Here is a 72,089-nt window from a genome sequence, read left to right on the forward strand (position 1 = left end):
TGGCTTCTGCTACATTGCATCAAAAGAGAACAATAGGGACAGGTAGATACTGCTATCAATAACACTTGGTTTACATTCTTTCACATCATGTATTTTTTTTATTTGTAACTTTTTTTGTATACTTTATTTTTGAATTTTCAAAATGTAAATGCAGTTATTACATTTGACATAGATGACATTGTAACAATCAACATCCTGGTTATACGTTTCTCGTTGTAAACAGTCATCATAGATCAATGCTGTATATGATAGTAATTAATATAAAAAATAAGAAATCAGTAAACAGAAAATAGAAGCAGAAATTTGCAAATTATAAACAGAATCTAAGATAAAAGTTTGTCAAGGTTGTCACATTAATATATTGTTTCTTGGGCACTCATTGATTCTAATGGCCAGGGGGGAAACAATAGATCCAGTTTCCCCATATCTCCTCATATTTAGGCATCAATCTTTTACTTAGGGCAGCAAGATGTTCCATCAGTTTTACTTCCTCTATTTTATCCTGTAGTTCCCTTTCCTTCGGGGCAGCCTTTTGTTTCCATTTCTGACAAAGCAGCCTTTTAGCCGGCGGCCGCTGACAAAATATGATTCATCAATTTCCTGGCTGCCTTTGTGAAGTTAAGCTTAGTTTTCCCCAGGAGGAGGGTCAATGGCTCTCTTTGCATGGTGGTTCGTAATACTTTTTGCAAAAGCTTTGTCACCATTTCCCAGTAGGGTGTAATCTTGGGACAATCCCATACAATATGTGACAATGTCCCCAGTTGCCCACATTCCCGCCAAAATCTATCCGAAACTGATGGGTATATTCTATGGAGTTTCTCTGGGGTATAGTTGTCCCATATGCCTTCCCAACTCTTATAGTTTATCTCTGCTGGGAACTTATTTTCCAATATACCATTTATTCTGGAAGTTATCTATGGTTATCTGTATCAATATTTCATAGATATTGGATTTAGCCTGTTTTTGACCTGGAACCCTGGAACATAATTGTTCAAAAGAAAGAAAGTGCCTGCTTTGTATTCATTTTCATTTGAGTTCTGAGATTATGTGAGATTTGCAGGTATTGATAAAGTGGGATATTGTCATTCCCTGATTTTGTTTTCAAGGCAGTTAGGCTTAGTTACATCCCTAGATGTTTGCATTACATCCAGGGCTCCCATCAAGGGGGGGAGCAGGAGGGACAGTTGTCCTCAAAGATGGGGGCAGCCAGATGGTGCAAAATTCTGTAAACTGTACAACTAATATATAAACTTATGGTAAAACATATGTAATTTACTGACGTATGTAGAAACTTCTGTAACTTACATAGAAGCAGACGTCACCCACAGCATTATGTCCCACCTAAGATCTTTGAGTTATTTAAGTAAGGGCTGTTTCAAGATGCCTATGTCAATTTAACCATGTCCTTACAATTAGAACTTGTGTCAAATAAACTTGTTCTACCTTAAGCGGTCTCTGGTAACTGAATTTCCCAGACAGAACTGAATTATTAGCACATTAATTAACTTTAATTAAGCTCAAAGTTACAGAAAGGCCATCTCCCATAGACTCCATTTTATCCATATAATTCAAATTTTAAAGAATGAAATTCTTTTTCTCTGTAATAATAAAAGAGACCATGTACTTGATCCAAACTAAGATATAATTAATCCTTATTGGCAGGAAAACCAGTATATTGGGTTTATTTAATGTTTACATGATTTTCTAGCAGACCTAAGGTATGAAGATCCAAATTACATAAAGATCCATTATCCGGAAAACTATTTAAATATGCAGACAAATACCATACTGATCAGCAGTCACCATAATCTTAGGTAATAAAGCATCATGTAATGTTTTCACTAACTAGAGGAAGTAGATAGTTTCCTGGTGAATCCTGATAGAAAGACTGCTTTCTTGGCTGAGAGCCTTTACAGGAAGTAATGTAATCGAAACAAACAGAAAAGAAAATATTAAGGTAACAGAAACAGTTTTTGTGTACACGTCAGTTTATATATTTGCAAATATTTTTTCATTATGAATCATCTAGCAAAGCAAGGTTTTGGCACTAAGCCCTGTAACAGAAGCTAGACAGTGTATAAAAAGTGTCAATTCTCTTAAATTGTGTTTCCCATTGGCTTTGTAACGCACAGTCACAGCACATTTTAGTCTTTCTCAAAGTCCTTTCACAAAATGACGTTTTAAAAAACACTTTAAATAAAAATCTAATCTATCAAAACAATAGAATGCAAAAAAAAATGAAAAAGTATCTGGAGTGAGCCATCCAAAATAGTATTTTCTTTCTTTCTGTTATTTGAAATGGACATTGATGTAAGAAAAGTGCAGAAGCCCTTATGGAGATAGATTTTAAAAACAAGTGAGCATGCTTTATAAATACCATTCCAGGTAGTCTGCATGGTTCAGATGGGTTTTTAATGAAATTTACAGATCAAGTGGATCCACCAGAATGTATTTTGGATTTTCTTTTTCCTTTTGAACTCTTCTTTTTAAAAAACTTTTTCATGCATTGCATCAGCTTCTTATCATTGCTTAAATGCCTAAAAGAGACAAGCTGTGTCATATTACACAATATGTATTTTAGCAAAATATCTGTGTATTAAAGATAATCATGACAGCCCTATACAAAAAGCTCACCATTTCCCTGTCCCATTTATCTTCCAGGTTACCCTCCTGTATTTCAACCCATGAGTTTGGTTGGATAATGGGTGCTGATGGCCTGTCTACATCATCAGGCTCAAAGAAAACAGTGGATGTCCTGGGAGCAGGGCCGGATTTAGGGAGAGGCCCCCTAGGCCCGGGCCTAGGGCGGCAAGATGTTTAGGGGCGGCAAGCAGGCGCCCCTAACATCTATATAACTGTGTAACTGTGCCCCAAAAGGAAAAGGAGCGCAAACAACTTATTCCTTTAGCGCGCGTAATGACATCATCGCGCGACTGCGCCGCGCATGCACACACACCGGCGCAACGTCACTCTGCATGCCGGCCCCGGCGTGCAGTTCTCATTTGTAAGAGTGGAGTGAGCGAGCCATGGATCTGGGGGGGGCGCCACAGCAGCTGTGCCTAGGGGAGCACAAAAGGTAAATCCGGCCCTGCCTGGGAGATTCACACCTATTGCATAAAACCTTTCATTTATTTAATTGGATATAAAACTGCTTCTAGGGTTGCCACATGTCTGGATTTAATTTAGGCTGCTCAGTTCAGAGCCCTAAATCCCAGACAAAAGTCTGATGCAGTGGCTTTCAAAAATCACCCCTCCACCATGTTTTTGTCCTGTCCCCTGATGTCATCATCTCACCCCTAAATGTCCTTACCCTGCTTTCTGATGTAATCCCTTTGTTAGCAGAGAGCTGATCTGAACTGCATGTGCAGCTTCTCTGTAAATGAGGACAGACACACCAACTTCTGTGTGAACAGTAACTTGGTTGCTTTATAGAACTCAGAATAAACACTTCAGTATGATGCAGAGAGTGATATTCCAAGACTTTTTTATATTTTTATTATTTAAAGTTTTTGAGTTATTTAGCTTTTTATTCAGCAGCTCTTCAATTTGCATTTTAAGCAATCTGGTTGCTAAGGTCCAAATTTCCCTAGCAAACATGCATAGATTTGAATAAAAGACTGGAATATGAATAGGAGAGAACCTTACTAGAAAGATGAGAAATAGATATTAGCAATAACAATACATTTCTACTCTTACATAGCATTTGCTTTTTAGATGGTATCAGTGACACCCATTTAAAGCTGGAAAGAGCAGACACATTAGACTTCTGATGTGAATGGAGGGGGAGATTCTTGGCCTGTGTTTAGGCTGAGCATCATGTGAAATTAGCCTAACTGCTTCACTATATATGCTTTATCTCTACATCTCAACCAGAAACCCCCAGGTCCCAAGCATTCTGGAAAACAGGTCCTATACCTGTACCACTATATTCTGAAAAAATGGTACAGGTATAAATTGATCAATATTGAACAAGGGCTTAAAATGGCAGAACTGTTTACCAGGAGTTATGCACTACAATGTTTTTTTTTTAATCATGTTCCACTTCCTTAGCACAACTGCCTGTGGTACAAAATGGCTTCAAGATATAATTGCCCTAGCAGCCTGCTTCTATTATTGTAATGTCCTGTGGTGGTCAGTTCTCCCAGAGCCATAAGTAACTGTATTGGAATTTTAGTTGGTTCAACCCCTTACCATTTGTCTACCACTACGGACTATAGGAAAGCATTGAATCTTTACTTCCTACCTTATTTTTTCCAAAATTTTAGATTTAGAACTTTACATTATTTTATAACAAAGGATAACATTCACCTTGAAGTTCTGTTGATGCTTTGAGTTTAAAAAAAAGCATTCCAGATAAAGATCAGGTTTACCTATCTTTGCATGTCTATTCAAGGACAGATCTCTGGAAGACATGACATGTTAACAGATATTTTGAAAAATGTAGATTTTTAAAAAAAATACCTATTATAGCAACGGATCAAGTGTTTTCCCATCTTTTTCTGTCTATTCAAACATACAAGTCTGGAATCTTTCAAGGTTAATCTGAAAAGGAAACAAACAGCTAAATAGTTAGATTAAAGAACAAGTGACAATAGAGAGTTTGGAAACCATAAAAATATCTGATACTAGAGCATCACAGGTTTACCCCCCTTAAAACAAAAACAATTAATTCAGACAGGAGGTTTGGGCATTATAAAGTTTAGTGCCTTTTAGGTTCCGCTTATGGTTTGCAGTCAAAGAGAGACTGTCAAATAAATGACTCACACACTGAGGAATTCATACAGAAACAGTGCAGATGCAGTGACAAAATTAGATACAGTATTACTGCGCCCCACAATAATTTTAGGGTCCCAAACATATTCACAGGCTGTCCTTTTTATCATTATATCTTGAAATTGTTCAATAATATGGGCCTCATGGGGCCCCCTATACATTCTGGGGCCCCTGGAGCTGCAGGGTCTGCTTCCTTTAGTTACACCCTTGAGAAGGTGGCTGAGCTGAGCCATAAAGCACCATTTCTGGCCAAAACACTGATGCAGCCTATCACAGTCTAGATAAGACATCAACTGATTCCAAAGCACTTTCTTCTTGCCCCCTGCTCACAAGCAGTGTCTTCTCATCTGCAATCTATAGCCTTTTTGGGCAATACAAATAGACTTTGTCCCTAGCCAAAAGATCAGGATGAGACAATTGATAAACGTTTCAAAGTAAAAGGACTATTATACTAAACTTCACAGTATTAAATTAAGCCTTATCATACTAAATTCTTAGGAAGATAATGAATACATAGCAGATGGTGCTCGATAAAACGAAAGCCATAAAACACGGAACAATAAATTCTCTTTTAGCTATTACATTGTTTTACAAAAAAAAGTTCAACGGTAGAGCATATAAAGGAGAACAGGGTAAACAATAAAAGTGTGTTTTTTTAAAGAACCTTCCTGTTATTTTCAGGTAATAAAGTCAGTATACAGCGCTTCTAAACACAAAACACTTTAGATCCCCAACCAGTAGCTCGTGAGCAACATGTTGCTCTTCAACCCATTGGGTGTTGCTTCCAGTGGCCTCCAAGTAGGAGCTTATTTTATAATTCCTGGCTTAAAGGCAAGTTTTAGTTGCATTAAAAACATGTACACTACCAAACAGAGTCTCCTGTTGGCTGCAAGGGGCTACCAATATCCAATCACAGCCCTTATTTGGAAGCCCCAGGAACTTTTTGCATGCTTGTGTTGCTCTCCAATATTATTTTATTCTTGAGTGTTGCTCTTGAGTAAAAAAGGTTGGGGACCCCTGATTAGATATACAGACCAATTCAACCAACGGGAAACCTATCTTATATAAACAGACTTTCTACCCAATGCACATAGTTGCACAAAAGGCATATTGGCAATAATACTCATGAAAAAAAATCAAGAAAATATTGCATAATCTATACTAAAATTAGGGTTGCAAGGGTAAAGATTATTATAGTAGTTCATTCAAGTCCAAGACACACTTCAAGAAGTAGCCATTATCTGAGTAAATAAGCACTTAATCCCTACATTAAGCAGGCCATAGACGCAAAGATCCGATTGTAAAAATAGAGGATTTCGGACTGTGTGTGGAGAGTCCCGACATTTTTGTCTCACGGAGATCGGTCGTTTGGTCGATCGGACAGGTTAAAAGATTTCTGTCAGCTGCGCTAATTTCTCTGCATGTATTGCCGATCGTATGAATTGCAGTGGGAGTTTTTTGGACATAAACTTTCGTACGATTGCTGTCAGGGGCAGAACATCGGCTGATCTGTTCTTTTACTACTTTATTTGATCGGAATGGTTAGTGGCAGGTCGGGAGATGGGGAAGTCCGATCGTTCGAGGAATCGAATGATCGGATCTTTGCATCTATGGCCAGCTTTAGTAAAGACAATCACACCAGCGTTTCCACATTCTAAAGAGAGAACAGAGCAATTAAAAAAAGTAAAGGGCAGGTTGACCTGAAAACCACATGAGCCACAGGTTTACTCACAGGTCTGGTGGGTCTGGGTTGAAATTTGTATGGCGGCTGCAGATTCAGGTTGAGTGCAGGTAAGATTGAGGAAATAAACGTATCTTTAGCTCCTGTCTTGGAATGAAGAAGTAGTACAAGGAATGGAACCACGAGTGGTGCAGGTATGGGCTGGGTCCTGATCATACACTGGCAACGTTTTGTTCACCAGAAATAGTCTTTTTTCAATTGCTTTCTATATTTGATCTCTTACCATTTTACTGAAATTGAAGATTAAAATGTAATGTTCCTGTCTCTTGTGTGTCAGTCTGGCAGCTCAGTAATCATGGTGCAGATTCTGAACTGTTACAATTTGCTACATTAGTTGATCATTGCTCAGCAGATCACAAATAGAAAAAAGTCTTTATTTCTGGTGAGCTATCTGAAAACAACTAAACTGAAAAAAAAAAAAGAATATGGAGTTGAACATCCATTTTCAACGCTGAAATCAAGGGCGATTACTTCCTAACCAATGTCAAATTTATTTCAGTCTTCAAAATACAGACAGATATTAAGTCAGTTGTACAAACTAAATGTTGAGCCATTGCTACATTATAAAACAAACATGATTCAAGTATAAACAGATTGTTTTTAGTATAGTTTCACAATTCCAGCATAGGAATCTGAACAGAAATCAGGCTGCATAAACATCAATACGACAGAGGATGTTGTCACTACAACCCTAATTCTCCAGCTGTGGCATCTGTGATATTATTGCTTAAATTATTTCAGTAAGTAATTAAATAAATGCATAAAGCAAAATGTTCTAGTGTTAATTTTCAGAACTATAAAATCAGGCTTATGGCACAAGAGCTGTACTGGACACCCCTGCTGTTGCCTCCCATTCAAACCCCACGCAACTCACAGCTCTTAACTGGCCCTTCCTGCTGCGGACTGACATTTGCTATGGATAAGTTTATTATCCACAAGCACCTCAAGGTCATTCTCCTCCAATGATATGTCTAATTTTAGCACAAGGAATAGCGCAGTCGCACACCCTTGGGCAGGTAAGACTGGTGTGAAATATTAGAGTATCCGGCACAGCCAATCAATGAATAGAAAAAAAAGATACCGTCACACAAGGCATTCATGTTGCAGGGAACACTTGCTTTTTTTTAATGTGTGGAAATGCAATGTTTCGGGGACACACCCCTTTGTCAAGCAAAGTAGTATGTAAAATACAAATAGGGTGATCAATTAACAAATTAGCATATACAATTAGCAGTATTCAGGAATACAAAATTGACATAATGCGTGAGAAATATTAAATTCCCCAGGATGATGAATTTGAAACGTGCATATACTGTAAAGTCTGTATTATAAAGACTGACTTTAGCTGGTATCTTTTTTTTCATAACTTTTATGCCAGAGGTAAAATAAAACATATTGTTGGTTTGCAACTCACATGATTTCTTTAAATTTGCAGTATTCATTTGGCATGTTAATCTCAAAAGAGCGAATGAATATTTGGTGAATGTGGTTGATGGGTTTATGGCACAGGCACCTGGGGACTGCACTAAGGGCGGCAAAATGAGGTTCTTTATCTGCAAAAGAGAAAATATTCATAGAAACAGATACATATTATAGCTTTTATCTTGTAAGAAAGAACTCTATTTCATTTAATATTTGAGTGACCAAAATATTGCTTTCTTCTGCATAAACATTTTACTTTATTCTGCATAAACATAACCTTTATCAACCAACTTGTTTTCATAATGGAATATTCTGCTTCTATTAGGAGATAAATGCTTTTGTATGACATGAGGATGGCTGTTTTTACTGAATTTTTAGGTTTAACAAAGGAATATACAGTTTTAGATGAGCCTTTCTAGGCAGATTCCATCCTAACATGTGAAACCAGTTTATGATGGTCATGGGAGAAATATATGTTTTTGCATACCACCCAACTGTCCCATTTTCTGAGGGACAGTCCTGATTTTGACACCCTGCAGTCCCAGATTTTTTTTAAAAATTCTGAGTTTCTCTCCTGATCTCCAGCACTGACACCAGAAAAAGAAGTTTCTAAAACTTAATTAAAATAAGAGGCTTTTTGGCAGAGAGCCCAGAACACTAAGCAGCTGCATTTAGACACAGTTGTAACAATTTCAGATAAGCAAAGATACAATTGTAACTATTTAAGATAAGCAAGTATCTTGGGAGTACTGAAACTTGCAGCAATTTAACCTTTATTAGCAAAACTGTTATGGGGCTAACATTAATGGAGATAAATACATCCGAAAATGTTGCCCATGGCAACCAATCAGCAATTGGATTTAAACAGTAACCTACAAGTTAGACTGGTTTCTATGGCCAACATCACCATTTATCTCCAATGTTAGTAAACTGACCCCATAAAACATTGACCTAAAACTCCCAGAAATGTGTTGAAACTTTCATAACCTGCCAAATTTTGTAAAATGGACCTGGTGTTTCGGAGGTCTGGTCATAAATTGGGCATGGTCCAAAAATTTAGCACTGAGCTATGCACAGAAGATCTTTTTGTCCCTCCTTCCATTTTTTGAATGTTGGGAGGCATGGTTTTTGTCCTTTCTTACGGTCAGTCGTGCACATTGTGCATCTCAACCCCCTTTCAAAGTTCCAGAATTCGTACTATGGCAGCTGAACTGGTTTATTTTATATATTGCTATAATCTTAGGATATTGCACAATATACCACACCTGCGTGGGAGTCTCTGGTTTCAAGAAACTTTTAATTCTTTTTTAAACAGTTCCTCTTGGCAACCTCTTCTAGCATGATCAGTACTGATTTACTGAATGCAGGCTTACAAAGCTAAATTGTAAAAACAATCTTGGCATTTTTTTGGATTAAATTATACTGCATTATAAAGCATTTACTGAAACCATTGTAATTATGTCTTTCATCTATAACACACTATTAACTATTACTTAGAGTTTAGTATGTGTATCTTACCTGCGCGCTGAAGAGCAGAGAATCCACACAGGAGGGAGTAAAGCACTAGACAAGAGAGAAGTTTCATAGTTGAATGTTCAGTGTTTTGGAGAAATGGAAATTTGAATGTTCAGTGTGTTCTGGAGAAATGTCACTTTGAATAAAGGTGTATGTTTTTATTGTGAAATTACTTCCTGCCCTCCTATAAGTAGGTGGGGCAGAGTCATTTGTAGGCAGTAAAAAACACATTCCTGGTTTACCACTTTTTTTGCATATTAGGCAATGCTGTTTCTATAGGTGCATTTCAGCACTACCTCTATGCTAGTTGATATAATTATGCCACATGTACTAATATACCTATTTAAATCATAAAAGATACAATGTACGTATATCTTGATCAGAAAATAAATGCATTACATTTAAAAGATAAGTAAAACATTTATTAAAGATTTCAACCTAAACACAGTTTTTTTGTATAATTAAAACAAAATATAATTCTAAAAAAATACATGAAATAAACATTTTCTGTGCTTTTAAAGTTGTTTTAAAATGTAATTGCTATTTATATTTATTATGAAATGATACAGCAGAAATCAGTGCTCCTCCATTTGCAGGGAATATAAACGACCATAAAGATAATTTCTTTGACAAATACATTTACAAATAACTTATAACTGCCTACATGTTTAATAAATATATGTTGAAAAGCTGCATAGAATTTTTTTCCATAATGCTATTGAGAAGCTGAAACTTTAGGCTGGTGCAATAAGTTCAGTGCATAAAATATGACATTTTTAACCGTATTCATTTTTAGGGTTTAGTTCTCCTTTAAGGGGGCTGGAATCTGCCTACCTCTTGTCTGGACTCTCTTGCTCCCACTCCCCCACCTGTTACGCCCCAGCCCCAGTATGATGACACTGTGCATGTGTACGCACGTTTGCATGCACGCACATGGGGGTGCAAGGTGGCTGGCCAGGTTGTCTAGGGTGCTCGGGTAGCTTGGCCCATCTCTGAGCACAGTTTAGTGTTTTATCCTAAGTGGGCTTCTATTACTATTTTGTCTAATGGTAATATTAAAAGAAGATTTGTTGTTTTTTCCTTGCTTCTATAAAGCCACATTTTTTTGCTTCAACGGCTATTAATTGTTTATCCAGTAATCTCTTTTATTTCCCATTAATCTTAGACTTTGTATTTATTTAGGGTTTTGCACAGCAGTATGATGGGGGTGCAAGGTGGCTGGCCAGGTTGCCTAGAAATTCCATAGAATTGAATGGAGAGGGAGGGAATTTCACTCTAGCGAACTGTGGCGAATGCTAACTTTTTGATAAATATACCCCAATGGGTGTAGTTTGCTTTTTTTTTTTTTTTTAAAAAACTACAGTATAGCCTTATATGTGGTGAGTTTTATGTGTCCAGCTGGCAGCCTTTGTGTGCCCCCACACATGAAAATGTGCCTGCTGTGATTCCTTACCTTGTGTAAACTTTAAAGGTATTACTACAGAGATTCACTGCCCCCTGCATTGTTTACACCTCAAAATCAGACTGTAAACTCCTGCATTGTTCATACCTGTAATCCCCCTGGACTGTTCACACCAGTAATACCTCTATTATTCACTTCCTATTGTTCATACCCCTAAAGGCCTGTACTGTTCACACCTCAGACCCACACTGAAAGTGCCCACATTGTTCAAACCTCATACAAACTGCTGGAGGGGCACCAGCATTGTTTAACTGTATGTAACACAGTATGAACTGTCCATCTTAGAGTCAAATAGGTTTCCCTGTTTCCTGCTCTATTCTGTCTGCCCTATGCTCCCTGTGTGTGTCTGTCAAGGCCGCCGGGAGCGCGAGGAGATGCGTCTGCTCCCGGTGGCGAAGAATCCAAAATGGCAGCGCCCAGTCGGCCCACGTGGGCGATGGGACACCAGCGCCGCAACAGCGCAATGCATGTGCAAACATGCCGGCGTAAGGACGCCAATGATGTCACTATGGCGCCAAATTCAAATATAAAAGCACATCCAGGACGCCAGAATGGCGCCCAAGAATAGGATTTGCTGTTTAAAGAATCCTGGGTTCCTGTTATTGCCTGATTCCTGTTCCCAACCTTGTTCCAGCCTCCTCCAACCTGTTTCCTGCTTTGGTTTTGACATTTTTGCCTGGACTCTTGCTTATTGATCCTGATCTGCTTGCCCTTGAACTCTAGCCTGAACTCTGATTATCCATTTGCTTAACCCTTTGGACACCACGACCTTGATCCCTCAAGAGGGCTTCCTCCTTGATCCAGACTACCTCCCAGGAGGGAGCTCCCGGCTCCCTGACATTGTCATACTCTCTCTGCCCTATGCTCCCTGTATGTGCCATACGCTGCCTGTCCTTTGCACCATTAATGTGCCATACTCTGCCTGCTCATTACCACCATTAATGTGGACATGGTCTTAAAAGTTCTTGAGATAACATGGGTGTGGATTAAATGGGTGTGTTTCAAAAGGGGGCTTCAAAACTCTGGCTTCCCTTGTTGGCCCTCCACCACGTAGGTCAGAAAAATTGCGGCCCTCAGTTCAACAGAAGTTGGACAAGTACAAGCTAACATAGGATACTAAGTGCTGGATAATGAATGAGTGAACATTCTAAGAACTCAGCTGCAACTACATGGAAATGTTAGGTGTATTGACTTTGTTTTGATCTCTCTCATAGGGTCAGTCACAAATTGACAATGGAGAACAGTGCAACAAACTCATATGTGAGGACCAGCAGCAACAAGTGCATACTGAGGTACTGATAAAGTAAAGCATTTTCATTCCTTGTGCATTCTGAAGTTTAGAAGTGTGTATTTTCCATATGTCATATATACTTTATATAACAAGCAGAAAAGCTTAATATGATTCTCTTGCAAGAAGAAAAAATATTTGTTATAATTCAATATTGTTTCAGTGAAAAGACTGCTTTACTTTAATTATTTTGTTAGTAAGTGTAAGATCTGGGTGAATGTTCCATGTTCAGGAGAATAAACTCTATTGAGCCTAGTTTGCAATCTCCTACTAATACAGGTATGGGACCTGTTATCCAGAATGCTCGGGACCTGAGGTTTTCCAGATAACGGATCTTTCTGTAATTTGAATTTTCAGACCTTATGAATACTAGAAAATCATTTCCAAGAGGGTTTGAGGGGCACACACCTGGTTAATTTTCTCAATTGCTTGGGTGCACCTCCCGCAGTGTCTTTCCACACTGAGCCACAGGAATCTTTACCCCGCTAGCAAGATTTGTAGATACCATTATCAGACCACATGTTACCTCTCAGTGCTCCTATATCCAAGATACGGGTGATTTCTTAAATAAAGTGGCATCTATTGTTTTACCTAAGAAAGACGTTTGGTTGGTTACAATGGATGTGGAGAGCCTCTACACCTCCATCCCACATGATGGGGGTGTAGAGGCAGTCGGCCTCTGTTTGGAACAAGATGAAACCCTGGATGGGGCTCAAAAAAGATTTACTCTAAGTTGTCTGGAAATGGTACTGAGATGGAACTACTTTAAGTTCAGAGATGAATTCTTTTTGCAACTGAAAGGGACGGCCATGGGATCAAACGTGGCTCCTTCATATGCGAATATATTTATGGGTAAATTTGAAGAAAAGTTCATCTATGCCAATCAGTTGTTCAAAAAATACTGTATAAAATGGCTACGCTATATAGATGACGTATTCATAATATGGGCGGGGCCATGTTTGTCCTTAGAACAATTTCATAGGGAAATTAACTCAGCATGCTCACATATCAAGTTTACTGTACATAAAAATCCACAGGAGATTGCTTTCCTTAACACCAGAGTATATGTGGGAGATAGTAAATTACATACAGATTTATTTACTAAAGAAACGGATAAAAATACTCTGGTTCATTTCTCTTCTTTCCATCCACCACAGATCAAAAGATCACTGCCCAAATCACAGTTTACACGAGTAAAACGGATAGTCTCGGATGAGAAATTGTCAAAAGTAAGAATGGATGAAATGTCTGAGAAATTTCTTTCTAGACATTATCCCAGGACTGTGGTGGAAGGTCAAAGAGGGGAAGTGGAGAAGGTTGAAAGGGAGCAGCTTTTAAAGAAAAGAGAGAAAGAAAATCACGCCAGAATACCCTTTATTTCGGTTTATAATACACTGAGCGACAATATTGGTAAAATCATTAAAAAACACTGGGGTATCTTAAAAACCAATCTGGGAGAAATCCCTGCTTTTCAGAATCCACCTGTCATGTCGTATAGAAAGGCCCGTACTATAGGCTCCATGTTAGTTAAGGCGGACATGGGTTCAGGAAAAGAGAACAGACAGACAGTGCTGCGTCCGGTAAAGAAGGGCACGTTTGCCTGTTGCTCGTGTAATTGCTTTAGTAGCATACAAAAGGGAGAGGTTATTCACCACCCGAGAAGTGGTATCCCTATTCCTATCTCTGGCCATTATTCATGCACTACCACATCTGTGGTTTATGCTATAAAGTGCCCCTGTGGCTTGGTTTATGTGGGACAAACCTCACGTATGGCCAGAGATAGGATTAGGGAGCATAAATCAGCCATAAAATGCAAAAGGATGGACCAGCCGGTCGCCAAACACTTTATGGAATTGGGACATACGGTATCACAACTAAAATTCCAGATTTTGGATGCTGTCACGAAGTTGAGAAGAGGGGGTAACAGGGTCAAAAAACTATTGTACAAAGAGGCATGGTGGATTAGAAAATTGGATACCCTAGCACCGAATGGGCTTAATCTGGAATATGACTTATCTCCTGTTTTTAGATAATTATTTATAATGTTTTAATATGGTTTTAATGTTCTCCTTTTTTACAGTTTATCTGCGGATACACTTTGCTACTTCCTCTGAAATGGGACTACTAATTGACATATTGTCAGATAAGTGAAACAATGTTTTGTATTTTGTTACTTTGGTGCAGCCCCACTAGAGGGGGCTATGATAACAGTGTATAAAAAGGAGATTCTGTATAATGATATGCTAACTTGACAAAGAGCCGTGCGAGGCTCGAAACGTTGCTATGCTGCCCTGCTGTGTGTAAATAAAGGCAATTTTTACTTTATCCTGGAGTGCTGCCCATCTCTTCTCTGATTACTAGAAAATCATGTCAACATTAAATAAACCCAATAGGCTGGTTTTGCTTCCAATAAGGATTACACTCCATTTGGATCAAGTACAAGGTACTGTTTTATTATTACAGAGAAAAAGATCATTTTAAAATGTTTGGATTATTTGGATAACGTGGAGTCTATGGGAATCTAATACGATCTCACTTAGGGGTAAATTTATCAAAGAGTGAAGTTCCGCCACTAGAGCGAAATTCCGCAGCTCTCAATTAATTTCTATGGGATTTTGAAAGGCGTATTTATCAATGGATGAAAGTGAAAGTTCACCCTTTGATAAATAGGCCTATAAAAATCCCATAGAAATGAATGGAGAGTGGCGGAATTTCACTCTAGTGGCGGAACTTCACTATTAACTTCACTATTAACTTCACTCTTTGATAAATATACCCCTTAATGTTTTTTGCAAAAAAACATGTTTACATTTGGGTCTCTCAGCATCTGTTTCTCTTCATTCTGTCTTCATGCAGGAGTTGGGTGTCAGATATTTATTGACAGATCCAATATATCTTGTAGGGGGTCTCCTTTTGCCTAGATGTATTAAAGCCCACTCTTTTAAAATAACCAGACATGATGTCTCTCGACATGCAGAATTTGTGCAAACGGCAGTTATATTGTTAGATTTTGTTTGTACTGGAATCAGTTATTTGAGTGAACTCTAATACATCTGCTAGGAGTATATATTGTATCAAGCTGTTAATGAATATCTGACACCCAATCCTGCAAGAAGACAGAATGAAGAGAAACAGATGCTAAGAGAGATAGTAAAGATAAACGTGATTATTTCAGGAACTATACTGAATTTTTAATTGATGGTATTTAGAAAGTTTCTTATTTCCGTATGATGAAGCTTATATTTAAATTTTATTTTCACAATAGTTCCCCTTTAATAAAATTCCAAATAAAACTAAAAATATTTTTTCATTTACGTTATGGTATCTGTTATCCAGAAACCTATTATCCAGAAAGCTCCAAAATTACAGGAAGGTAATAAAATATACAGTTAATTTTAATAAAATAATTCACAATTTTAAAATATATTTGCTTTTTCTCTATAATAAACAGCACCTTGAACTTGATCCCTACAAAGATATAATTAATCTTAATGGAGGCAAAACAATCCTTTTGGTTTTAATTAATTTAATTAATAGTGATGAGTGAAATTTTTCGGCAAGTTTCACCCCGAAAATTATGCCCATAGACTGTAATGGGTGAAAAAAAATTGTCATGCATCAAAAATTTGTCAAGCAATTTGTCATGTATTAAAGAAAAATTTTGTCGCCCTAGACTTCAATGTATTTCAGCTAATTTTCGCTGTTTAGAGAATTTTCGGCGAAATGGGTCAGATTCGCCCATCTATAATGTTTAGATTATTTTTATAAAGTATGGAGATGCAAATTACAGAACAACCCCTTGTCCGAAAATCTCCAGGTCCAAAGCATTCTGGTTAACAGGTCCCATACCTTTATGGTTTCTGTGCAGTATTAAGTCATTAAACTAATCTTGGCAGTAGCATCCATCAAATTTCATCCAGGTACAATTTTGTGCATAATTTCTAATGGTGGGCAGCCTTAAGACCTAAAAACAGTAAACTAAGAAGCAACTAGGCTTTTGTGGGTGGGCGAAGTGATGAAGTCTGGAACAATCTAGAGCAGTCGTTGCAGGGACTTTTTCCATTTAAGTCCCTGTTGAAGGTCCTAAGTTTGGCCAGGGAACCAACTAGCTCATACCAAGGTATCATTATTTTATCACTTATTCAGCTATATTCAAGAATATCAAGAACAACAAAAAGTTTTCACTGCCAGTGTCATCCTAATTGATCTTAGGTAGAAGAGTGAATAGGTATTTTTGTAAAATCTTATTTTAATTGGCTTTTGGCTCCAGCCTCCACCTTTTGGGGCAGTTCCGGGCTTTATGAATCAGTGATCTAGGGCAGTGCTGTCCAACTTCTATGGTACCGAGGGCCGGAATTTTTCCAATCTACATGGTGGATGGGCCGATAACGGAAGCCAATGTTAGTCACTCCCTGTTTTTAGACCACTCACACTTTAAACCACACCCATGTTACCGCAAGACCATGTCCACATTAATAGCACACCAAAAAACCAAATGGTTGGTGCTCACTACAGGGATCAGGGCTAGGGAACTAGGGGTAGGCAGAGTAGGCAGCTGTCTAGGGCGCCATCATTGAGGGGCGCATTTTTTTTCAAGCGTTTATTTAATAATTTGTTTCAGTAATCATGGTCACCCAGTTTGATGGAATCCATCTCCTTCCCCTTCTCCCTCTTGCCGGCAAGTAATAGCTCCTTCTGTGCTGTGCACCGCGATGTGCGTACATGCGTCAATGACGTCACTGAAGTGATGACAGAGAGAGGCAGAGAGCTGGCGGCCTTCTTGGTGTGTCTCTCGCTGCTCTCAGTCTTGCACAGTTGCACTGAACTCAAGACATTCTTTCTATTACTGTAAAGTGTGAAGCTTCCTGCTGGCACAGCCAAGTACAGATTTGGGGCCCATATGTTTGCTGTTGCTGCTGGGCGCTGGCACAGGCACATAAATACTTGGGGACAATATGATGTGATCAGATTTATTTTTGGCTGCTGCTGACACAGGTAAAGATTGGGGGCAATATGATGGCTGCTGGAGGGCTGTATGACGGATGGCAGCTGGGCTTGCTGGTACAGGGGGCAGTAATATAAATGAAAAAGTGTTGTACATTTTCTTGCTCTCTTTATTTAAAAACCGTCATGGTAAGGACGGAAATGGTAATGCAGGACAGGGGGCACTGATTGAAGCTCTTGCTTAGGGTGCCAAACTACCTTGTGCCTGCCCTGGCAAGGATGCCACTCATATGTGAAAAAAGTCATATTAAGACATACCCTTAAATCCGTGTGCCTCCTCCTCCCCTGTGTATAATACAGTACCCCAGCATATGATTAAACACCTTAGTGGCCAATAACAATAATTTTAAAATGCTAACAAACCCCCAGAACAAATACCAAAGTATGACACAAACAGTGACACAGGGAGCATAGGGAAGACAGAACAGAGCAGGAGACAGGAATCAGGACCAGTCTAATATTTGCTACATACAGTGACACGGTGCTGGTGCCCCATTAGCATTTTGAATAAAGTGTGAACAGGTAAACAATGTGGGCAGTTTCAGTCTGGGTCTCAGGTGTGAACAGTACAGGATTTTAGGGGAGTGAACAATAGAGGTGTCACAAGTGTGAACAATACAGTGGGATCACAGGTGTGAACAATGCAGGGGATTAGTCTGAATTTGTGGTTTAGACAATGCAGGGGCCAGTTAAAGGTAGTGATACCTTTTAAATTTTACATATGGTAAGAAGACACAGCAGACAGACTTTGATGTGGAGGGCCACATGAGGGGGGGTCGGTCCGCGGGCCGCCAGTTGGACAGCCCTGATCTAGGGGATGAATTAATGCTAAAGGAGAATCCTTTTAGAAATAAAGTGTGATGCAAACACTCATAAAACTTGGGTTATTTAACTTTCATAGCAAATATCGGTTCCACTGCTCAGGACATCGATGATTTCTCAGACTAAATGTTGTTAGCCAATAGTGTAGCAGAGAGCTTTTATGAATATACATAATTCAGAGGTATGTGAAAAAAGGTGGAATATATGTTAGGTCAGCAAGTGACATACAAAAAACATTCTGTATGACCTACAGTCATCTTTATCCAAAAGTACACAAAATACAGTATGTCTGAGGTTCTCTGAAATAGAAGAATAGCATTAGCCTGGCAAAGGAGAATAAACAATGTTCTGAATGTACAAGTTTTCTTTTTTTTAAAGAAAAGTGTGTATAAAAATGCCATGTTGTGTAATACAGGAATTCTTACTGAACCACTTGCAGGGGCAGCCCTACCACCATGTGGAAATGTGGACACGTTACTTTAGGGACTGATGATAAGATGGTAGTTTTTAACAGCATTGATTTGTTTTTTCCCAACAACAAGTCTATTTTGCTTACCCAACTGAAGTACAGAATAATGGGACAGAGGATACAGGTGAAGATGTATTACTGGTTATTCATAATTATTCTTTCCTGCAGGTCAGAGCTGTTGTCAATTCTAAGAGCTTACAATTGTTTTTATGAAGGAAAGAGCTTCCAGCTGTGGCATCACAAGGTAAGAATGAGAACTGAAAGGCACTTGTTACGAATGGTTGTGCAGTTAATTTCCTATTGTATTACAAGTGTGCATAATACTGGACCATTATTTTCCTTTTAGGTGGTCATTAGTTTGTGGTGGCTAAAATTAACTCTGGGCACATTTGCATCTGGACATTAACCTATGGTAACCAATCAAATGTTTACTTTTATAATTCTAACTGAAACTGGCTGAAAAAAATAAACTAATTGTTGATTTGTTGCTGTGAGTTATTGCCCAGGAGAAAATTTACCTGGTGGTATGTGATACCAAATTTAATTTTTTTTGTAGTGGAAATGTGACAATGGTTCCTACATCAGCCTAACGGTTACACAGCACCACTAATTATGTTACACATTTGTTCTTATAGAGCTTAATCTATGCAGTCATGTTGCACAGCAGATTTAACACATACACAATAATATTTTAAAATCTCAAATTGAAAATTATTAAGTACAGGTATGGGACCTGTTATCCAGAATGCTCGGGACCTGGGGTTTTACGGATAACGGATCTTTCCGTAATTTGGTCTTCATGCCTTAAGTCTACTAGAAATTAATTTAAACATTAAATAAACCCAATAGGCTGGTTTTGCTTCCAATAAGGATTAATTATATCTTAGTTGGGCTCAAGTACAAGCTACTGTTTTATTATTACAGAGAAAAAGGAAATCATTTTTAAAAATTTGGATTATTTGGATAAAATGGAGTCGGGTTTCCGGATAAGGGATCCTATACCTGTATTGCAATACCAGAAGAAACTACCACTGTTAATCTCTTAAAACAGCATTTACACTGTACTGTGAATGCACCTGCATGCTCCTAAATAAAAGAGGACAGAAGAAGAAGAAGATTGTGCATTTCTTTGGCTGATGCACCATGTCACAAGGTTCATGTAGAGGCTCTCCAGCCATGAGGCAAGTTAAGAAACTTTAACAAAAAAGGGAAAGTTGTGCTGACCACTAATTTTTAAAACCATTAAGCAATGAGGCTGTGACCACAAAATACATATAGACAAATACAAGAGTCCTCTGCACTCAACCCATTATCAATATATTAAGGACATTGAGACGTTTTGTGCCTTAAAGGACCAGTAATATGCAGTATAATGCAGTGTTGCCCTGCACTAGTAAAACTGCTGTGTTTGCTTCAGAAACACTACTATTGTATATAAAAATAAGCTGCTGTGTAGCCATGGGGGCAGCTATTCAAAGAAGAAAAGGCACAGCAGATAACAGATAAGCTCTGTAGAACATAATATTATCTATTATCTGTTATCCATTATTTATCCTGTGCCACATTTTTTCAATTTCCACCATTGCTACTCAGCAACTTGTTTATATGAACTATACTAGTGTTTCTGAAGCAAACAGATCAGTTTTACCTTTCACTTTAATTTTTTGGTGTTACTGTTCCTTTAAGCTACTAAAAATGCCTTACCCTTTAAACAAAACAGGGATTGTTGTCCATATATTGTAAAATATTTAAACTGGCCAACTGTGTCAATGTCATCCCTGGTATTGCCAGACCTACACTCAAATTTCATCTGATCCATTAAGAATGCTATTGCTTCATTATACATTTTACACAGGAACTAAGTTTTACCTGCAGATTACTTGCTGCTTTCAAGGTTAAAACTCCCAAACATGGTTGCCCTTTTATTGGCCACCAATGGGATTATCTGACTACAGCTGGGAAGGGTGGGAGCTACAAATTAGGAAACGTGGCTCAAGCAACAGCACTGCTTTTTTAAATACATTTTTGAAGATTTCTCACAGTCCTGTGTGCCGTTGGAATTCCTTTGCTGTACTCTGTTGTGGGGCTGCCGAAACTCTGCCAGTGAGCACCAGGCATTTTGTTGTTATCTGTTGGGTGTGCGGGATCCTGCTTTGTTCCTGTGTATATTGCAACCACATTTTTATTTTGGAAAATCTCTTTTTGCTAAATATATTTTATTTGTTGTGGCTGTTCATTAGAACAATTTCCAAACTCATTATATAACACCATTGTAATGATGCTGTGGATATAAATTTTAAAATAGCATTGCCATTGTGTGACAGCAAACCAAATCCATAAAATACCTTTAGCACTTGAGTAGCCTCTATACATAGTTATATAGTAGATAAGGATAAAAAATACACATCCTTTATATTCAACATTTTGACCCAAGTAAATCCTGCCTAACCTTAGCTGATGCAGACAATGTAAAAAAAAACCTCCAAAATAGCAAACAGGCCAGTGAAAGCAGCAGGGTCACAAAATCTCACAACAAAAAAAAATGTTTGCTGTGATTTACACAAATCCAGGGTCGGACTGGCTTCCGGGGCCCCGGGAAAAAACACGGTGGGCGCCAGCCTTGGTGGGCCCCTTGTCCCTTTACATAATGTGACAGCGACAGCATTATTGCAAAATAATATGTACCGTGTGGTGCGACAGCCGGGTGATGGAACATATATGCAGGCAGGCACTGTGTGCACTGGCGTGAGTGGGGCCACACCGCCTCCTAGCAACTGGTGACCTGGTGTCCATCACCACTACTAGTTTCTACACTTCCGCGTTCCGCCCATAGTGCTGCTGCTGTACGCTGAGGACACTGACGTCACAGTCCACCTCCTAGCAGCTGCCAGCTAGTGTCCTGGTGTCCACAGTCCATCACGTGACTAGTCACATTCTGGATCTGGAAGCGGTTGTGGGTATCTTCTACGGATGCACCGAATCCACTATTTTGGATTCGGCCGAACCTTTGCGAAAGATTCGGCCGAATACTGAACCGAATCCAAATCCTAATTTGCATATGCAAATTAGGGGTGGGGAAATATTTTATACTTCCTTGCATATGCAAATTAGGATTCGGTTCGGCCAGGCAGAAGGATTCGGCCGAATCTGAATCCTGCTGAAAAAGGCTGAATCCCGAACCGAATCCCAGATTCGGTGCATCCCTAGTATCTTCTCTTCTTCACATCAGTTCAGCCGGTGCCAGGCAACATCAGCCTGGCACTCCCTGTCCTAACTGTCCACTGGCACATGATCCTAACGAAGGACTTTACTGAACCCCTTGTTGCAGCATCACAGATGGTGGTACGCACAGGTATTGACCTTTTGTCTAAGTCTAACTAAACAAAAAAATATTAAAATGTGTCACTGTTAATAGGGTGGGGATGAACAGACAAACAGTTGCAAGGTGATATTATGCCTTTAACCCTTTCCCTGCCAGCCGTTTTGTCCTAGATGCGAACATCTACTGCCAAGCAGTTTTTAGATATTTTGCACTCTTTCACTTTAAGGGCCTTTCCTGGGGTGGTCTTTTAGTTAACCCAGGAAAACAATGTATTGTTTTTTTCAGGACAACCTGAACTTTCACAATATGCAAGAATTTTGGTGTAATTCTACTTCTCTAATAAAATATTGGATTCTAAGTGTCAAATAAAATGAAAAAAATCATGTTGCACGAAGAACAATCACATATATCAGAAACATCATTCATTTTATGTACGAGAACACAGCCGATTTAGAAAGGTCTATGTCTCCTGAACGCGACAATACCAAATATATATAGTTTTATGGAGATTTCTCACTTGTATAGCTCAAAATCTACAAGCAGTACACAACCAAATTTCCAAAGCAACACTTCCCAAACGGCATACTTTTGATTTCAAGGCCAAACATTCCGCTAACAGTAGGTTTACCCTAGAAAACTACCCATTACTAGAAAGAACAGATTCTGGTGAATCAAAAATGGGTAGAAATATCTTTGTACTCCAAACCACCAAGTTGCAATTGTTTCCTAAAGTTATAATGTTTTATAGAAATTGGTGAATTTTTTGAAAAATGACCTCAAAGCTTCCACTCTACAGCAACATATCTCCCACACATCATTAGGTATCAATGTAAAACACCCCAAATATAAAATCCTGGGTCCACTGAACAGTTTGATGCCCAATATGAATAGATGTACCCAAGCACGTGGCATAGGAGGCCCCAAAAGGAAGACCCCCCATTTGTTCTGTCATTTCAGATACTGCAAAATCAACACATTTACATCGTTTTGGGGGCGGCAAAGGTAGAAAAAAGTATGTTCACCCCAGAAAACCATATATTTTCGGAAAGTATACATTCCCCTGAATCCAAATTGGGTATGCATGTCTTTCTACACCAAAGTACCAAGCGGCAAACCATTACTAAAGTTGGTGATTTTGGCGACATTTCCAAAAATCACTTAAAAATTTCTACCCTGCAGCATCGTATTACCCACATACTTTTAGGTATCAAGACAAATCACCCCAAATATGAAAGCCTAGGGTCCTCTGAACAGTTTGATGCCCAATATGTATAGGTGTACCCAAGCAAGTGGCATATAGAGGCCTGAAAAGGAAGACCCCATATGGTCTGTCATTTCAGATACTGCAAAATCAACACATTTACATCGTTTTGGGGGGCGGCAAAGGTAGAAAAAAGTAAGTTCACCCCAGAAAACCATATATTTTCGGAAAGTACACATTGCCACGAATCTAAATTGGGTATGCATGTCTTTGTACTCCAAAGTACCAAGCCGCAAATCATTCCTAAATTTGGTGATTTTGGTGACATTTCCAAAAATCACTTAAAAATGTCTACCCTGCAGCATCGTATTTCCCACATACTTTTAGGTATCAAGAGAAATCACCCCAAATATGAAAGCCTAGGGTCCTCTGAACAGTTTGATGCCCAATATATATAGGTGTACCCAAGCACGTGGCATATAGGGGCCCCAAAAGGAAGACTCCCATATGGTCTGTCATTTGAGGTACTGCAAAATCAACACATTTACATCGTTTTGGGGGGGGGGCAAAAGTAGAAAACAGTAAGTTCACCCCAGAAAACCATATATTTTCGGAAAGTACACATTCCAACGAATCCAAATTGGGTATGCATGTCTTTCTACGCCAAAGTACCAAGCCGCAAATCATTCCTAAATTTGGTGATTTAGGTGACATTTCCAAAAATCACCTCAAAATATCTACCCTGCAGCATCGTATTACCCACATACTTTTAGGTATCAAGACAAATCACCCCAAATATGAAAGCCTAGGGTCCTCTGAACAGTTTGATGCCCAATATGTATAGGTGTACCGAAGCATGTGGCATATAGGGGCCCTAAAAGGAAGACCCCCATATAGTCTGACATTTCAGGTACTGCAAAATCAACACATTTACATTGTTTTGGGGGGGCAAAAGTAGAAAACAGTAAGTTCACCCCAGAAAACCATATATTTTCGGAAAGTACACATTCCCACGAATTCAAATTGGGTATGCATGTCTTTCTACGCCAAAGTACCAAGCCGCAAATCATTCCTAAATTTGGTGATTTAGGTGACATTTCCAAAAATCACCTCAAAATATCTACCCTGCAGCATCGTATTACCCACATACTTTTAGGTATCAAGACAAATCACCCCAAATATGAAAGCCTAGGGTCCTCTGAACAGTTTGATGCCCGATATGTATAGGTGTACCCAAGCACGTGGCATACAGGGGCCCCAAAAGGAAGACCCCCATATAGTCTGTCATTTCAGATACTGCAAAATCAACACATTTACATCGTTTTGGGGGGGGGCAAAAGTAGAAAACAGTAAGTTCACCCCAGAAAACCATATATTTTCGGAAAGTACACATTCCAACGAATCCAAATTGGGTATGCATGTCTTTCTACGCCAAAGTACCAAGCCGCAAATCATTCCTAAATTTGGTGATTTAGGTGACATTTCCAAAAATCACCTCAAAATATCTACCCTGCAGCATCGTATTACCCACATACTTTTAGGTATCAAGACAAATCACCCCAAATATGAAAGCCTAGGGTCCTCTGAACAGTTTGATGCCCAATATGTATAGGTGTACCGAAGCATGTGGCATATAGGGGCCCCAAAAGGAAGACCCCCATATAGTCTGACATTTCAGGTACTGCAAAATCAACACATTTACATTGTTTTGGGGGGCAAAAGTAGAAAACAGTAAGTTCACCCCAGAAAACCATATATTTTCGGAAAGTACACATTCCCACGAATTCAAATTGGGTATGCATGTCTTTCTACGCCAAAGTACCAAGCCGCAAATCATTCCTAAATTTGGTGATTTAGGTGACATTTCCAAAAATCACCTCAAAATATCTACCCTGCAGCATCGTATTACCCACATACTTTTAGGTATCAAGACAAATCACCCCAAATATGAAAGCCTAGGGTCCTCTGAACAGTTTGATGCCCGATATGTATAGGTGTACCCAAGCACGTGGCATATAGGGGCCCCAAAAGGAAGACTCCCATATGGTCTGTCATTTCAGATACTGCAAAATCAACACATTTACATCGTTTTGGGGGGGGGGCAAAAGTAGAAAACAGTAAGTTCACCCCAGAAAACCATATATTTTCGGAAAGTACACATTCCAACGAATCCAAATTGGGTATGCATGTCTTTCTACGCCAAAGTACCAAGCCGCAAATCATTCCTAAATTTGGTGATTTAGGTGACATTTCCAAAAATCACCTCAAAATATCTACCCTGCAGCATCGTATTACCCACATACTTTTAGGTATCAAGACAAATCACCCCAAATATGAAAGCCTAGGGTCCTCTGAACAGTTTGATGCCCGATATGTATAGGTGTACCCAAGCACGTGGCATACAGGGGCCCCAAAAGGAAGACCCCATATAGTCTGTCATTTCAGGTACTGCAAAATCAACACATTTACATCGTTTTGGGGGGGGGCAAAAGTAGAAAACAGTAAGTTCACCCCAGAAAAACCATATATTTTCGGAAAGTACACATTCCAACGAATCCAAATTGGGTATGCATGTCTTTCTACGCCAAAGTACCAAGCCGCAAATCATTCCTAAATTTGGTGATTTAGGTGACATTTCCAAAAATCACCTCAAAATATCTACCCTGCAGCATCGTATTACCCACATACTTTTAGGTATCAAGAGAAATCACCCCAAATATGAAAGCCTAGGGTCCTCTGAACAGTTTGATGCCCGATATGTATAGTTGTACCCAAGCACGTGGCATACAGGGGCCCCAAAAGGAAGACCCCATATAGTCTGTCATTTCAGGTACTGCAAAATCAACACATTTACATCGTTTTGGGGGGGGGGCAAAAGTAGAAAACAGTAAGTTCACCCCAGAAAACCATATATTTTCGGAAAGTACACATTCCAACGAATCCAAATTGGGTATGCATGTCTTTCTACGCCAAAGTACCAAGCCGCAAATCATTCCTAAATTTGGTGATTTAGGTGACATTTCCAAAAATCACCTCAAAATATCTACCCTGCAGCATCGTATTACCCACATACTTTTAGGTATCAAGAGAAATCACCCCAAATATGAAAACCTAGGGTCCTCTGAACAGTTTGATGCCCGATATGTATAGGTGTACCCCAGCACGTGGCATACAGGGGCCCCAAAAGGAAGACCCCCATATAGTCTGTCATTTCAGGTACTGCAAAATCAACACATTTACATCGTTTTGGGGGGGGGGCAAAAGTAGAAAACAGTAAGTTCACCCCAGAAAACCATATATTTTCGGAAAGTACACATTCCAACGAATCCAAATTGGGTATGCATGTCTTTCTACGCCAAAGTACCAAGCCGCAAATCATTCCTAAATCTGGTGATTTTGGTGACATTTCCAAAAATGACCTCAAAATATCTACTCTGCAGCATCGTATTACCCACATACTTTTAGGTATCAAGAGAAATCACCCCAAATATGAAAGCCTAGGGTCCTCTGAACAGTTTGATGCCCGATATGTATAGGTGTACCCAAGCACGTGGCATATAGGGGCCCTAAAATGAAGACCCCTCCTTGTATGTTCTGTCATTTCAGGTACTGCAAAATCAACACATTTACATCGTTTTGGGGGGGGCAAAGGTAGAAAAAAGTAAGTTCACCCCAGAAAACCATATATTTTCGGAAAGTACACATTCCCACGAATCTAAATTGGGTATGCATGTCTTTCTACTACAAAGTACCAAGCCGCAAACCATTCCTAAATTTGGTGATTTTGGGGACATTTCCAAAAATGACTTCAAAATTTCGACCCTGCAGCATCGTATTACCCACATACTTTTAGGTATCAAGACAAATCACCCCAAATATGAAAGCCTGGGGTCCTCTGAACAGTTTGATGCCCAATATGTATAGGTGTACCCAAGCACGTGGCGTATAGGGGCCGCAAAACGAAGACCCCCATATGGTCTGTCATTTCAGGTACTGCAAAATCAACACATTTACATTGTTTTGAGGGGGGCAAATGTAGAAAAAAGTAAGTTCACCCCAGAAAACCATATATTTTTGGAAAGTACACATTCCCCACGAATTCAAATTGGGTATGCATGTCTTTCTACGCCAAAGTACCAAGCCGCAAATCATTCCTAAATTTGGTGATTTAGGTGACATTTCCAAAAATCACCTCAAAATATCTACCCTGAAGCATCGTATTACCCACATACTTTTAGGTATCAAGAGAAATCACCCCAAATATGAAAGCCTAGGGTGCTCTGAACAGTTTGATGCCCGATATGTATAGGTGTACCCAAGCACGTGGCATACAGGGGCCCCAAAAGGAAGACCCCCATATAGTTGTCATTTCAGGTACTGCAAAATCAACACATTTACATCGTTTTGGGGGGGCAAAAGTAGAAAACAGTAAGTTCACCCCAGAAAACCATATATTTTCGGAAAGTACACATTCCAACGAATCCAAATTGGGTATGCATGTCTTTCTACGCCAAAGTACCAAGCCACAAATCATTCCTAAATTTGGTGATTTAGGTGACATTTCCAAAAATCACCTCAAAATATCTACCCTGCAGCATCGTATTACCCACATACTTTTAGGTATCAAGACAAATCACCCCAAATATGAAAGCCTAGGGTCCTCTGAACAGTTTGATGCCCGATATGTATAGATGTACCCAAGCACGTGGCATATAGGGGCCCCAAAAGGAAGACCCCCATATGGTCTGTCATTTCAGGTACTGCAAAATCAACACATATACATAGTTTTGGGGGGAGCAAAGGTAAAAAAAGTGCATTCACCCCAGAAAACCATATATTTTCGGAAAGTACACATTCCCACGAATCCAAATTGGGTATGCATGTCCTTGTACTCCAAAGTACCAAGCCGCAAGCCTTTCCTAAATTTGGCGATAAAAGCAACAGTTTTTACATTTTTGAAAATTGCCTAAAAATATTGCAATTGGCCGCATTTATCTCACCCAATTTCTTACATACAATTCTAAAACACCATAAATACTGATGCCAAGGGTCAATTGAACCGTTTGATGCCCAATATGCATTGATATACCAAGGCAGCTGGCATGTGCGGACCCAAAATGAAAATAGTGCATATGATTTTTCTCTGCTGCCGATTCGCCTTCTGTGAACATAGACCCTTGACTTCATATTATATGCCTCAAGACCCTCCTAACAGCAAAGACCCCCCCAAAACCATATATTTTTGGAAAGTACACATTCTGACGAATCCAAAAAAGATAAAGACGTCTTTCTACACCAAACTGCAAAGCTTTTCTAAACGCAGAGGTTTTTACATTTCTGAAAATCGCCTAAAATTGTTGCAGTTTGCTGCATTTATCACACACACTGTTTTACGTATAAAGAAAAATCACCCTAAATATGGACGTCAGAGGTCTACTAAATAGTTTGATGCCCAATATGCATAGATTTACCAAAGTATGTGGCGTGTACAGACCCCAAATGAAAAACATGCCTATGAATTTTCACGCTAGCCAACTAAGCTGCAGAAAAGAGAGCCCCAACTGTGCGTTATGTGCCATAAGACCCCAAAACTGTAAAAAGACCCCCAGAAACCCATATATTTTTGGAAAGCATATATTCTGGCGAATCAAACTAAGTAAAATAAATCTTTCTATACCAAAGCACCAAACAGCAAAACTATACTAAAGATACATAAGGAACAATAATGCATGGATAAAATTGCAATAAAACCACAAAAATAGCGTAAATCAATGAAATAACAAAATAATTGATCCGGCAGCGTAATTAGTGGCCGAAATCGATTATCCAATAGTCACGCTGTCAAAATAACATGCTTTTAGGCAAAACAAACAGTACAATGAATAAGTAAAAAAAAAAAAAAAAACCCTGTTTGTGAGTTTTTGTGTATACATATTTGTGCACTAATAAAAGTTGTCTGAGTGTGCAAATACATGTAATTAAGTGTAAATAAGTGTACAAAATCGACTAAGTGTGCTAAAATAAAAAAATAAAAAATAAAAAAACACAAATTTTTACTAAAATGTTCATGTAAGTGTATAAATGTACTGTAGGTATGTGTAAGTGCAGGTAAGTGTGTAAAAAAAAGTGCACTTACCGTTTTTGTAGCAGGAGGATCGCTGGAACCGAAGGACGACTCCTGGCAGCGTGTCTGCAGAGTTACTGCGCAGCAGGAAGTGACTGGGCGCGTGGTGCGACGAGGAGGAGGTAAGCCAGCAGCAGCAGCGCTTACATTGCGCTTCTGCTACTTTGAAGTCGGATCTGCGACAATCGCGTCGCAGATCCGACTTGACAGCCCCCCAGCCACGTTGCCCAGGGGGCTGTCTACCCTCCTGACTCTCTGCAGAGGCGGCAAAAGCCGCCGATGCAGAGAGAAGGGCTCAGCTGCAAAAGAACGTACGAGGTACGTTCTTGGCAGCCTGAGCCCTGAACCGCCAGCACGTACGCCGTACGTGCTTGGCGGTTAAAGGGTTAAGTTAACTTTTATTATCTTATAAAATGGACAATTCTTAGCATCATTTCAATTGGTCTTCATTTTTTATTCTGTGTAATTTTCAAATTATATGCCTTTTGACTCATACCAATACCTATGCTAAGGTAATTTAGACTCTAGCAACCAGATCAGTGCTGAAATTCCAAACTGAAGAGCTGAACAAAATGCTAAGAAATTAAAAAAACACAAATAATAAAAAATTAAGACCAATTGGAAATTGTCTTAGAATATCAATCTCTGGGTCATACTAAAAGTTAATTTTAAAGGGATTCTATCATGATTATTATGATGTAGTTTTTATTTCTAAATGACGCTGCTTACAATGCAAATAATTTACTCTACAATATTCAATTTCATTCCAGAACCAGCAAGTGTATTTTAGTTGTAATATTGGTGTGTAGGTGCATCTCTGGTCATTTTGTCATTTATACAAAGTCAATTCAGGGGATGAAGGTATATGGCACTGGCCTAGCCACACGCCAGTAGTGAATCCAAATAGAGAAGAATGCCAATACCTGTGGTTGCAGCAAACGGGGTGATCCCAAATTTATAAAATGGTGCTATACAACACTTTTCAAATGATCAAACGTTTCGGGACCGCATGGCCCTTCCTCAGTGATACCCAACCATAGAGATTGTGCATATTTATAGACAATTAAACAGCGACCTCTAGTGGTGGTTGTTGATATAAAATTCTTAAAACAATTGTGTCACAATGTTCTTTTCATAACAATGTATCAATGTCTATTTTGCATCACATTTAGCACGGTTAATCACCTCCTACTTCTATAAATTTTAATAAAAATACAATACCAAAAACTTTGTGTACACACATGTCAAATTGTTTCTGTTATTTTATAATTGTTGTTTCCAGTGGCAAATTTAACCCATTATTACCTGACCTGAGTGCATCTCATAATACATATTTAGAAAAACAGTATAATATCAAGAAAAATACTATTACATGTTACTCACTGCGTACGAGTACGGTTAGAGGAGAGATGTCTCTATCTCACTTCATATTGAGGGGTTTTATGTTTCTCATTTTATGGCTGTAAGGAAAACATAAGAAAGTTAATAATTTAGTAGTACTACTACCTCAAGTTAAAGAAAACAGTTCATTCCCCAACTTTCATTCAATCCCTTAGGGGCTAAGGTCCCCAGCTTCCATATCTAAAACTACTCACACTGCAGTAGTTTTTTGTCAGAGTTGGTGTATTCAGATTTAACCTCTTCTAACACTTGCCACCGTAATTGTGCGACATTGTGTCTACACTCTGTCCAATGTTGTCCGACAGAGGTAATCTTTGAGTGTGCATTTCGGATGGAGCTGCGATGTTCATTTAAACGTAGGTTTACCATTCTGTTTGTTTTCCCTGCATATCCCTTCCTCATTTTGCACTATGGAACTGCTTTCTGACAGGCTGTTGTTTCTCCTACTCAATGTAACTGAATGTGTCTCAGTGGGACCTGTATTTTACTATTGAGGCAGCTGTTATCTTGTGTTAGGCAGCAGTTATCTTGTGTTAGGGAGCTGCTAGCTGGTTACCTTCCCATTGTTCTGTTGTTAGGTTGATGGCGGGGGGGAGGGAGAGGGTGATATCACTCTAACTTGCAGTACAGCAGTAAAGAGTGACTGAGGTTTATCAGAGCACATGAATGGGGGCATCTGGGGCACCCCATTGCACATTTAAAAATTAAATATAAAAAAAATGTTGCAGGTGCTATTTTGTACTGGGTTGGGCCCTTGAGTTGAGGTTTCCTGGTGGGCCCCAAGCACCCCAGTCCGACACTGAACAAATCAACACAAATGCAAGAATTAATACATCTGCCCTGCAGTCTTAAATTCAGTAGCCTTATACAGGTATGCGATCCGTTATCTGGAAACCAGTTATCCAGAAAGCTCCATATTACGGTATGTCCGTCTCCCATAGACTCCATTTTATCCAAATAATCTACATTTTTTAAAATGATTTCCTTTTTCTCTGTAGTAATAAAACAGTACCTTGTACTTTATCCTAACTGAGATATACTGTAATTAATCCAAATTTCTTTTCTGCCAGTACAACCATTCCAAGAAGGGAGTTCACAGTGCACACACAAAAAAACCTTTTCACAATAAAGGAATGGTTTACTCTTAGAATGATCAGTTCTTAGGCTTCTAATCAATAAAATAGATTATAGATTAATAGATATACATTATTTTGACTTAATTGCATCTTGGAGCTGCCCCTTTACCTGTTTCACTGCTCCTCTCTAAATCTAGGTTAGTGACCTCTAACTAAGGAGCCCTTACTTTATGACGCATACTTCTTTGAGAGAATTTCAAATTCAAATCCTAAGTTCAAAAAGGAGCAGGGAAGCTTCTTAAGCTTCTTCTTCTAATGTGAATAGATACCTTTGTTTTTTTCTGGAAGGACTGACTGATGAAATATGGGATAAGATGGGATCAGATAAATAATTAAATGGTCCTCCTAAATGGTCCTTCCCACAGGAAGGATAGGGCTGGAAGAGTATGGTGCATACACAGGGAGCATAGGGTAGGCAGAGTATGGCGCACACACAGGGAGTATAGGGCAGGCAGAGTATGGCGCACACACAGGGAGCATAGGGCAGACAGATATGGCACACACACAGGAAGCATAAGGCAGGCAGAGTATGGCACACACAGTGAGCATAGGGCCGGCAGGGTATGGCACACACAGGGAGCATAGGGCAGGCAGAGTATGGCACATGAAAGGGAGCATAGGGCTGGCAGAGTACGGTACACACATGGAGCATAGGGCAGGCAAAGTATGGTGCACACAGGGAGCATAGGGCAGGCAGAGTATGGCACACAGGGAGCATAGGGCAGGCAGAGTATGGCATACAGGGAGCATAGGGCAGGCAGAGTATGGCACACAGGGAGCATAGGACAGGTAGAGTATGGCACACACAGTGAGCATATGTCAGGCAAACTATAGAGCAGGCAGAGTATGGGACACACAGGGAGCATAGGCAGGAAGAGTGTGGCACACACAGGGAATTTAGAGCAGGCTGAGTATGGCACACACAGGACGCAAAGGGGATGCAGGGAATCGGGACATAGGACAGGCAGAGTATGGCACTGGCACACACAGGGAGCCTAGGGCAGGCAGAGTATGGCATATGCAGGGAGCATAGGGCAGGCAGAGTAGGGCACATAAAAGAATCATAGGGAAGGTATAGTATGGCACACAGAAGGAGCATAGGGAAGGTAGAATAGGAGACAGGGAAACATACCAGGACCACTTTAAGATGAACAGTTCATACTGGACAACATACAGAGACACAATGTTGGTGCTCCTTTGTTTGAGGTGTGAAAGTACTGGATTTAAGGGATGTGAGCAATAGAGGTGTTACAAGTATGAACAATGTAGAGGGGATTACAGGTGTGAACAATTACAGTCTGAATTTGAGGTTTAAACAATGCAGGGGTCAATTAATCTCAGTACTGATACTTTTTAAAGTTTACATAAGGCAAGCAGTCAGAGCAAGCAAACTCATATGGAGGGGCCACATAAGGGGGGGCGTGGGCTGCCAGTTGAACAGCACTGGAATAAAGGATTAAACAACATTGTTAATTAAGCAAAAATTATTTATTAATTATGTATAATTAATTAAGTCTGAAAAAATGCAGACGCACCAATCTCTAACATAGAGAAGAACATAAAATAATGGAAAATGTCAAAGTACTTTCAACTAAAACTCATAAATAATAGGTAGCTGCGGTTTCTGTAGTATATTTAATGCCCCTCGGCAAGTGTAGCTGGTAGAACGACATTTCTTTTGGAGTCTTTGTAACCTGCTTTTTCTTCTTTGCTGACTTTGTTTCTCACTGCACTTAAATCTGCTGCTGTGGTGTTGACATGTCCTCGAGATATTTAAAGGATTAGACTGTTGATTCTGTTGCAGGCGAGTTGAAGCATGGGTCTCTTGACTCTTGGTTTTCCTTTCCTTTCTACTTGTTCTGTATAGCCAAGCCAATGGATCAGCAATAGCTTGAGCAGCATTAAGGTTGGTATGAGAGGTCACATTATTTTGTGATGGATTCAGAACTCGGCCCTCATGGCCCATCAATAATGATCTTTGTTTATGCCAGTTCGTACTCTGGCTTCTGGCTTGTCCTCGCCTTATAAGGTCTACTGTCAGTGAGCTTGGTTGAGCAAGAGTTTGAATTGATTTGACATACTCCTCAAGTCCATTAGACAAGTGAACATCATTGCAAGGTCCCTCCTCATTTATGGTTGGCAAATGTTTTACAGAAATTAAAAGGCAGGGTCTCATTGCTAGGGGGAGAAACACAGATTCATTAGGATTATTATTATTAGGAACAAAGTTCCAGTTCTAATAATAAACAATAAAAACCCTTATAAATGCATTAATATATGAGTACATGTTCAATATGTTGTCTAAATTTAAATTTCGTTACTTTAAGTAAGCTCAGCCTGTTATTTATTAAATGATATTTCATTTATGTCATATGATACATTCTGTGTAACCACACTGTTGAAATGTATATCAAACACATATTGTGTCATTTAGAATTTTTGAATGATTGGCAGGATATCTTTCTTTGAGCTTTGTATTTGCTCAGGTGGTAAGGTAACAGCAGGGCTGCTTTCATAAATGCATGTTTTTTCTATTGGGTTTACTTTTTTTTATGTTCTTACTGATGTTGCTTATTAAAAGCTGGCATTTCTAGAAAAGATATTATAGACAAAAGCCCCAGACTGAGCAGAAAATGCTCACAAAAGGTTTACTTTAATCCTTAAATTATATCCTTTAAATCAGTTTGCTCTCCACCACTAAATTATGAAAACATGGTGGCTTATGATCCGAGAATGTAATACTGAAGATTAGTATTCTTTGTTCAGGGGCCCATTTGTAACTTAATGAGGTTTTGGGTTAAGAAATAGAATTGGTAATTATGCTTTGCTTGATTGATGGGATTGTTAAGGGATAGTATGAATGCCTTATTGACTTTATCCCATTGTATACCGGATCTATGAAATATAACCAGAATCTAAAATGTATACAAGGAGTCTTACCTTCTGGAGCTTGTTTGATTCACAGTTGCTGTATGTAGGTTTCTGACTTGCTTTGTCAGTGTCTGTCAGAATGCTTCTGTTCAGCCACTGCTTGTTCCATGCCTTTTTATAGCTCCTAGCAGCTTTAAGCCATGCTTAGCCAAGTTTCCTAATATAGCAACAGCAGTAAACGTGAGTAAGGATGTGAGAGGAAGATGATGTACCCAGAGGGATGAAGGGAGGTGGGGACTTCAGCATCCTACTGCCTCGCCAGCATATTTGCTTTTAATTTCTCCTCCCAGGTCTGGCCATCTGTATATGGAACATTGAGCTGTTAATGTGTGGAATGACACGTTTTCTCAAAGCCTCAGGACGGAGACTTACAGCAAAGGTTATACACACATCTTCTGTCACGTTGTATGTGTGGAAGCACAGCTCTGAAATATCACTAAGTAGGATTTAAATGAAAGACTTTGGCATAGCTGACAAGTACCCATTGCCTTTTATTTTATAGAGCTATGCCATTTTGAAATAAATTAGTATTTTTGTCATGTGCTGAAACACAGATAAATAGATGTTTGAACGCAACTATAACTAGATACCCAAATGGTCTTATAAATAGATACCTGAATGTCAGAGTTTTTATTAAGCTACTGCATGATTCACTATAGTAACACTATGAAGACTGGATCAGATCTTGCTTCAAAATTAACCATTTCCTTGCTCTACACTAAGAAATGTGTCAGTCTTTTGACTTAAAAATTATAGTCGAAAGTTACCATATGTTTTTTGTTGGATTGGTGACATTGGTTAAGAACTTTCTGTACTTATGTGTGCTTGCCAACCTTAGTGCAGAGAACAGAGCAACATCCTTAGGGGCAATACCTCCTTAAGATGGTCAAATCTAAGGATTTCAACTCACAAATAAGGACATTTATCACTTTATGTTATTGCAAAGAGTCTGCTACACTGGGACAGTAGTAGAGCACAGCTGGATGACTCTGCGCTCTTAAGTACCTTGAGGTTATTGTTGTCTGAATGGATAATGAGGGGCAAGTATGTGGTGGGGAAAATGTTTGATGTGTACGGTAAATCTACATGAATAGCCTGGGAGTGAGAGCAAAACTGTTAAGGTTATTTAAAGTTATTACACAAGCCCTTAAACAAGGGTATTGCAGGCAAGTCAACCCTGCAATTATAAATGTTATTCCACAGGTTAAGGGAGAAAATTCTGCCCAAAGTTGGGAACGGGTGGAAGGGGAGGGGGGCGACGGTCGGGGAAGTTACACGTTATAAAGTTAAATCAGGCGATGTAAAATTGGACTCAAGTCAATTCAATGGCTTAAGTGGAAGGGCGGTACCAAATATTTTTCAGGCATGTCATATGTTCTACACAGTAATCAAATATTTCCATGCTAATGTTAAGGGGTATAGCATTTTTCATTACCAGGATATGTTTATGCAATGGGTCACTCAATATTAAGTTGGAATGTAAGGGGGCTTAACGATAAAGTAAAATTTAGATTTACTCTAGAATGTATTAAAAAGCATAACTCAGATATAGTGTTTTTGCAAGAAACACACCTCACGGGTAGTAAACTGAGTACACTAAAAAAGCCCTGGGTAGGGTGGTGCTACCACTCGGCTTATTCCTCATACACTGCAGGGACTTTAATATTGTTTAAAAAAAACAGTTTATTTCAGACCCCTTTCTATTAAGGCCGACACACGGGGCAGATTTGTATTTGTTCACTGCCAAATTGCAGCAAAGGAGTTAATCTTAGCCAATATTTACATCCCCCCACTATACTCTGATGAATGCATTCACCAGCTTCTCTCCTTTATAACATCTCGTCCTCAAGCTCAAGTTGTGTGTGCAGGGGATTTTAACATGGTTTTGCATCCTTGTTTGGATAGGCTGCATAGGCAACCCCCACAGGTACCTCCATCTACTTCTAATCTGGCTAATTTAACTGAGGCAATAGGTCTTACTGAGTGTTGGAGGCACTCTCATCCTACAGAACGTCGATACTCGTGTTTTTCCACTTCCCATTTATCATTATCTAGGATAGACCTTATGTTTCTCTCAGGAGGACTATTAGTTAGGCTTAAAGATATAAGTTATCTGCTGCTGGGCATTTCAGATCATGCTCCACTTGAAGCCTCATGGCATGCACTACAGATTAACACAAGTAAAAGATGGTCTCTTAATCCTGTATGGTTAGATATTATTGACAATGATGAGCAAATCGCTGCCAGTATGAGGGTATTCTTTGAAATTAACGTCAATTCCGCTAACCTTTAATTGTTTGGGAAGCCTTTAAAGCCCACACTAGAGGGTTCTTTAACAGGGAAATTATAGCCATCAAACGCAATTCCAAAATTGAGGAGAATCAGTTAGCCAACAAAGTTGCAGAGTGTGAAGCTGAGGTGGTTAAAAATACCTCAGCATTATCAGAACCTCAAAACCACACAGTCTGATTATTCCACTTGCTTGACTTCCAAAGCTAGGTGCAAATTACTGTTCACCAAGGCTTCCTTTTTTGAGCATGGGGAAAGAGTTGGGAAACTTTTAGCATATATATATCTAGAGCTGAAAAGCCTCCCCCTGTAATAACGGAGCTGGTAGACCAGCAAGGGACTCAGCACAAACAGGCAGAGGTTATTCAAGAATTATTGACCGCATATTACACTGAAATATATGACACTAAAAATTCCGCAACCACAGAAGAAAGAAAAAGTTTTTTTAATGAGCCTTAAGCTGCCCCAACTCTCTGGTGAGGATAAGGCTCAGTTAGAGGCAGAAATAACACTGAGTTATATGAGGCCATTGATTCTTTTCCAACCCGGAAAACCCCAGGCCCAGATGGCATCCCAATAGAAGTATATAAAAGATTTAAAGATGTTATTGGCCCCTACCTATTAAAGATGTTTCAACAGGCAATGCAGGAAGGATACCTCCCCCCTTCCTTGTATGAAGCTTCCATAGTTTTATTACACAAACCAGGCAAAGATGCCAAGCACATGGATACGTATAGGCCTATACTGACATCAAGATACTGGCAAAATTGTTGACGCATAGAATAAACAAAGTTATTCATACAATAATTTCTAAAAATCAAACAGGTTTCATGCAGGGTAAAGCAACTACCTTGAATATTAGAAGGCTCTATTTAAATTAAGCCAACAAACATAGCAACTAGTCAGAGGGCTGTAGCCGCTTTGGACATAACTAAGGCCTTCGACACAGTTGAATGGCCTTATATGTGGTCAATTTTGGAACACTTCAATTTCGGCCCTAATTATCGTAAATGGATACAACTCATGTACCATTCTCCTAAGGCTGCTTTAATAATAAACTATAGTGATAAGAAAAAAGAAAAAAGTATGACCCATATAATTGCACCTTCCCACCCTGCTTAGTTGAATTCCCAGAACAAAAAATAATAAAACGTAACTTTTATTAATTACATCCTAAAATTAATATGAGACAAATTGAGTATAAAGTGTGTATTAAAACCAAGGTTAGGTGAGGAAGCTGTAATTGACTCAAGGTCGACAGCTACTAGACGGTATTTGGAAGTTGGAATAATGATGTGGGTTTTTCAAACACAGTGGCAGTAATTAGCCCACATCTATCCCAACCGTAATGAAGTGCTGGTGGCCCACTGTGTATATACGTTCGGGTGGGATGTAGGGTACAGTTTGATACAGTATATTGTGGCAAGTGGATCTAAGTCCTGTGCCATAGACCTTATTTAGGCAGTGTGTCCCCGCTTGGATACATTCGTATCCGAGTGTGGTTATGTTGGAGCAGGAAGATTTAACATGCTCCAGCACGCACACCTTCCATAAGAATTGGTGCGTTGCTAAACGGGAGGCAGGAAAATCTGCCACATTAAATCTGCCTATTGCTTCTTAATTAGGAAGGCTGACAGATCGACCAGCATGGGGCTATTGTCTAATTTTGCTCCGATCGGTATAGCAGTGAGCGTCAACGAAGGAGGAGCAGAACCCCGTATTGACTTAGCTGCCGACTTGCTACCGAAGCCCCCTTCCTTCACCAGTACGTTAAGACGTTAGTGTGCCGGTTAGTCCCGCACCCCCTTACAGGTACTCTGAAACGATGAACAGAGAGGTCCAGCTAACGGAGCGTTGCGCTGACGTATCTTAGCAACCCGAACCTCCCTTCCACCCTTCCGTTTAGCACCAGTTTCCTTATTCTCCCGTCCCTACCTAACAGTTAAAAAAGAAGAAATTGCTCAAAGCGCCTGACGCGCGTTTCGCTTGCTCAACTGCAAGCTTTGTCAAAGGCTATTTTTTGGCGCTGATAGGGTGCAGGTTTAAATAGAGAGGCACATGCCCCTCAAAGTTTGAATTGGCCAATCATGACACAGGGGGTGGGACTGTACATTACACAGTATGTCCACCCCATGCTTCTAAGGAGAACTTGTAATTAGTGTCATTTGGCATCAATAGTTCTAATACAATGTAACCAGACAGTAACAAACTGGGGAATCTGGATGGTGAATTAGTAACATATATAGAAATGACTAGAAATATGTTACAAAAAGCAATCATCAAATACAATTGTAATCAGGGATTAAGTAATATAGGGATACAGACATAGCGACAGTATAGTGGGAAGTCAAATGAAAATATTCATGGTGATGCTTTCATTGAGACCCTGTGGGCTTAGAGTATTGATTAGGAAAATTAATTCACTTTCCTTGGAGAGAAGAGATGTCTCCAAGTCCCCTCCACGGATCCCAAGATTGATATTAAATAGACCAACCGCATGTAATCCCTTACTCATGCTGTTGTGTTTATCCATGAAATGTCTGCTCACTGGTGGAAGTTTCTTATTAGCTTTTACCCAATCTGAGGCATTGTCAATGCTTGACACATGCTCAAGAATTCTTCTCTTAAAAGCTCGATTGGTTTTGCCTATGTACATTTTATTACATGGACAAATTAAAAGATAGATCACATTGGTCGTGTTGCATGAAAAGTAATGTGTCACTTTGTATGGTTTACCGAATCTATCTGTGACCTCTGTTAAATTGTGTATATACTTGCATGCTTTACATTTTCCACATGGAAATGAACCTGTTCTTCCAGGTTTTGTCTTATGTTTGGAAAAATGACTTTTAACCAAACGATCCCGTAAATTTGGAGCTCTACGGCTACATAATTGTGGACAGGAATCTATTGATGTGGCCAGAGTGGGATCAGTAAGTAATATATGTGTTTTGTCAGAATAGAATTGTCAGTAAGTAATATATGAGTTTTGTCAGAATAGAATTAATCTCAGGCCATTGTCTGCAAAAAGTGCTGATAAATCTGGTGGGTTGCTCCAATGAATTATCAGATTTTTTTGTTTTATTCAGTAAGTCATTTCTTTGTGTGTTAAGTGCCCTAGAATAGGCTTTTTGGATTATGGAGTGAGAGTAACCTCTTGCTTTAAGTCTCTCTGTAAGTTCTCTCGCTCTCAGTTTGAAGGTAGCCAGATCTGAACAGTTCCGCCGTAATCTCAAAAATTCGCCAATTGGGATTCCCTTTTGGTCGAGATTGGGTGATGGCTCTGAAAATGTAGTATGGAATTGGTAGCAGTAGATTTGCGAAATAAGTCTGTGGATATTGTACCATCTTGATTCAAAATCAATGTAATATCTAGGAAGTCCAGCTTCTGGTTACTGATCGTGTGTGTCAGCCTAATGTTTAGATCATTGTTATTCAGTACCAGCAAGAATTTCTCCAGACATTCCCGGCTACCGGTCCATAGGAAAACTAAGTCATCAATATAGCGAAACCAAGTGGCTATATATTGGGTAAATTGGGACATCTGATCTCCAAATACCCAGGAAGCTTCCCACCAGCCCATAAATAGGTTGGCATATGTAGGTGCGAATGCAGCTCCCATGGCAACCCCTCTTACTTGCAGATAAAACTTATCATTAAATACAAAGAAGTTGTGATTTAAGCAGAATTGGGTTAGTTCAGTCATGAAATCTATATACTGGCCATCCCAGTTGCTTTCAGTCTCCATGAAGAATCTAACCGCCTGTAGGCCATGTCTGTGGGCAATCGATGAATATAAAGATTCCACATCACAGCCCACCAAAAATGTTCCAGATTCAGTCTTGATGTCTTGCAATTTAGATAGCAAGTCCCCTGTATCACGAATGTATGAGGGAAGATTAATAACGAAATTCCTTAGTTTGGTATCAATATATTGACTGGCTTTCTCACATAGATTCCCATTCCCTGATACAATCGGACGACCAGGTGGTTTCATTAAATTTTTATGCACTTTAGGCAACATGTAAAAAGTCGGGGTGGTGGAGGAGGTGTTAATCAGGGCTTTATATTCACTTCTAGTCATCAGTCCTGTGTGGTAGCCATCCTCAATCAGACTGTTGTACTTTGTCCTAAAACAAGAGTTGTCATTCAATTGCTTAAGTGCTTCTGTCATATACAGTATGCGTGGCCAAATTACCACGTTGCCGCCCTTATCTGAGGGTTTGATAACAACATCGTCCCATTCGGAAATTTGTTGAATAGCCACCCGTTCCTCCCTAGTGAGGTTATCTTGGCCTTGCCTAGGCAAATTCAGAAAATCGTTCATGACCAACTCACAGAACACATTGACAGCGGAACTGGTGTGTCTAGGTGGCATAAAACGACTCTTTGGTTTCATAATGCCTATTGGTGTCATCTGTTCTGTCATTAGGTCATTGAGATCTGAAACTGCCTGATCAAATGTGCTTTGCTCATGGGAGGATGATTCTCCTAAATCATGTGGATTGAGAGGGCTAGGTATGCGTAGAAGGGGATTAATCGTGGATTGCATCTCAGCAGGTGTATCCTTATTGAAATATTTTTTGAGCAAAAGCTTCCTACAGAAAAGGAAGAGATCTTTATAGAGACAGAATGGGTTGATATCAAAGCTGGGTGAGAAGGACAGGCCCTTAGTTAATATCTGATTTTGAATATCAGTAAGGGCATGTTCACTCAAATTAATCACAGTTAATTTCTCTGTGTCCTTTTCCTTCTGTATTGTCCCCTCTCCCAATGGTTTTGACGCGGATATGCCCATCTCTCCCGATTTCTTAATTCCCTTCCCCCCTCTCCTAACCCTCTTCTTTCTTCTGTCCCTAAAAAAAGTGAAGAGGGGGAGGGAGCTTCTAAATTTCTGGTATTACCAGACTGCTGTGAGGTTTCATCCTCTGATTTATCAGATAAGGAAAGATCGCTCTGCGAAGTCTGCCTTCTACTTGTAGCTTTACGTCCCCACTGAAAAATGGTACCAACTGAATAATCGTGCATGTCCCGAACAAATTTCTGTCTTTTCTTATCTATTGTATCCTGCACCATTCTATCAATCTCAATATTAACTCTGGACATACGTAAGACAAATTGTTCATTCTGGGAAAATTCAGACATTTGTTTTTCAATCTCGTTGATTTTACTTGTTAGGTTCTTGACTGTTTGGTTCTCATGTTCGCATGCTAGAGTTAAAAGTTGCATGGAGCATTTATGTAACGTATCCTCCCACCTTTTTCTGAAGCTATCATCGTGAACCTCAAAGGTAGGTAGAATTTTAATACGGAGGCCACGTGGTATGATATTATTCTCCATATATTTATTATATGTGGATACAGTCCACCATGATTTAGAGAGTTTGATTTGTTGTTGCTGATAGCTTCTAAGTGTAGCCCTCCAATTACAATCCTCTGCTGGAACAGCCCTGTCCATATTAGTGGTAACTGAAAACACATCTGACAGCTGAGTAGACCATTTATCAAAATGAGATTGTAAACTCGGTATTGGAGCGGCCATAATTACACAGCTAAATGTTAAGAGCCTAAATTAGTAAACCAATGTGTGCTAAACCCAGAAGCCCCAAATTTTGGGGAAAAGATTTAAGATAAATAAGAGAAAAGGTAGGTAGCACCTCCCATTGATAGAGATGTGAAACAAAATGGTGGTGTGCAAGGTCGTAAATAATATATAGTGATAAGAAAAAAGAAAAAAGTATGACCCATATAATTGCACCTTCCCACCCTGCTTAGTTGAATTCCCAGAACAAAAAATAATAATAAAACGTAACTTTTATTAATTACATCCTAAAATTAATATGAGACAAATTGAGTATAAAGTGTGTATTAAAACCAAGGTTAGGTGAGGAAGCTGTAATTGACTCAAGGTCGACAGCTACTAGACGGTATTTGGAAGTTGGAATAATGATGTGGGTTTTTCAAACACAGTGGCAGTAATTAGCCCACATCTATCCCAACCGTAATGAAGTGCTGGTGGCCCACTGTGTATATACGTTCGGGTGGGATGTAGGGTACAGTTTGATACAGTATATTGTGGCAAGTGGATCTAAGTCCTGTGCCGTAGACCTTATTTAGGCAGTGTGTCCCCGCTTGGATACATTCGTATCCGGCACACTAACGTCTTAAGGTACTGGTGAAGGAAGGGGGCTTCGGTAGCAAGTCGGCAGCTAAGTCAATACGGGGTTCTGCTCCTCCTTCGTTGACGCTCACTGCTATACCGATCGGAGCAAAATTAGACAATAGCCCCATGCTGGTCGATCTGTCAGCCTTCCTAATTAAGAAGCAATAGGCAGATTTAATGTGGCAGATTTTCCTGCCTCCCGTTTAGCAACGCACCAATTCTTATGGAAGGTGTGCGTGCTGGAGCATGTTAAATCTTCCTGCTCCAACATAACCACACTCGGATACGAATGTATCCAAGCGGGGACACACTGCCTAAATAAGGTCTATGGCACAGGACTTAGATCCATTTGCCACAATATACTGTATCAAACTGTACCCTACATCCCACCCGAACGTATATACACAGTGGGCCACCAGCACTTCATTACGGTTGGGATAGATGTGGGCTAATTACTGCCACTGTGTTTGAAAAACCCACATCATTATTCCAACTTCCAAATACCGTCTAGTAGCTGTCGACCTTGAGTCAATTACAGCTTCCTCACCTAACCTTGGTTTTAATACACACTTTATACTCAATTTGTCTCATATTAATTTTAGGATGTAATTAATAAAAGTTACGTTTTATTATTATTTTTTGTTCTGGGAATTCAACTAAGCAGGGTGGGAAGGTGCAATTATATGGGTCATACTTTTTTCTTTTTTCTTATCACTATATATTATTTACGACCTTGCACACCACCATTTTGTTTCACATCTCTATCAATGGGAGGTGCTACCTACCTTTTCTCTTATTTATCTTAAATCTTTTCCCCAAAATTTGGGGCTTCTGGGTTTAGCACACATTGGTTTACTAATTTAGGCTCTTAACATTTAGCTGTGTAATTATGGCCGCTCCAATACCGAGTTTACAATCTCGTTTTGATAAATGGTCTACTCAGCTGTCAGATGTGTTTTCAGTTACCACTAATATGGACAGGGCTGTTCCAGCAGAGGATTGTAATTGGAGGGCTACACTTAGAAGCTATCAGCAACAACAAATCAAACTCTCTAAATCATGGTGGACTGTATCCACATATAATAAATATATGGAGAATAATATCATACCACGTGGCCTCCATATTAAAATTCTACCTACCTTTGAGGTTCACGATGATAGCTTCAGAAAAAGGTGGGAGGATACGTTACATAAATGCTCCATGCAACTTTTAACTCTAGCATGCGAACATGAGAACCAAACAGTCAAGAACCTAACAAGTAAAATCAACGAGATTGAAAAACAAATGTCTGAATTTTCCCAGAATGAACAATTTGTCTTACGTATGTCCAGAGTTAATATTGAGATTGATAGAATGGTGCAGGATACAATAGATAAGAAAAGACAGAAATTTGTTCGGGACATGCACGATTATTCAGTTGGTACCATGTTTCAGTGGGGACGTAAAGCTACAAGTAGAAGGCAGACTTCGCAGAGCGATCTTTCCTTATCTGATAAATCAGAGGATGAAACCTCACAGCAGTCTGGTAATACCAGAAATTTAGAAGCTCCCTCCCCCTCTTCACTTTTTTTAGGGACAGAAGAAAGAAGAGGGTTAGGAGAGGGGGGAAGGGAATTAAGAAATCGGGAGAGATGGGCATACCCGCGTCAAAACCATTGGGAGAGTGGACAATACAGAAGGAAAAGGACACAGAGAAATTAACTGTGATTAATTTGAGTGAACATGCCCTTACTGATATTCAAAATCAGATATTAACTAAGGGCCTGTCCTTCTCACCCAGCTTTGATATCAACCCATTCTGTCTCTATAAAGATCTCTTCCTTTTCTGTAGGAAGCTTTTGCTCAAAAAATATTTCAATAAGGATACACCTGCTGAGATGCAATCCACGATTAATCCCCTTCTACGCATACCTAGCCCTCTCAATCCACATGATTTAGGAGAATCATCCTCCCATGAGCAAAGCACATTTGATCAGGCAGTTTCAGATCTCAATGACCTAATGACAGAACAGATGACACCAATAGGCATTATGAAACCAAAGAGTCGTTTTATGCCACCTAGACACACCAGTTCCGCTGTCAATGTGTTCTGTGAGTTGGTCATGAACGATTTTCTGAATTTGCCTAGGCAAGGCCAAGATAACCTCACTAGGGAGGAACGGGTGGCTATTCAACAAATTTCCGAATGGGACGATGTTGTTATCAAACCCTCAGATAAGGGCGGCAACGTGGTAATTTGGCCACGCATACTGTATATGACAGAAGCACTTAAGCAATTGAATGACAACTCTTGTTACCACAGATTACACTGTGACCCTACTGAGAAATTTAGGACAAAGTACAACAGTCTGATTGAGGATGGCTACCACACAGGACTGATGACTAGAAGTGAATATAAAGCCCTGATTAACACCTCCTCCACCACCCCGACTTTTTACATGTTGCCTAAAGTGCATAAAAATTTAATGAAACCACCTGGTCGTCCGATTGTATCAGGGAATGGGAATCTATGTGAGAAAGCCAGTCAATATATTGATACCAAACTAAGGAATTTCGTTATTAATCTTCCCTCATACATTCGTGATACAGGGGACTTGCTATCTAAATTGCAAGACATCAAGACTGAATCTGGAACATTTTTGGTGGGCTGTGATGTGGAATCTTTATATTCATCGATTGCCCACAGACATGGCCTACAGGCGGTTAGATTCTTCATGGAGACTGAAAGCAACTGGGATGGCCAGTATATAGATTTCATGACTGAACTAACCCAATTCTGCTTAAATCACAACTTCTTTGTATTTAATGATAAGTTTTATCTGCAAGTAAGAGGGGTTGCCATGGGAGCTGCATTCGCACCTACATATGCCAACCTATTTATGGGCTGGTGGGAAGCTTCCTGGGTATTTGGAGATCAGATGTCCCAATTTACCCAATATATAGCCACTTGGTTTCGCTATATTGATGACTTAGTTTTCCTATGGACCGGTAGCCGGGAATGTCTGGAGAAATTCTTGCTGGTACTGAATAACAATGATCTAAACATTAGGCTGACACACACGATCAGTAACCAGAAGCTGGACTTCCTAGATATTACATTGATTTTGAATCAAGATGGTACAATATCCACAGACTTATTTCGCAAATCTACCGCTACCAATTCCATACTACATTTTCAGAGCCATCACCCAATTTCGACCAAAAGGGGAATCCCAATTGGCGAATTTTTGAGATTACGGCGGAACTGTTCAGATCTGGCTACCTTCAAACTGAGAGCGAGAGAACTTACAGAGAGACTTAAAGCAAGAGGTTACTCTCACTCCATAATCCAAAAAGCCTATTCTAGGGCACTTAACACACAAAGAAATGACTTACTGAATAAGACAAAAAAATCTGATAATTCATTGGAGCAACCCACCAGATTTATCAGCACTTTTTGCAGACAATGGCCTGAGATTAATTCTATTCTGACAAAACACTGGCATATATTACTTACTGATCCCACTCTGGCCACATCAATAGATTACTGTCCACAATTATGTAGCCGTAGAGCTCCAAATTTACGGGATCGTTTGGTCACAGATAGATTCGGTAAACCATACAAAGTGACACATTACTTTTCATGCAACACGACCAATGTGATCTATCTTTTAATTTGTCCATGCAATAAAATGTACGTAGGCAAAACCAATCGAGCTTTTAAGAGAAGAATTCTTGAGCATGTGTCAAGCATTGACAATGCCTCAGATTGGGTAAAAGCTAATAAGAAACTTCCACCAGTGAGCAGACATTTCATGGATAAACATAACAGCATGAGTAAGGGATTACATGCGGTTGGTCTATTTAATATCAATCTTGGGATCCGTGGAGGGGACTTGGAGACATCTCTTCTCTCCAAGGAAAGTGAATTAATTTTCCTAATCAATACTCTAAGCCCACAGGGTCTCAATGAAAGCATCACCATGAATATTTTCATTTGACTTCCCACTATACTGTCGCTATGTCTGTATCCCTATATTACTTAATCCCTGATTACAATTGTATTTGATGATTGCTTTTTGTAACATATTTCTAGTCATTTCTATATATGTTACTAATTCACCATCCAGATTCCCCAGTTTGTTACTGTCTGGTGTGACATGCCAGTGGCCTGCACATGCACTTTTAAGGGGGAATTAGCGTTTGGTAGGCAGGTAGCGTAGGATTTTTGAGCTTAGAGACAGGGACACCAAGGCTTCAGACAAAAAACACAGGTTTATTAAGCACTGGGCATTCCAACGAAAAGGCAACAGAAAAATGTTCAGGTTACAGTTCAACTTCACTGTAGAACATGCAGGGTACAGTTCAGCAAATACACTGCAAAACATTCAGGGTTTTCCCCCCTCTGGTCGCTCACCATCAAGGGAAACTCTCACCCTCTTGCACCTTGAAGTATTTGGGCTTCACACTCAGCCCTGCTGGCTTCCCCTCCTGGGATTCAGACTCTGCCAGTTCTTTTCTCTTTCTTTCCCCCACAAGGGATTTAGGCTCCAACCTCTGGAACTCTCTTGCTGGCAGGAAAGACCCTTCTGCCCAGCTCTGTCTCTCACAGCCCCTCACTTCCCTGGAGAGCCCTGAACTGTGCTCACACAGCCCTTTTACATGGTCAGGTAGATCCTCTCTCACCTGCCACTTAATTACCTGGCTGATAGGGAATATTAACCCTACCTGAGCCAAATATTCCTTTGCAGCACATACAATGCAGTTTAAATGCACTCTTTTGTGTGTCTTTTGCTCTAAGACAGTGGTGTTACCCAAACACCCTGTCACATATCCTCCCCCTCTGTTTCGACCCAGGGGCGGAACACATTGCCATCCCAAAAGAAACTCTCTTAACGGGATTTCTACCTCCAGTCTTTCTTTGGTTGAAGGGCTAAATTGCTGCTTCTCAGTTACACAACCCTTTAAACATGATTTTGACCTTTCTTTAGCATGTGAAAGATCCAACACATACATGTTAATCAGAGTATACAGACACGTGCGCTCTTGTAAACTTGAACCTTTTATCTTTAAAGGGCTCACTCTGCCTTTGAAATGCAAGGTTTTACTCACTTTGTCTTTCACTAAAGGGCTAGGGACCCGTTTGTCCATAGCGCATCCCTTTAAAAGGGATCTTGGCCTTTCTTTAACCTGCAAGACATTTAACACATGTGTTCCTATGGAAGAAGTCACACACCATTCAGTCTCCTGCTTCTGATCAAATAGGGCAAGATCAGACACACATGCTTCAGTGTCTTTGTCCACACCATGAACACTTTGCATTTTGCATTCATGGGTTGTAGGGTGCTTTTTACCAGAGATTTGTGTCACAAACTCTGACACACAATCAAACACACATTCTGTGTTAACAGGCAACCCACACTTGACCTCTTCTGTATCAGGTCTTAACTCACATACCTCTTTAATAGACTCAGCTGGTGCTGAATCTGTCACTTTCACTTCAGTGGGGACAGGCACACATTTTGCTAAAGGACTTTTAACTTCCCCTTTAAATATGCCTTCACGTACATTTTCCTCTCCAGTACACTGTGTTTCAACTCTCACACAGATGGGCTCACTGGAGAACAGTGGTGTAGTTGGCACCTGCACACACACAGATTCAGGAGGCAGGTGTACATTTTCATCACTCACCTCCTCAGACACTCTGTCTAGCTTATTACCATTAACACTCATGGTACTATTTTCCACAACATCATTTGCACTGGCTATGTTCACACACACAGCTTGGCAGTCAAAGATTTCAGGTCTCTCACTTAACACACTTTTAGGTGTCTCATTCCCATAGTTCTGCTTGCACTTTTGCCTTATTTTACTCTCCCTGGTTATCATGCCTGAACCATGGGAGTCACAGTCGGATGGACACTTTAAGGCCAACTTATTATCGCTACTACATGAATCTGACACATGTGTCTCTATGGAAGCAGCCACACACACTTCCAACTCCTGAATTTTATTTACTAGGGAAGACACACACACTTTGGCATCTCTGTTACCCTCATGCACGCTTTGCATTTCAGTTTTACCCACTGCCTGGGATATAGGGTGTTCTTCCACCACTGGCAATGATGGGTTTTTAAACACACCAAGGGCTTTCACTTCAAGCCCATGGCCAACAGTTTTAGTCTGCTTTCTGGTTGCATCTTGCTCACAGACTTGTGTTATACAACCAGACACACACTCGGTCACACGCTCAGGGTTAGCAAGCAACTCACATTTGGCATTACTTGTATTGGGACCCAATGCATCCTCTGTCAGACAGACAGATTCTGACTGCAAGACACCTTCCAAGGAATGTAACAGGAGTCATGACTTTGCTTTCAACCACAGTCACTCCATGTGGCTTATCCCCATTGACAGCCATGTTACCATTCTCCATATCAGCACACTCAGGTCTGTTCTCACTCACTACACACTCAGTGAGCGGGACATATCCCTGTCTCTCTAAGGGATTGCTCTCAGTAGACTGGGACTCTCCACCTGAGTTGAGTTGCAGACACAACTGGTCATAGACTTTGATCAGCTCGGTTATTGCCGCAGTAGACCTTTCGATTGTGCAATTATCAGCCATATGACCTGGGCCAGAACAACTACTGCACTTTACAGGCTCTGTTTTGTACACAGTTGCAGACAAGTCAAACAAAGTGCAGGGCTTAGGTTTTGCCTCACCTTTAAGACATTCACACTTGGAATCACAGACATGCCTCAAAGAGTTTTTCTCCCTTTGATTTAACCCTTCAGGTAACAAAACATTAAGGCACATTTTACTCAAGACATTTTCTCTCTCACTTGAGCTACTTTGTTGCAGAAACACCTGCTCTGCTTTTTGGTGATCCCCACTGTGAATTACCTCATTCACCTTTGCTAGGGGAACATTTACATTGGGGGTCCCCCTTATACTTTTTACTATGGGTGTTACCTCACACCCCACAGTCACACACATAGGATTCCCATCTGGACATTGGACAGCAAAATTACACATAACATTTTGCATAACCCCAACATTATTCACCACCTGGTTTGATTGTTCCACATCCATTGGGTTGTTGTTTCCCCACAACTCCCAGAATAGGGGAAAGTCTGTACCCAGAACAATTTCCTCTTCACCGTCACTCGCAACCATAAGTGAGTGGCTAACAGTCCCTTTGGTGGTTTCAAAATTTAGACATACAGTGGGGTTTGAGTTCTCTTGCATCTCAGGGACCTCGTGCGGTAGTAGAATAAACATTAACAGTTCATGCAACACCACTGACTTAGTTGAGTTAATGTCCAGTGTGACCCACAGTGAAATCCCATTCACTTTCACCTCTACTGACTTTTCAGCAATACCTTTAACAGGCACAGTGCACTCTGATTGCACACTTAACTCTTTAGGTCCCAGGACCTTGCCTTTCCTCCCACAGTCCCAGTCTTGTATCCCCCCAGCCTGCCGTTCCCTTTCAACCACCCCTTTAAGAACAGTCTCACCATTCCTGTAGGGCATCTGGTGTGGAACTGCTGGGGATGATCTCTGGCCAAATATGCCAGACTGGACTTGGAAATCAGCATAGCCTCTCTCCTTGGTATTCTGCTGGAGCTCCAACTTTGGGGTACCACCTCGTTGGAACCAGTTTCCTGCCTTGGATCCAGATGTAGGGGTCTCCTTTCGCACGAGCGAAGTTGCTCTCACTTCCTTGGCAGTCTGTTGCAATCCCACAGGCCACTGCACCTTTAAGGAAGCCTGCTGGTAGAACTTTCTTTGTGGTAGACAGAAAAAACGAGTCTGTTTTCCTCCAGACTTTACAGGAGCTGCCACTGCTGCTTGCAACTCACAGAAATGCTCACCCTTCACTTGTGAGGCATTTAGCAATCTCTTTCCCAGACTTGGCTCGCTGACTCTTTCCCAGTCACGGTGGAACTGCAGCCACCAGTCGCCATCTTGCTGTTCCTGTTGCTTTCCAACAGCACACACAGCCTCCTGCTGAACAGCTGTAGCATGGGGATTTACAGCACCAGTTGCCATATTAGTACAGTCTCTTAAGGGTAATGCTTACCAGGCTTTTAAACAGGTATATGTCTCTTTAAAGCTCTGCCCGCATCCGAGCACCAATTGTGACATGCCAGTGGCCTGCACATGCACTTTTAAGGGGGAATTAGCGTTTGGTAGGCAGGTAGCGTAGGATTTTTGAGCTTAGAGACAGGGACACCAAGGCTTCAGACAAAAAACACAGGTTTATTAAGCACTGGGCATTCCAACGAAAAGGCAACAGAAAAATGTTCAGGTTACAGTTCAACTTCACTGTAGAACATGCAGGGTACAGTTCAGCAAATACACTGCAAAACATTCAGGGTTTTCCCCCCTCTGGTCGCTCACCATCAAGGGAAACTCTCACCCTCTTGCACCTTGAAGTATTTGGGCTTCACACTCAGCCCTGCTGGCTTCCCCTCCTGGGATTCAGACTCTGCCAGTTCTTTTCTCTTTCTTTCCCCCACAAGGGATTTAGGCTCCAACCTCTGGAACTCTCTTGCTGGCAGGAAAGACCCTTCTGCCCAGCTCTGTCTCTCACAGCCCCTCACTTCCCTGGAGAGCCCTGAACTGTGCTCACACAGCCCTTTTACATGGTCAGGTAGATCCTCTCTCACCTGCCACTTAATTACCTGGCTGATAGGGAATATTAACCCTACCTGAGCCAAATATTCCTTTGCAGCACATACAATGCAGTTTAAATGCACTCTTTTGTGTGTCTTTTGCTCTAAGACAGTGGTGTTACCCAAACACCCTGTCACACTGGTTACATTGTATTAGAACTATTGATGCCAAATGACACTAATTACAAGTTCTCCTTAGAAGCATGGGGTGGACATACTGTGTAATGTACAGTCCCACCCCCTGTGTCATGATTGGCCAATTCAAACTTTGAGGGGCATGTGCCTCTCTATTTAAACCTGCACCCTATCAGCGCCAAAAAATAGCCTTTGACAAAGCTTGCAGTTGAGGCGCTTTGAGCAATTTCTTCTTTTTTAACTGTTAGGTAGGGACGGGAGAATAAGGAAACTGGTGCTAAACGGAAGGGTGGAAGGGAGGTTCGGGTTGCTAAGATACGTCAGCGCAACGCTCCATTAGCTGGACCTCTCTGTTCTGCGTTTCAGAGTACCTGTAAGGCGGTGCGGGACTAACCGGCACACTAACGTCTTAAGGTACTGGTGAAGGAAGGGGGCTTCGGTAGCAAGTCGGCAGCTAAGTCAATACGGGGTTCTGCTCCTCCTTCGTTGACGCTCACTGCTATACCGATCGGAGCAAAATTAGACAATAGCCCCATGCTGGTCGATCTGTCAGCCTTCCTAATTAAGAAGCAATAGGCAGATTTAATGTGGCAGATTTTCCTGCCTCCCGTTTAGCAACGCACCAATTCTTATGGAAGGTGTGCGTGCTGGAGCATGTTAAATCTTCCTGCTCCAACATAACCACACTCGGATACGAATGTATCCAAGCGGGGACACACTGCCTAAATAAGGTCTATGGCACAGGACTTAGATCCACTTGCCACAATATACTGTATCAAACTGTACCCTACATCCCACCCGAACGTATATACACAGTGGGCCACCAGCACTTCATTACGGTTGGGATAGATGTGGGCTAATTACTGCCACTGTGTTTGAAAAACCCACATCATTATTCCAACTTCCAAATACCGTCTAGTAGCTGTCGACCTTGAGTCAATTACAGCTTCCTCACCTAACCTTGGTTTTAATACACACTTTATACTCAATTTGTCTCATATTAATTTTAGGATGTAATTAATAAAAGTTACGTTTTATTATTATTTTTTGTTCTGGGAATTCAACTAAGCAGGGTGGGAAGGTGCAATTATATGGGTCATACTTTTTTCTTTTTTCTTATCACTATATATTATTTACGACCTTGCACACCACCATTTTGTTTCACATCTCTATCAATGGGAGGTGCTACCTACCTTTTCTCTTATTTAATAATAAACTGTACCAACTCCAAACAATTTCTACTAAAGAGAGGTATGAGGCAGGGCTGTCCGATGTCTCCCTTTCTTTTTGCGTTAGCAATGGAGCCATTTGCACAAGCAATTCGACAACATGGAAATTTTACATGGCGATTAAAGAATAGGGAGGAACGTATTTAGCTTTATGCTGACGACACCCTCATTTACCTAGGGGATGTGGGGCCCTCTTTACAAAGCCTTATTGAGGTAACATCACAGTTTGCACATCTTTCATGACTGGTTACCAGTGTTGCCATATCCAATATTTTACAGGTAAATGCCCAGTAAGATCACCAGGCACTAGTAAACTCCCCATTCCCCTTAGTTAATCAGTTCACCTACTTAGGGGTGGTGATTAAGCTGGCCATTTCTGACTACTATAAAGTGAATGTTATGCCTTTGAATGGGATGATAGCACAAAAAATTAGAGCATGGGAATTCCTGTTGCTAAGTCCTATGGGCTGAGTACATCTTATAAAAATGATTCTTCTTCGAAGCTAATTTATATGTTTCTCCAAGCCCCCATTTTGATTGAAAATAATTTTTGGCAAAAATAGATTCAAGTTTCAGGTAGCTGATATGGTCTGGATCCCATCCTCGTTTGAGTTTAAATACATTAACTAGGGATAAATTTCAGGGGGGAGTCTCTTTCCCAAATGTGTTTTTGTATTATTTGGCAGCGCAGTTAAGTCACGTAACTACTTGGATAGAGGGAAACTTAGGGCGACTTCAGAAGACGAAGCGCTGCGAGTGCCATGACGCAGGAGTTTTTTCATTGTAGCAGGCGGAAGACACAGGGAAGCAGTTTGGGGAGATTAGTCGCCCCAAAGAAGAGGCAATTAGTCGCCGGGCGACTAAATCTCCCTGAATATCCAGGTATGACATTACCCTTATACTCCTCTTTCTTATGCAAATATTGTTCTAGGGATTGAGCTTTTTATGATTATTACTTTGCTTGGTACAATAGATACAGCTCTCCTAGTTGTTCTCCAAGAATTTGTAAATACTCTCTTTACTTTATGCCGTTATCTAGAAGTTTGCAGCCAGTAACGGAAATGGTCATTCACTGCATATGCCTTAAAGAGATACTGACACCAGAAAGTATACCTTTTTTACATCTATCTTAATATTGGCCCTCCATGCTACTTATAATTTTTCCATAAAGTATTTGCCCGATGCTTTTACATTGCCTATCCAATTCCCTGTGTTTGTCTATGAGGGGCTGCCATACTTGTGCAGCAGAAGTACTTTAGCATTAAAAACTTTAACTGACAGGCTGAGATGGGACAGTCAGGTTGGAAAAACAGTCAGGTGTAGGAACTTCAAGTAACAATTACTTACAAAAACAAACCTCTTGGCAAGAAACGATCAACATGACCTATAGGTAACTTTAAATGAATCATATTTTAAAAAGTAGTTTTTTTAGTGTAGGTATTACTTTAAGAGTTCTCTAATATTATACCTACTGTCATCAAGAGCATGAGGCACCCCAATTTGAGTGTAACTTTCATTCTATGTTATTTGGCCTAACATTAAAAAATGAAAACATTCCAGATTTTTACCATGCATGACAGATTTGTTGAACTGTTACATTAGATCATTTACATGGCGAATGGTCAAATAACAGTCTCCCAACTCTCAACACACTTTTCAGATATCTATGGGACATCTCTGCTGTTCTGCTGTTAATACTGCAGGCCAAAGTAGTGAGAGCAGGATGTTTTCCAGTCTAGTCTAGCCTATGTATGCTTCATTTACATGTGTTTCTCACCAGGGTGTGATTTTCTTGAACTTGCAGCCAAATGTCTTTATTCAAAAGAATTTGATTGTTGGAGTGAGCACATAACTCAGTGACTCCAGAATGACACCTCATCCTATAATGTCGGAAGCAAGGGTCTAAATGCAATTGTTGAGATGAGAACTCTGCTTAGTCATCAAACAGCATAATGTGCAGTCTAACAAGTAGTGCAAGGACCTTCTGGAAAGATCTTAAACGCCTGGGGAGGACAATTCCTAGAGATATAATGCAAGCAAACAAATGTTGTTCTGAAGTGGTAGCGTGAAAACTTAAATTAAGTAACAATAGTGGTTAGGATGCTATATTCCACTCACATATGCCAAAAATTGGTATAAAATTATTCACCAAAAATTAGAAAATATTATGTCTACACAAATGCACCCATATACTGCACATGGTTAGTAATGTAGATCTACTGTGTGGTAGAGCACAACAAGACTGTAAGAGAAACTAAATCAAACTGTCTAAAGTGTAAATAATTATAAATATTACCCTGCACCACAGGAAGGTTGCTGTGAGTTTTCAAGCTCCCAGTGCTAACTTTTCCCCACATCTAACAGAATTAATATGACATAAGTAGCCTAGAGAGGGGATTTACCCCTGGCTGGCCCAGTCTCCCTTTTTCAGTTTTACATGCCCTCTAACCCCTCCCTAATTGAAGCGGTTGCAGTCACTAAGCTTCATAGTTCCTGTTCTGCATGAACTAGAAAGGTGCCTAGAGTTCACAGGGCAATGCAGTATTGTTAAATAGCCAGGTTATATCATACAGCTAGAGCTGGTATCCTGTACCTGGTATTCCATATCTGCATGATCTAAAAAAATATATTTAGGGTGTCCCTAATCCCTTTTAACAGAGTAAAACCTATTCTTATAAAACAAGATAGTAATTACAGCAAGCTGCATAATTAATTCTAAAACAATTATTTGGTCAAAATGTAATTCTAAAACAATTATTTGGTCAAAGTGCTGATTTCCACAAATTCTGCCTTCCCTCTGAATAAAGTTTGGAAACTCTGGCAGACAACATCCAGCAGAGATTATTTTTTGGTCCAAATTATTTGTTTGATCAGATACATTTACGTATAGTCTGCAAAGAGTTTTTTTTTCTGTGAAATCTTAGACACAATTCGGGTAATTAAAGGTCTAAAGTAAATGCTATGTGCTGATTGGTTGCTATTGATCACGTAGCAAACGTTAGACTGTTTATTACATAATACCACATTTTCTTTACCTTTTCATCTTCTTCACCTTTGTGCCCTCTAGCAGCACTGTAGGAATTACATATTTTTCCTGTGTGAATAATTTTTGAATTAGTCTGGTTTTTTTTTCAACTACAGCATTTAGCATGCCTTGTCAGCAGATCTGTCTCTGAGCTGGTGCAGAAACAAAAAAAGTAGGCTTGTGCTTGAATTGGGAAAGTGGGAGAGGAATGGGAGAGATCAGGGTTTTTGCAGAAATATTAATGGAAAATTAAATCCCAGAACAATGTAGGTCTCTATAAAAATATATTGCATAAAACAGCTCATATGTAAAACCCTGCTTCATGTAAATAACCAATTTTAATAATAATATACTTTTTTAGTATTATGTAGCATTGGGTAATCATAAATACAGAATTGGCATTTTAAAAAATAATCTCCACCCCCTGGGATCCTATGATTCACGCAGGGTTGAACTGAGGGCCGAGGCCCACCGGGACTTCTGGTCCAGGGCCCCTCTCCGGCCCCCCACTGTGATGCGCCAAGCTTACTGTGTGAGGGCACCACTCAGTGCGCATGCATGAACGGCGCATGTGCGAGCTGCATCGATCAGCGCGCATGCGCAACGCAGAAAACTTTTTTCCCCCAAAATTTAGATATCGAGAGAGGGGGTCTGGCCCGGCCCGGGCCAGTTCGACACTGGATTCACGGTGCACACGAACAAACCGAACAAACAATACATACTAGGTCCAATGAGCTAATTAACAGACAAAGTTCTGTCTTTTGTTTCCAAACTTCTTCCTTTTACAGTTAGAGCTGTAGTATTTCTGGTCAGGTAGTCTCTGAGGCAACGCACAGACCATCACGAAATGGTGGCTAAAGGCAAGAGATGTAAAAGGGCAATATTTACTTAACTATATATACCAGTTTGGCAAGATTCTTAAATATGCCACTTGATTTGATATAAAATATATGTTGCTTAAGTAATAATTTTGGGAGTATAGTTTTCCTATAAGTTAGCAAATTTGGGATGAGCTATCAGGTACTCACTTAGGGGAGTTTCTGGGGTAGGTGCTATCCTGAGGCAGCTCAGCCCCCTCTGCCCTGATTTTGTGGGTCTAGGGGGACCAAACCACTAGTGCAGAGAGCAATAGCACAATAGTGCTCTCTAAAATAGAAGATCTCGAAATTCATACTTGTGGGCTGTTGCCCCATGAGGCAGTCGTTTTCTCAACTTGCCTTTTGCAGCAGTGCCCGTGCACTTACATAAAAAACATGTTATTATGTGGTGCAGTACAAAGTTTCATCTGGCATTTGCTAACCAATTTCCTTCTTTTGTGGAACAGTAGAAAATGTGTTGTAACATTTTGTTGTAATACTTTTGCATGACTTTTTGCATAATATTTTTACTACCTCTCAATTAATTACAATCATATATCTATATTTCTACATGTTAAATGCACAGTAGTAGAGTTGCCACTTGATGTGTACTCACTGATAATAACCTTTTCAACTAGGAGTGAGGAGAACTTGTGGTGGAAGGCCTTCTGAATATTTCATGGGGTTTGCGACAGTCAAGGCTACAGATGCATGACGATAATGAGAGGATATGTTTCAGCCCCTCAGAGCCCTGGAGGCAGGAGTCACAAAGAAAAACCAGATGAGGGAGCTTGAGATGAGGTGCATCTAGATCATATGTCATAGATCATATGTCCATCAAAATGTATGGTAGATAGATTGAAAGGCTCTTCTAAGATATCATGGCACCTAACTAAGTGTGATTTATCATTTGATTTAATGCCTTTATTTACAAATAATAATATTTTGGCCCCATTACCCCGTCTATATCATTTCCAATGGCATCGTCTCCAAAATGGGGACGCCCATGACCCATGTGGGCCGATAACGGCGTGATGACGTCACGCGACCGGCACAAACTTTGAAAGTAAAAGGACTTCCAGGTCATGGATTCGAAGCCCGATTATAGGAATTGCTGAATCGTGTTCCTGGGATTCCTAAATTCTTGAATTACTGTTTCCTGGCTTCCTGACACTTGGTTTGACCCTGATTCTGTTTCTTGCTGCCCGCCTTATTGAACACTTGCCTAAACTTGACTACGCTTACACCTGACCCCTTTTGGATACCGCAAACTTGGACTTTAACTCCTGGGCTTCCTCCTTGGTCCGGACTTCTCCACTAAGAGCTGATAGGACCCTGACAGTATAATAAGGCCATGGAAGCTATGCCTGCTGTCGGAAGAGCTCTCCGGGCATTGGCGTCCCGCATGGAAGATTATGAAGGTGAGCAGTTCCGCATTGGGCAAGTACTCAATACTCTACTCTTCCGCATGCCTTCTGTGTCCCTGGTCGCCGGAAGTCTTCATGCGGCTGTTACTCCTCCTTCACTGGCTTCATCTGTTGGTGAGCCCTGCATTCCCTCACGCCTCACTACAATGGGGATCCTCAAGCCTGCAGACGTTTCATTACTCAGTGTCTGATCCAGTTCGAGTTTCAACCCTCTCAGTACTCCAAGCCAAGGTGGGGTATGTGATGTCCCGTTTGGAGGGAAAACCGCTAGAATGGGCAACACCACTTTGGGAGAAGAATTCTCTGACCTTCGATGCCAAGGCCTTCCTCCAAGCTTCCATACTATTTTTGACGCCCCCAGCGCCACTAATGCCTCTTCCCGACTTCTACAGATTCGGCAAGGGAACCACAGTGCCATTGAGTACGCCATTGATTTCAGAACTTTGATGGCTGAAACAAACTGGAACAATGAGGCTTACGCAGCGGTGTTCTATCAAGGCTTGTCAACCATGCTCAAAGACGACAACGTCTCCAGAAATTGTCCTGAATTGCTCTCACCATCAAGGTAGGCCTCGTCTCAGAGATAAGGAACGAAGCAAAAGATTCCTGCCTGTTCTTCCAACAGGCTTTCAGAGACCCCTCCTTCCTAGTTCTATCACTCCTCCTCCTGTCACTCCCTCAGAGGAACCTATGCAGATCGGTCGGATGCGTCTCTCTGAACAAGAAAAGCTCCGGAGACGTTTGGCTGGACTATCTCCATATTGTGTCGGAAAAGCCCATTTTGCCAATCGTTGTCCCCTGAAATTGGGAGGATCTCTGAGCTCAGGTAGAACTAGGGTGGCATTGAGCCTGTGCACCAAAAGAACTCTCATCGATTTATTTTGCAATTGCAGATTCGGCTGTCTGTGCCTCGGCTACTGTAGTGTTGGGGCTACTCTGGCTTCATCTGCATAATCCTACTATTGACTGGTCTGCCAACCAGATATCTCATTGGAGCCCTTACTGTCAGAAGGGCTGTTTATCTGCTAAGTCCATTCACCGGGTGTCCCTTGCCTCAGCAGACCTTCAGTCTTTGCCCGCAGTGTACAAGGACTTTGCGGATGTCTTCTGCATGAAGTCTGCTGAGACTCTCCCTCCTCATCGCCCCTATAATTGTCCCATTGAACTTCTTCCTGGTACCATGCCCCCCAGATGTACCTACCCCCTATTGCCTGCCGAGACTTCTGCGATGAAGAAATATATCCAGGATAACCTCCAGCGAGGTCAGATCCCCCTCTCGCCATTTTGAAATCCTCAAAAAAAAAATGGGCCCCGTTTGCGTGATGCGCCAAGCGTGGCTGCATGCGTGCGCACAGAGCGTGCCTGCATGCGTGCACACCAGCCTCACTTCACAGTAGGGGCAGTGGTGGAACTACCGGGGGAGCAGGGGGTGCGAGCGGGCCAGGGCCTGAACCCCCTCAGGGTGCGCGTCACGCACCAGGGCCCACCCCCTCTAGGATCGCTACTGAGTAGGGGCCAGGTGGGGAGGCCCGAAGGGGCCCTGGACATCGGTCCCGGTGGGGCCCAGGCCCCCCAGTCTGGCCCTGCTTCATCTTCTCCGGAAGGGAGGAAAACCTAATGCCTGGCCCCCTCATGCCCTGGAGGCCTTTCAGTCCCTTTCCAGTCCTCAGCTCCTGTTGATACCCCCATAGGTATGATATACATGCCACCCAAGTTCCACATTCCCATCCTTCAGCAAGCCACTGTTCCAAGCAAGCCGGAAATCCGGGTACCCAAAAGACCCTTGAGCTTGCCAGTCGTCTCCTTTGGTGGCCAACCCTTCAGAAGGATGTGAAAGACTTTCTGGCAGCCTGTGCCGTCTCTGCGTCTTCTAAGTCCAGTCATTCTCTTCCTATTGCAACCTCTACCCATTCCCTCATGTCTTTAGCAATGGACTTTATTGTGGAACTACGACCTTCCAATGGGAATACTGTGATTTGGGTAGTTATTAACCGCTTCAGTAAGATGGCACACTTCATCTCTCTTTGAAAACTTCCCACTGCCATCTCTCTCAATTGTCCATTCAATATATCTTTCCGGCGGAAATTGTATCAGACAGGTTCCCAGTTCGTGTCCGAATTCTGGCGTGTTTTGTGTAAAAACCTGGGTATCACCCTCCAATTTCCTCTGCCTATCACCCTCAATCCAACGGGGCAGTGGAGAGAGTAAACCAAGTGCTGGAACAGTTCTTGAGAAGCCACGTATCCCTCTGTCAGGATGATTGGGCCAATCTACTTCCCTGGGTGGAATTCTCTCATAATAACGCTTGTCATGCCTTCTCTGGTAGATCGTCCTTCTTGACCGTATACGGGCAGCATCTGCAAGCCTTCCCTCAAGACTTCCTCTTGTCTGATGTTCCAGCCCTCATGTCCGCCATTTGGTCTGCTACCAAAGCCAATTTGGAAAAGAGTTCCCTGTCCCACAAGGATCTTGCTGGTCATAGAAGGAAATCTTCCCCTTTATACAAGGTTGGGAACAATGTACACTGTGTGTCCCATGTACCCTGTGAGAAATTAATTGTGTGTCCCAAAATGCATTGATTATATTGCATACAGAATCTACATGGGACAAACAGAGCTCCATCCCTATAAGTTTGTAGGATCAGCAACATCTGACATACAGAAAGAAGCTTCATACTAAGGTGACATTTTAAAAAATATAATTTCTAAGTTGTCTTAAAATACAAATTTCTACATCACAAGTAAAATTAACTTTGAGCTACACTACAGGTAAGGGACATGTTATCTAGAATGCCCGGGACCTGGGGGGTTTCTGGATAAGGGATCTTTCCGTAATTTGGATATCCATAAATTAAGTCTACTAAAAAAGAATTTAAAGATTAAATAAACCCAACAGGAGTGTTTCGCCACCAATATGGATTGATTATATGTTAGTTGCCATAAAGTACAAGGTACTGTTTTATTATTATAGAGAAAATTAAAAAAAATAATAATTACTTTATTAAATGGTGTCTATGAGAGATGGTCTTCTCATAATTCAGAGCTTTCTGGATAATGGGTTTTCAGACAGGGGCATAACTACTGGAAGTGCGGGGGCCTGGGCCCCAAGATCATACTTACGTTGCTGTTTCCAGATTATGGATCCCATACCTGTATGCAAGCATAAGCATAATTGGACATGGGGTGCTACAAATTGCCTCATTGATTGTTGCTGTGCAATGCTTTTGTGGCAGCACAGTAGGCTTGCTTAATGACTGAAGATGACTGCAGATGACTAAATGTGATAATGAAAACACTAGTGGAAAGTGAAACAATAATATTTTAATTGTCAAAATTGCTTTTATAATGAACAAGCACGTTCACACAGTTTGCCTTTAAGAATTGCATTCTAGTAAATTAGTATTCTAGTATAAGAATTTATTTTTTCTAAAACTGCGCATGAAGCAGAAAGGGTAAAATGAAATTAAAGGAGTGACCTGGTATTTTGCTTGGTAACTGACCCAACCCCACTGTAATAAAAAGCACTCACCCTGGTGGTCAAGTGGTGCGGCGGGGACGCCCACCGTGCCATCGGCGGGGACGCCCGCCACGCCGCTCCTCGTCAGCCACCATCTTGGTTTCTTAGGGTGTGCACGCCCGCGTCTCGTTGGTTATATGGACACGGACGCGCTGGTGTAATGACGCAGGTGAGCAAAGGTGCACAATGGCATGAAAAGACCCATTTGGGCTTTCAGACCTTGCCCATTATAGGATCTTGTTCCTGTGGTTTTTGTGCTGTTAAGCTTCTGATTCTGTATTCCTGATTCCTGTTGTGACCCCTGCCTGGCTATTTGACTATCCTGACTTCTGAATCCTGACCCTTGCCTGATAACCGACTTCGATTCTGCTTAACCCTTTTGATTGACTTCCTGGTTTGACCCTTGCCAGCGTGACTACGTTTATTCTCTGCCTGCCTCAACCCGGCCTGATCTGACTACTCTATTGCCTAATGCCTTGTACCACGACCTTCTGCCCAAAGACTTTGCCTTACAGTTGTGCCCTTCTGCCTATCCAGAACCCCTCGCCTTGCACCTCTCGTTATAAGACCTGTCGGCATCTGAGTAGCTGAGGGCTCCTCCTGAGGCCAAAGGCGGCTGCTACAGGCAGAAGCACGAGCCGAGACCAGGGTGCTTGGCATCGGTTCTAGAAATAGGGTGCCAACCGTTACATTATAACAGGCTAGATCGACGAAAAAGGTCATGCAGCTCCTTCCACTACTGACACGCTTCTTACCACTCTGCTATAGCGCTTGGAAGATCACGAGCAGAAGCAGGATTACTTGATGCAAGGCTTCCATAATCTGTCGTCACCGAGTCCAGTAGTCGCTCCTCCTGTGGCCGTTCCAGTGGGTTCTCCAGCTGTGATGGGTAATGTACACAAACCCCATGAACCCAAAATCTCTTACCCCAAGAAATTTAGTGGGGATAGAACCAAATTTTTCGTATTCCATGCAAACTATACCTCAGCTTTTTCCCTCGATCTTTCGCTACTGGCGAGGAAAAAATGAGGTTTGTAATGACCCTGTTACAGGATGACCCCCAAATTTGGGCCCTAAGATTACCCTCCTCTGATCCTGCCCGTTTTTCCCTTGAAACCTTCTTTAACACCATGGCGATACTCTACGATGACCCGGATCGTGCATCATCTGCCGATTCCGCGATTCGTATATTACGTCAGGGAAAATGGGATGCGGAGGTGTATTGCACTGTATTGGAGTCAGGAGTTGTATTGGAGTTCTACCAGTGGGCTGTAGAAACTGGTTGGAACGACATGGCTCTTCGTAGCCAGTTCCAGATAGGGCTCTCAGATTCTGTCAAAGACAGCCTAGTAAATTATCCTCTATCTACAAACTTGGATGGTCTCATGTCTCTTGCCATCCAGGTAGATACAAGACAGAGGGAGAGAAGGGGTGAGAAGGGTACTTCCTTTCATACTGGGTTTACCAATGCCAAGTCTTCCTTTCCTAATGTGGTTGCCAACGTTAAACCTCCTATCTGTGGCTCTACCTCAGGAGGAACCCATGCAATTGGGCATATCCCATCTATCTCCTGAAGAAAAGGCTCGCAGGTGGTCCCAGGATTTATGCATTAACTGTGGGGAAAAGGGTCATTTTCTAAACCAATGTCCTAAGAGGCCAGGAAACTTCCAAGCCTAAATGGAGAAGGGGAGCTCCATTTGGGTCGAGAAGTTTCCTCTCCCCATTTTTCCTCTAGGATTATGTTACCGGTTACTGGGGTGACCGGGCTCTGTAAAGGTTTCCGCTTTTCTGGATTCTGGGGTGGAGGGGATTTTTTGGATGCTGCCTTCGCAGTAAGGTTTAATATTCCTTTAACCTCTTTAAATCCTCCTATGAAAATCTTAGCGGTTGACAAAAAACCCTTGGGGTCAGGTCTGGTAACCAAGAAGACTGCGGTCTTGTCCATGTGCTTGTACAACTTGCATTGTGAGGACTTATTCTTTTATATTATTGAGGGAGCTTCTTCTCCTCTAATATTGGGGTTACCTTGGCTCCAAATGCATAACCCACATATTGACTGGGTAAATGGGGAGATTCTTCAATGGGGTATAAAATGTGGTGGTTCTTGTATTCCTCAGGTGGTGGCAGTTACCTCATTAGAGGGGTTACCTGTGGCATATGCATAAAATGCAGACGTTTTTTCCAAAAAAGCCGCAGAGACCTTACCCCCACATAGGCAGTATGACTGTCCAATCAACCTCATCCCTGGGTCTACTCCCCCTCGTGGTAGAACTTACCTTCTCTCCTTGCCTGAAGCGCAGGCAATGAGATAATACATCATGGAAAACCTTGAAAGAGGTTTCATCAGACCCTCTAGTTCCTCTGCCGGTGCGGGTTTATTTTTTGTTGGTAAAAAGGATGTTGGTTTTCGTCCTTGTATAGACTACAGAGGTCTTAATAAGATCACCATAAAAAAACGTTACCCCCCCATTCTGATTTCCGAATTATTTGATCAGGTTAAAAATGCCAATATTTATTCCAAGCTTGATCTTAGAGGTGCATATAACCTCATCCGTATCAGGGAAGGGGACGAGTGGAAAACGGCCTTTAACACCAGGGACGGCCACTACGAATATCTGGTAATGCCATTTGGTCTTTATAACGCCCCCGCAGTATTCCAGGAATTTGTCAATGACATCTTCCGGGACCTGCTGGGGTCATTTGTAGTGGTCTATCTTGACTATATTCTAATTTTTTCATCTAACTTGAGTGACCATCAAAAACATGTCAGGGAAGTGTTGCTCAGGTTAAGAAAGAATAATCTTTTTGCTAAGCTTGAGAAATGCACCTTTGAGGTTTCTTCTGTTCAATTTTTGGGGTTTAATATCTCCAGTAAGGGTCTAGAAATGGATCCTGGGAAGGTTAAGACTGTACTGGAGTGGGCATAGCCTGTTTATTTGCGTGCAACCCAAAGGTTCCTAGGTTTCGCCAATTACTATCGTCAATTTATAAAAAACTTCTCCCTGATAGTGGCTCCTATCACTAATCTAACAAGAAAAGGTGCAGATCCAAGCATGCATCCAACCTCTTCCTTTCATTGTTGAGGTAGATTCCTCAGAGGTAGGGGCAGGGGCAGTCCTTTCTCAAAGGCATCCAATATCCAACAAGGTGCACCCTTACAAAGGGGGGAAAAGTGGAAGCACTCCAGGCTACAAAGAAAAAAATTTAAAACGTTTAAATACAATGGAAGTGCAACTGATTTATCCTATTAATCAATGCACATTCCCTGGTCCCCTGTCTCACAAATAATTCAATATATATGCATGTGCATGTGTGTTTAAAGACATGGGTTTTTAGTTACAAAGTTATGATCATCAAATTGGTAAGCCACCATACTACATCAAGGTAAATCCCATAGGTGATCCCTAACTGTTTACCTCTGGTCAATAATATAGAAGTAGTAGTCCTTGGGATCAGTGTCTACTGACCTTGAGTTTGGTTTTAATGAGAGGGCTAGATCCTCCCACTAGCTGCTGTGAGAGATTGCCCAAACCAAGGTGCACCCTTGTGCATTCTTCTCTAAAAAATTCTCGCCTGCTGAGGCTAATTATGACATCGGAAATAGAGAATTGTTGGCTATCAAATGGGCCTTTGAGGAATGGCGACATCTGTTGGAGGGGGCTAAGCATATGATAGCGGTCTTTACTGACCATAAAAACCTGCTGTATATTGAGTCTGCTAGGCGGTTGAATCCTAGGCAAGCCAGATGGGCTTTGTTTTTTACCAGATTTAATTTTTCTCTTATGTTTAGGCCTGGTTCCAAAAACACTAAAGCAGATGCACTCTCTAGGAGTTTTGAATCCAAATCATCTGAATCTAGTGAGTGCATTCCCATCATTCATAATGAATTAATTGTGGCAGCTCTGACTTGCCACACTATTATCCTCAGTTCAATCTTCTGCCCCTGTTGAAACTTTCCCTGGGAGGTTATTTGTACCTGAGGATTTTATGGAACAGGTTCTGGGTGAAGCCCACAATTCCAAAATGGCAGGACATCCTGGTATCTCTAAGACTGTGTCCCTTTTGTCTCGCAATGTATGGTGGCCTTCCTTTTAGCAAGATGTTAAAAATTTTGTTAATGCTTGCCCTGTGTGTCAGAGGTCAAAATCCTCTAGTAGCGGGGATTGTTAATGCCACTACCTATTCCTGACAGACCCTGGTCCCATCTTTCGATGGATTTTATTGTTGATCTTCCCCCTTCCCAGGGGAAAACTGTGATTTGGGTGGGGGTAGACAGGTTCAGCAAAATGAGCCACTTCATTTGCCTCCCACACCTCCCTTCTGCCAAAACTTTGGCTGAGTTATTCATTTCTAATATTTTTAAGTTACATGGTTTTCTGGTCAATATTGTTTCTGATATAGGGGTACAATTTGTTTCAAAATGTTGGAATCGAATTATCATTTTCTACCGCATTTCATCCTCAAACAACTAGTCAAACTGAAAGGGTTTATCAATCCCTTGAACAATTTTTAAAGTGTTATGTGTCTGACAACCAGTCCTTATGGGCTGAACTATTACCCTGGGCAGAATTTGCAACTCATTCTTCCACTGGTGAATCTCCATTCTTTATTGTTAATGGTTTACATCCCAAAGCATTTTCTTTTTCTGGTTTATTGTCCCCTGTACCCTCTGTCAATTCTTCTGTCAAACAGTTTGCCAAAATTTGGTCTGGGGTAACATAGTAACATAGTAAGTAAGGTTGAAAAAAGACACGTCTATCAAGTTCAACCTTTTAGTTTTTTTTTTTAAATCTGCCTAACTGCTAGTTGATCCAGAGGAAGGCAAAAAAAACCCATCTGAAGCCTCTCCAATTTGCCTCAGATGGGGAAAAATTCCTTCCTGACTCCAAAATGGCAATCTGACTAGTCCCTGGATCAATTTGTGTTATGAACTATCTCCTATAACCCTGTATTCCCTCACTTGCTAAAAAACATTCCAACCCCTTCTTAAAGCTATCTAATGTATCAGCCTGTACAACTGATTCAGGGATTCTAATGGTAATGGGTGACCTCATGTCAGCTGGAAAGACCTACTGGTAAATAAAGCATTAGAGAGATTATTATATGATCCCCTTATATATTTATACATAGTTATCATATCACATATCCCCAATTTGGCCAGTCTTTGCTCATGGCTAAGATTTTCCATACCTTTTACCAGCTTAGTTGCCCTTCTCTGTACCCTGTCTAATACAATAATGACCTGTTTGAGTGATGGAGACCAAAACTGTACAGCATATTCTAGATGGGGCCTTACAAGTGCTCTATACAGTGGAAGAATAACCCCCTCCCCCCGTGACTCTATGCCCCTTTTAATACAGCTCAAGACCTTATTTGCCCTTGATGCTGCTGACTGGCATTGCTTGCTACAGCCAAGTTTATGATCTACAAGGACTCCAAGGTCCTTTCGCATAATGTATTTGCCTTGTGCAGTCCCATTAATGGTATAAGTGGCTTGGATATTCTTACATCCCAGGTGCATGACTTTACATTTATCAACATTGAATCCCATTTGCCACTTAGCTGCCCAGATTGCCAGTTTGTCAAGATCGTGTTGTAAGGATGCCAATGGAATTAATTGGGCTGGATAGTTTTGTGTCATCTGCAAACACTGATACACTACTTACAATACCCTCCCCTAAGTCATTAATGAACAAGTTAAATAAAAGTGGACCAAATACAGAGCACTGAGGGACCCCACAAAGAACCTTACTCCAAGCAGAGAATGTAACATTAACAACCACTCTCTGTGCCCGATCCTGTAGCTTTTTTCATATCCATGTGCAAATGACTTCATTAAGCCCAACAGACCTTAGTTTAGAAATCAGTCGTTTGTGGGGCACAGTATCAAATGCTTTGGCAAAATCCAAATAGATCACATCTACTGCCCCCCCCCCACTGTCCAGCATCTTACTTACCTCATCATTAAAAGCAATCAAATTTGTCTGACATGACCTATCCTTCATGAAGCCATGCTGATTGCTGCTCATAATGCCATTCACTAGGACAAAATTTTGAATGTCATCCCTTAACAAGCCTTCAAATAATTTGCCCACCACAGATGTCAAACTTACTGGCCTATAATTGCCAGGCTGAGATCATACTCCCTTTTTAAATATTGGAAAACATTAGCTTTTCTCCAATCCATAGGCACCATACCAGATAAAAGTGAATCTGAGAAAATCATAAATAGGGGCTGGTCTAAAACCGAACTAAGCTCTCTTAGAACCCGGGGATATGCCATCAGGCCCCGGAGCCTTGTTTACATAAATTTTTATTAAAGCTTTATGAATCATATCCTGAGTCAGCCACTGACTAGATTGAGCTGAGCCATTAGTGCAGCTATGAAGTGAGCCTGGGAACTCAGACTCCTCTATTGTATACACTGAAGAAAATAACTGATTAAGCACATTTGCCTTTTCTGTATCTGTTACAACCATACTGGTACCATTATTTAATGGAGAAAAAAACTCAACTTGCATCTTTTTACTATTAATATATTTAAAAAAACTTTTTAGGGTTAGTTTTCACCTCCATCACACATAACGGATTTGCTCGAACACAGTTTCAAATTTAAAATATGTTACTTTATTAGTTCCATTAAAATTTGTTAGCTTAGGTACAGTGCATGACAATCACCACTGACGCGTTTCATGCCCTATGGCACTTCCTCAGAGTGTTACAAACGTGTACGTGTAATACATCTTTAAGAAACACATTGTGTAAATTGTTTGCTACCAGATTTGCTATAAAGCTGTGTCTCTTTGAAAATCTGTAACACTCTGAGGAAGTGCCATAGGGCATGAAACGCATCAGTGGTGATTGTCATGCACTGTACCTAAGCTAACAAATTTTAATGGAACTAATAAAGTAACATATTTTTAATTTGAAACTGTGTTCGAGCAAATCCGTTATGTGTGATGTAGATGAGAGTTCTTAGGCCAGGAACCCGGATTCAGAGACACGTGATGTCTGGAACCAATCGGAGATCCCTCACGCTGTAGTGAAAGTTTAGTTTTCACCTCCACCGCAATTAACTCTTCATTTCCTTTCTTTGCCTTCCGGATTGCTGATTTACAACTTTTATTACAGTGTTTATATTCATTAAATGCAGCTTCTGTCCCAACAGATTTGTAGCTTTTAAATGCCTTTCTCTTCTTTCCTATTAACTTCTTTACTTCTATATTAAGCCACAAAGGATGATTCTTAGAGCTTCTACATTTCCTCCTTAAGGGAATAAATTGATAACAGTAATGATTTAATATCATTTTAAATGACAACCATTTATGTTCTGTGTTTTTAGCTGAAAACGTAATGCCCCAATCAATACTCTGTAAGGCAGCCCTCTAGGCACTAAAATTAGCTTTTCCAAAATTCATGGTTTTTGTTGTCCCAGTATATATTTGTTTTTTGCACCAGGCATTAAATGATATAACATTATGGTCGCTATTAAAACTGTGCCAAAGGAATGGATGGCACTCCACTTGAAGAGGAAAAAAGTCTTTATTGCAAGCTAAAACAGGGATCAAAGGCCCTTTGATCCCTGTTTTAGCTTGCAATAAAGACTTTTTTCCTCTTCAAGTGGAGTGCCATCCATTCCTTTGGCACAGTTTGAGTTAAGCGGTGGGGACGCTGCGGACTGAGCACCCCTGAAGAGGAGCTGGAGCTGCTATAGGAGGGGAGGCTGAGCGGTCTCTTAGGAGAGATTATGGTCGCTATTACCCAGGGGTTCAATGACTTGCACATTTGCTATAAGTTCTGGGTCATATGAGATCACTAGATCCAGAATAGCATTTTTTCTGGTAGGCTCCTCAACAACCTGTGCCATAAAATTGTCATGCAACAAGTTTATAAATTTGTTCCCATTAACTGATCTGGCAGTACTGTTGCTCCAGTCAATATCTGGGTAATTAAGATCCCCCATTATCATTACCCAAACTAGCAGCCTTTTCTATTTTCATCAGGAGCTTAGCCTCCTCCTCTTCACTTACATTAGGGGGTCTATAGCATACCCCTACAATCAATTTGCTGGACTCTTTACAATTGTTGAAGAACTCCACCCAAAAAACTTCTGCCCCCTCATTTCCTAACATAACCTCCTCCTTTATAAAAGCTTTTAAATCCTGCTTAACAAACAGACATACTCCTCCTCCTTTTCTATTGCCTCTGTCCCTCCGAAACAAAGTATAGCTGCTGATATTAACTGCCCAGTCATGCGACTCATTCAGCCATGTTTCGGCCACCACAATCACATCATATTTTCCCTCCAGCACCAAGCGCAGTAGCGGTGCCCCACACTTTTCCTGCAGTCAGCTGTGTGTTTCATTAAAAGTAATTGCATCAAAATGCACTCTGCACATTTCCCTATAATTGCACTCTGCACCACTCCAAGTCCTTCCTGCCTTCCATTCTTAATGGAGTGCTGCTGCCTCACCAAACTAGAGATTTTGGTCACGCTGTGTCCATTTCAGCCAGTTTCACAATGTCACAATGGGAAGGACAGCACCACCGAGGGAGTATATTAAAAAGCCTTTATTATCATTGCATGGCTTTTGATCTGAAAAGGTGCAACGTTTCAGGCCAATACTTGGTCTTTAGTCAAGCCATGAGATGTTAATAAAGGCTTTTTAATATGCTCCCTAGGTGATGCTGTTCTTCACATTGTATTATTTGATTAGTGTCATTATTTCCCAAAAGAACATAAACGCAAAACATAATTTATGCCTACAAACACTGACTTTGACATCTTGCTGACAAAGATACATAAAGGTTTTCATAGTGTTAAGGAGAATAGAGACAGGGCCCTGCTGAAAAATCTTATGGTGGAGATGCCAAAAAAGCTGATCTTTGGCTAATTGTCACCCATGTGCTGGGCCAAATCAAGCTGTTCCAGTTGGTCCCTGGACCAATGATAGGATCATAATACAGGCCTAAGCAGACCCATCAGAAGAAGACCCACATGGAGAGGCTATCATACATGTGCCAATAAGCTGTAGACTCTGGAGGGGCCATGTTGATAGCTTTTTATGGGTCCTCTTATTCTCTTATTATTATATAGGAGTAATGAAGCAGTCAAGAATAAAAATAATATATTTTTAAGTTATTTCAACAAAAGCTTAATATGTTTACAAAAAGTTATATGTTTACATGGCAGAAACATTATGTATAATAAATATGCCTCCAAGGTGGTGGCACATGAGGATATTTATTATACACTCTTCCCTTCTGTGGGCAACAACTATCCCAAAAAAGACCTTTCCATATGATAACAATGAGACCCCTGCAAGGAAAACCAATTACTCATGCCATTCTGGCTTGACCACAGGATTTTCCATGGTTGAGCCAGATCGATGTAATAGGTTTTACTTGTGGCGATCTCAATATTATCCTACGGAAAGTCTTTTCAGGAGATTTGAACCCATGCTGGCAAAATATAACCATAATCATGGGCAACTAATCTCCTTGTTTGCTATTACCCTAAAAATGCTATAAAAATTAATAGAGTAGTAGAATTTTATTGTACTGAGCTCAAATGTCACACTAATACATTTGCATCAATGTGTTGATAACAAAAACATATTGAAAGTGGGTGGCTGATTTTCTATGGATTTCTAACTCTGAGCTACATACAACTGGTATGTATAGCTAGGCATAGCATGTCAGAGACCTGTGGCCGCAGAGCAGTGCATGCTGCATGAAGCATGATGGGACTGACTTTTACAACTCTTGGCTTTCCTGGGCTTGCAGCTGGGGTAGTTGCAAGTGATCCCTATCTAAGAGATTTTAGATACTGGTCTTTAATTAAATAAGCATTTACAAAGTAAAAATAAGAGCAAAGCATACAACCTCATTTATGATAAGAAAGCCTTATAATTAACTTTTGTGCACTTGTTTGCACATCAGAACATATCTGATCAGCCTCTGACCATGTGAATTATGTAAAGTGCAGTGTGCCTATCACATTCTGGCCATATGCTCATATTAGTTAATGATTTGTTGAATATTTCCTTAACACAGACTATTTATTGTTCCTCGTTCCTCTTGTGCAAGCTTGTATTTCACTGCAAATTTTATTAATGTTATATAATTGTTTTTTTTAATTATCTGAATAAATAGGCCTCCACCCAAGATCTA

The 72,089-nt window shown here is 40.7% G+C and overlaps 1 protein-coding gene and 1 pseudogene across 1 annotated transcript; one reads left to right on the forward strand and one right to left on the reverse strand.

The window, feature by feature from the left end:
- Positions 1-1,685: 1,685 nt before the first annotated feature.
- Positions 1,686-9,617, reverse strand: LOC121396379 (growth-regulated alpha protein-like). Its single transcript, XM_041571242.1, has 4 exons — positions 9,455-9,617; positions 7,929-8,067; positions 4,462-4,542; positions 1,686-2,537 (listed from the first exon to the last, which is right to left on the reverse strand). Exons 1-4 carry the CDS (start codon positions 9,519-9,521, stop codon positions 2,429-2,431), a joined length of 396 nt encoding a protein of 131 aa, XP_041427176.1. The 5' UTR covers positions 9,522-9,617; the 3' UTR covers positions 1,686-2,428.
- A 2,236-nt stretch (positions 9,618-11,853) lies between these two features.
- On the forward strand, positions 11,854-57,758 carry LOC108697218 (annotated as a pseudogene).
- The last annotated feature ends 14,331 nt before the right edge of the window (positions 57,759-72,089 follow it).

The sequence above is a fragment of the Xenopus laevis genome, chromosome 7S (genome assembly GCF_017654675.1).
Source record: "Xenopus laevis strain J_2021 chromosome 7S, Xenopus_laevis_v10.1, whole genome shotgun sequence".
In the NCBI taxonomy this organism is placed as follows: Eukaryota; Metazoa; Chordata; class Amphibia; order Anura; family Pipidae; genus Xenopus; species Xenopus laevis.

Coding starts and splice junctions, on each gene's coding strand:
- LOC121396379 (XM_041571242.1), bottom strand. CDS start 9,521: ATGAAACTTCTCTCTTGTCTAGTGCTTTACTCCCTCCTGTGTGGATTC. Junction 8,068..9,454: donor CTCTGCTCTTCAGCGCGCAG/GTAAGATACACA, acceptor TCTCTTTTGCAG/ATAAAGAACCTCATTTTGCC. Junction 2,538..4,461: donor TTGATCCGTTGCTATAATAG/GTATTTTTTTTA, acceptor TGTCTCTTTTAG/GCATTTAAGCAATGATAAGA.